Raw genomic sequence first — 70,029 nt, 5'->3', positions numbered from 1 at the left:
GGTGTCCACGTGAGCAGGACTAGACAGGAAAGCAGCCAAGGGAGGGCAAGGAAGGTGGGGAAGGGCCTGGATTTGAAGGCGTGTGAGGACACTGAGGGCACTTGGGGTGTTCAGCTGGAGCAGAGGAGACTGAGGGGAGACCTCACTGCAGTTCCAACTGCCTTGGCAGGGGCAGAGGAGGGGCAGGGACTGAGCTGTGCTCTGGGGGACCAGGGACAGCAGCCAGGGAATGGCTGGAGCTGTGTCAGGGCAGGGTCAGGTTGGATCTCAGGAAAAGGTTCTTCCCCCAGAGGCTGGTTGGGCACTGCCCAGGCTCCCCAGGGCAGTGGGCACAGCCCCAAGGCTGCCAGAGCTCCAGGAGGGTCTGGATGATCCTCTGGGGCACAGGGTGTGACTCTTGGGGATGGTTCTGTGCAGGGCTGAGGGTTGGACTGGATGATCCCTGTGGGTCCCTTCCAGATCAGATCCTGTGGGATCAGCCAGAGCAGCTGTGATGGAAGGGTGGCAGGTCCCCCTGTGCCCGGCAGCAGAACCAAGAGCTGGAGAAAACCCTAAAGGCACGAGGGATATTCCACAGCATAATCCCAGGGTCCTCACACCTTCCCCCATGTAACCTGTCTCTTCTCAGTCTCATTTTCCTGGAGTTCACCAACCCCTCTCGAAGGTCAGGAGGGAGATCCAGAGGTGCTGCAGGGAGTGGCCAGCTGGGCTGAGCAATCCACACAGATGGACTTCCTGCTCCTGGCAGCTGGGAACTGGGAGAGGGGAGGGAGGCAGCAGATGCTTTGGGGCTGTTTTGTCCCCCTGTCCCCCAGAGCAGACACCTCCTTCCACCCCCTGACCCTGCTTTCAGCTGCAGGAGCCGGGGGTGCAGCCTGGGCTGTGCTGGCCAGGAGGGAGAGGGAGAGGGAGAGAAGCTGTTTTTTCCACCTCTTTTTGTATCCCAAGTCCACATCAACTGCACCTGGAGCTGGGTCTGGATCTTCCCACACAACACCAAAGCACAGGAGATGTCAGGTCCCAGCTGAGGCTGTGACCAGCTGTGACATCCTTCACCTGGCTCTGCTGAGATATTTGGAGCATCCTGATTTTCCCGATGACTTTGGAGCATGAGTGTGTGCAGAACCATCCCAAATTATTGCTTCTGTGGTCAGAGTGTCTAAAAAAAACCCAGCACTGGCAGATTTTCTTTATCAGAAGTCACCCTGAAGCAGAGAGTCCCTGGGGAAGGCACCTGATTTCACCATGGCAGGATTTCCTTCCTGATGGCTTAATCAGATCTGTGCCAGTCCATGTGAACATTTGGCTTTCTGGATGCTTATCCAAAGGAAAATCAAATCCCACATCCTTGGAAATTTGCTTTTTCAGTAGAAGGTTTTGATGTTCAGCTTCGTTTCCATCAGCAAGGTGGTTTCCATGGGAAATTGTTCATATGACCTTGATAGAACCCACCCCCAAAATAATGTAGGACATCAAATGTGGCTCAAATGTGGTAATTTTGGGTAATGAATTCAAAAAGTCTCTATAGAAGAAATTTCTTCTATTCTGCTTCAAGAGATCCATCAAGTCACAGTTCCTAGTGAAGAGCCCTTTGCTCTCCATGCTTCAGGATTTTATGATTTCCACCTTTTACCATCAGATGAATCAAGATTAGCACGGCAAATTGTCAGTTTTGAATCAAGTTGCCACCAAATTTAATTTTTCCTTGTTTTCCACAAGCTGGAAATTCTCTTTTCATGGGTTTGCAACTTGTAGGGCACAGAAATAGGGAAATGCAAAGAGAGAAAATACGGTGAATATTTAAGTTTGAGCAACATCTTTTGGCTCCACAAATATTGTACTCAAAAGTCAGGGAAACATGATGGAAAAGGAAATTTTGCACAGCTCTTGGGCTGGGTTTAACAGATTGTGTGAAAAGTAAGTGGTACTGGGATAAAGCAGCATTTTTCGATCTGGAATCAATACTGGCAGGAAGTAGAAACATTTGCCATGAAGTGAGAAACAACACATGGTTATTTCATTATATTTACCTAATAAAGTCCCTCTCTTTCATGTGGGATTGGAGAAAGGTCTCACGTGGCATTTAATAAAAGAAGGATGCTTGGAATTGCCTTGGCAGTTACAGAGGGACAGATGAGCAATATTTCCTTCCATTTTCTCAGGGTGATACAGCCTGGATTTGAACATGTTGGAAATTATCCTCCCCACGATGCCTTTATTGGAAAGACAAACAAATAGTCTTGATTTTTGCTCTGCTGGGGGTGGGGGGGGGGAATATTCCTGCTGGATCCATGCTGCAGATTCCAAAGGGGGATGTGGTAGGAGATACCACTGAGTCTGCCATTCCCAACACAGGAGCCCATCACTGGACACCTTGGAGCAACAGAGGAGAGCTGAACATCCCTGAGTGCTCCTGCCCTGCCCTGGGTGAGTGAGGGATGAGAAATGCTCCCAAAGTCGGGCTGGCTGCCTTTGATTGCCACGTGTGTGGGATCTCACAGGAGGAGCGTGGGCAGCAAAGCAATGGAAAGAGCATTTCCACCTCCACAAGGCATTTAACGAGGAATCAGCCCCTCCCTGGAAGGCAGAGGACCTGCTGGGGGGGTTTGGGGTTGTGTAACCGGGGTGGAACCCACGGCACTGCCCTGGCAAGGCAGGGGGTGGGATGCAGGAGGGGTGGGATGCAGGAGGGGTGGGATGCAGGAGGGGTGGGATGCAGGAGGAGTGGGATGCAGGAGGGGTGGAATGCAGGAGGGGTGGGATGCAGGAGGAGTGGGATGCAGGAGGGGTGGGATGCAGGAGGAGTGGGATGCAGGAGGGGTGGGATGCAGGAGGGGTGGGATGCAGGAGGGGTGGGATGCAGGAGGCTCCTGCTCCCACACGGGGCTCAGGGTTGGGATCCTGGTGGATCTGGTGGTGATCCCGGAGGGGTGACAGCATCCCAGCCAGCTGGATTGTGAGGTGTGGTGGTGCCCAGGCTGCGTGAGCAGCAGGGCTGTCAGAGGGGCTGTCACCCCCTGTCCTTCTCTCCCGGTTTTCCAGGGAAACAACGCCAATCCCTTAGTTCTTGCTGCTCAGAGCTGGTTCTGACAGAAACATTTCAAACCCTGCACCGGGAGGATCTTCTTCCCCCAGTTCTCCCTTCCCAGCCCCCCGATGGGAATTATGACACCCCAGAGCAGCTCAGACCTCCTGGGGGTCCCCAACATTTCCCACCCAGGTAAATCAGGCTCTGCTGGGGACATCAGGAGGCCAAACCAGCCCTGCCCCACGTCAGGAAGCCACTTGTGCATTTTCTTCATCCTTTCTAACCTCGAAAAGCCCATCGGGGTGCTCTGGGAAGGGCAAGACAACTGCTGAAGAGGAAAAAAAAAAAACAAACCAACTTTCATTTTCTGGGCCAGCCTGCAGCTGTCAGCTGAACCTCCTCCTGATCCTGCCCTCTCCACAACAACAGCTGGAGCAGCCAAAAATGGGCTGCTGGGCAGGAACCACCCGGCTCCTGTTACAGGCGACACCTCGCAGATGCCACTTCCGTGAAAAAAATATAAAATGGGGAGAAAAAAAAACCAAAAACCACCCCACAGATGGAAAAATTATTTGCCTGACATTGGAAATTCTTTTTGTTACATGAACCCTGACATGTGTTGTGCTATAAAAGGGAGGGGGAGACGGGGAGAGGGGGGGGGGAAAGGAAAGGGAAACTGGAGGAAGGAAAAATTCTCCGTGAATTCGATTTTCACCTGTTGTCTCAGGACAGGGGGGGCTGGAAGGGAGGTGGGATGTCTGTGCTGGTGGGGCCAAGATGGGGCCACCAGTTTGATTCCAAGGACCCTTTTCCTCAGAAATATTTCCGAGAAGGGTGGAGGTTTCTCACCAGCCAGTGGTTTTTCAGGTTGGCTGGTTTATGGAGTGATGAAACTGTGTGTTCTTCTCTGGAAAGCTCAGCAATGTAATTTGTGAAGATATCACTACGATTTGTGAAGATTTCTATATGATTTGTGAAGATATCAATACAATTTGTGAAGATATCATTACAGTTTGTGAAGATATCACTATGATTTTTGAAGATATCGAGATAATTTACAAAGATATCACTATGATTTGTGAAAATATCAATGTAATTTGTGGATATATCAATATGATTTGTGAAGATTTCAATGTAATTTGTGAAGATATCACTATGATTTGTGAAGATTTCAATACAATTTGTGAAGGTATCAAGATAATTTGTGAAGGTATCACTATGATTTTTGAAGATATCCTTATAATTTGTCAAGATACCAGTATAATTTGTGAAGATATCACTATGATTTGTGAAGATTTCAATATACTTTGTCAATACCAATATAATTCGTGAAGAAATCAATACAATTTGGGAAGATATCACTATGATTTTTGAACATATCACTATGATCTGTGAAGATTTCAAGATAATTTGTGAAGATATCACTATGATTTGTGAAGATTTCAATACAATTTGTGAAGACATCAATACAATTTGTGAAGGTATCAAGATAATTTGTGAAGATATCAAGATGATTTGTGGGGACCCCAATATAATTAGTGGAGACACGGGTGGGATTTGTGGAGATCCCAACGTGACTTGTCACCATCCCAGAGGAAACGTTCCCAGCCAACGTTCTCAGCAGATGCTTTGCAGGTCCAGAGCTCCTGCACACACTGATTAGTTCCAGGGCTGCAGCTGATTAATCACTGCCACCCCTCCTTGCTGCAACTCTTGTCAACATTTCACTGCTTTGTCTGCTGCTTATTTCCACCATAATCCACTTAATCAGAGCTGCTCATCCCCGGAGCCTCCAGCGGCGGCATTTCCACACTGGACCTGCAGCCAGAGCCTCTCCCAACCTCCACCAGGGACAGCAGGAGCGGCCAAAAAGTGGGGACAAACTGCCCTTGTGCAGGGACAGAACCCCTGGAGGGTCAGAGCTGGGGGGGCTTTGAGGAGAGGGGGAGCCAAAGCCTTCCCAGGTGAAGGAGATGGAGAGAGAAATGGTCCCAGCAAGAGGGGGAAAGTCCTCCCAGGAAAGGTGTGGATCCTCCATCCCCAGGGACATTGGATGCTCATCCAGGTGAAGCCCTGGACAGTGGCAGCTCATCCTCGGGTTGGAGCTGTTTGGAGCAGGGGGCTGGGTTAGAGACCCGTGGGGTCTCTGCCCTGTGTTGTTGTGACACTGGGCTTGTCTGCCATTTCCCACAATATTCCAAAACTCTGAAAGTTAAAAAAATGTGTCTCCAAGCTGATCAGCCCCCAGGATCAGGCTGACAGCCCTGTAACAGGGTAGACTTCATCAACTCCTCTTTGTCCTCTCATTCCATCATTAGCCTGACACGAATTCCTCTCCAATTTTGGCGTTTCTGGACCGAAGTTTCTGTGTTACAGACCTGGGGTCACTTCCCAGAGCCCGGCACTGCCCGTGCATCCCACCTCCCCCAGTCCCACGCCTTTCTTGGAGCGTGGGAAGCTGCACAGCCCCACATCCCCCTCCCTCCCAGCCCTGCAGGAGCTTTGGCTGCTCAGCAGGGGTGGGGAGAGGCAGAGGAGGAGGAGGAGGTGCAGAGGTAACTTTGGCTCCCAACTTCAGCCTCCCCATTAGAGCGAGCGGGAAGCATTTGCTGGTGGGAGAACGTTCCCGGTGACAGGTCCTAAAATAATTGTGGAGGTGACATGAGTGAGCGACACTGATAATGAACACGAGTTGGTGGAGCTGTGGCATAATTTCCTGCAGAGCTCTGTGGTCCCCAAGGAGGCTTTTACGCCCCCGCTGGGCCTAATTTAGGAGAAAGTTTGGGAGTTCGACTTCGCCCGGAATGGAGCCTCGCTCCAACTTTTCCCATTGCTCTGATAAAAGATAAACATTAACTCTTGGCTGATTTGGGCTGAGATTTCATTTCCAGCTATTTTTTTTTTTGGGCCTCTGGGGATCCATGACTCAGTGGTGACTCACTGGCAGTGTCCCAAATGAACTGACTCTGCTGGGGAAGACACTTGTCGTGTCCTCGCCCATGGGGTGACCCCAGAGGAGGTCCTCCCCCTTTCTGGGGATATTTCCAGCATTGGAAGGGACAAATGTCACTTCTGATGTGTCATTTTGCTTGTTTCCCTCAGCTGATTGTGATACAAAAATTAGGAAGGGAATTCAGACTCAGGAAAGCTGATTAGGGCCATGGGGCTGTGGCCAGAATTTTTGTCAGAATTTGAGATGTGTTTGCAACAGAGATGGAAACATCACTCTATTTATCTCAGGTTTTTTCCAGCTCTGGAAGTTTAGATTAAATCACTTAAATGCTTTTGGAGGGATAAATCCCTCTTGTTTTGGAGCAGAGGTGGATCCTCTCTCTGAATAAATGGAGACCTTTGGTGTGTGACAGTTCAGTGTAGAGATGGCACCTGACATTGGACTGAGATGGTCCCAACCTCATCTGCTTTGGGAATCTCCCTGCTCTTGGGGTTGTGAGCCACTCAGGATTTGGGTTTTAGGGCCAAATTCCAACCTGGACATGAGGCTGCCACACTGGAGCTGTTTGGGGAGCTCCTGACACTAATGATGATCTGCTGCTTTATCACACCCCAAGTGGGGATAAATTCAGGCTCAGGTTTCTTCTGCACAGGAAATATAAACCAAGGCCAGAGGGTTGTACCTGTTCTTCTTCCTTTCAGGCCTCTCACTGAACTTCCAGTCTGCACTTGTGCCACCAGGATGAGGGTTTCCCATGACACAGCAGGAAAGGAGCTTCCATTTTGATAAAGGAATCAGCCAGATCTTGGGGTTTTCCATGACTTTGATGTCCAGACAAGCACATGAACTTCACCTTAGTGCTAATCCAGCAAGGACACCCCGTGTCCTCCCTCCTGAACAGTTTGCAGCAAGCTAAAGCAAGGGCAAAGCTCTGCCAGCAGTTGGGATGGAGGGCTGGGAAGCACCTGGAGAAGGGACACTGTCCAAGTCCTGCTGCAGGGCTTGGGGGAGAAAATTCCTCCTGAGCTTTCCCCCAGGCCTGAGATCTCCCTGGAGCACCGAGTCCATCCCAGGGGGTGGATGTGCTCCCCTGCTCCCACCCCTCCAAAGGACCCCCAGAGAAATCCCTGCCAGTCACCCCCTCTCCATGTCCAAAGTGCTTCCATCACACCAATCAAATCCCAGATTCCAACCTCTGCTGCCATTCTCCCTATTCCAGCCCCTCCCAAAGCATCAAAGCTTTCCAAGATTATTTTTCCAGATAATTTATGGTTTTTCCTCTAAACTAATTAAACCACCCATTTTCTGACCCTCTCCTTTTCAGCTGGGAACTGATTTTATGGAGAGAGTGACAAGCTATTCCCTGTTTTTCCTTCCTGCATGTTTCCTCTGAAGCATCATAATTAGTGATCATCAGCTTTAACGCCTCCAGATTATTGCAAATGAGTGATGCCTCCTTAATGAATAACATATTAATCACGTTATCAACCTTTATTATTGCTAGACAAACTGCAGAGAGATGATTCCTTCGCTTAGGAAGCTTTCAGCATAAAGTCTGAATGGTTTGGAATGAATTTCCTTGTGTTTTACACACGTTCTTCCCTTTTATGTCACAGACACCCAATTTGGAGGTGATGTTATCAGGAAAAATATCCCCACAGGCCACGTTGTTTTCTTCATTTATCACCTGGGGCAGCTGCCAGTGTTTAGCACAACTCACAGATCCTCGGGAGTAATTTGGTTTGCTCTCTGCTTGTGATAATTGCAATTAATAACATTGATGGAGTGTTTTCTCGTCAGGGATAAGGACAAACATTCACACGCTGCCGGCACAGGAGTCCTTTCCAGGCCCCCAGATTCCAGAAGGTTTTTCACTGCTCGTGGCAAATATTGTGGATCTTTATTCCCCTCTAGTGGCATATCCCAAAAAAACAGCTGGGAGTCCAAACTGCTGCTTCCTCAGGGATCAGGCTGGTTTTTCCTGAACGGGCAGAGCTCAGGAGTTAAATATCCAGGGGACATCCACAGGTGGGGGAGGCATTTCCAGCTGCCGGTTCAGCCAGGATGGGAAGAAGAAGAAGATGACACTGTCTTGGAAGAGATTTACCTGTCCCTCTCCCCAGCATGAAATCAGGAGTCACGTGGAGTCACAGGAGGAGAATTATTGATGGGGAAGAGGAGCAGCTCATGGGAATCACCTGCCTGGAAGCAGTTCTGAGACAGTGACTCTGTGAGGAACAGTGAGACCCCCGAGTGGAAAAATGGGGCTGAGGGGCTGCCAGAGAGCAATTTGCTGGAGGGAAACTGCTCTGGGATTGAGGTGGCTTTTAATCCTGCAGGAGAAGGTGGCTGAGCCCACCTCAGCATCCCTTCAGGGGCCTGGGGACAGGGGACACCCCTGGGTGATGCAGCACTTGCTTTTGGGGGTGCTGGGCTGGGAACAATCCAACTGGGCCAATTTTGATGGGTTTGCCCTCAAAAACAAGCCTGGCAAAAAGGGGAGGTGTTAAAAGCCAGCAAAGAGGGAATAACATCAGGGAAAGAAAATCCTGACACCTGTGAAATGGGAAATATTTCTTTTTTTTTAAGGTTTCATGACAATTCTGGGTTTGGGGCTCCAGAGTTCCTCCAGTCCCAGCTTTGGCTTTGGCTCCACCAGCCAAAGGAAAGCTCCTGGCACCTCCTCCTCCCTTTGCATCCAGGTTTGCAGGCAGAGTTTCCCTTCACGTGTGCTCCTGTGTCACCCTGAGCTGGTGCCACCCTGTCCTGGTGTCACCAGGTGACACGTGTGGGGCCGGGGACGTGCCCTGTGTCCCACCCAGCTCAGCCCCTGGCCCTCAGTGATAACCAGGAGAGACTCAAGTCTGGCTCTTTGGGATTTTTATTGAACATTTAAACCAACACTCTTTGTTTAACCCTCCCTGCAAATCCTGCAGCTCGTTATGAAAACTTTGTCTTTAGAGTTGAAGGCAAGAAAAAACCAAATCAAATCTGCTTTCTGGGCTCCAGGGTCTGCACCTACTGAAGGTTTAATTTAAAAAAATAATAAACCGTGAACAGCACAATTTCACTGTCGAGTGTTTTCCTGAATTACAAGGGTGGCCTCTAGTGGTGTCGTCCGAGTCGTCCTTCCCGCGGTGTGAAAAGCAAGTGCTCGGACTTATTAGTGAGTAATAAAACATAATTAGAAGACAATTCAGAACACGAAGAACTCCTTTGGGAACACAACCCTCTTTTCCCAATAGCTTTTCTGCTCCTTCCCAGTCCTGAGCTTTCCAAGCCAACCTTACACCAAAAATCATAGTGAAAATTAGGGAAGTTGTAAGTTGGGACCATTTGGAATATTTGACAGATGCTTGCCAACTTTTATTAAATGGGAGATGAAGTTAACCCTGAATATTTTTTTAATTGAATAATTTAATTTAATTTAATTTCTTCATTTAATGAATGAAGACTTGGAATAAAGTTTTATTAAAAATATCCAGTTATGGTCCCTCCTGTCACTCCATCATTTCTCCTGCTCCTCATCCCCACCTCCCCCAGGCAACCAGAGAGTCATCCCTGCTTTTGGCTGGTCCCACTGGAGACCCTTTCCTGCTGTTAATGGGATGTGGCAAAGGGGGGAAAAACCTTGATATGGGTAGGAGTAATCAGAGCATCTGGGAAAAAAAACCATCACCCAAGGCCCAGTTAGAAATTATCATCCTGATTTGAAAGAGAGCTTATTTCACTTGATTTGTTGGGAAGGGGAGCAGAACAAAGGATGGGCAGAGCTCCTCCTGCTCCTTAAAAATCCCCCTTTTCCCAGGTATTAACATCTATTTTTAGGGTCTGGTTGGGTCCCACCTCCAGGGCCAGACAAAGTGTCCATGTCAGCACTTGGGGAAGCTGGAAAATCAATGTTCCCCAGGTTAAACCTGCCCAGCAAAGCTCTGCTGTCACCTGAGCCCCCCGGGAGGGAGGGACACTCCCAACCCTGGCACCTGGAGCCTCCTTCATCCCGGAGCAGGCTTGGATTTCCACCTGACAAGACAAACTCTGGCTGCCAGGATAAATTGTTTTAAAGCACTGACAAACAAGCTTTGGGGGTGGAGATCAGTGTCAACACTCTCAAAAGCTCTGCTGATCACTCCAGGGGATTATTTGGATTATTCCTAGTTTATTTCCCTCTTTTTTTTGCTGCCAACTTTCACCCCCTGCTTTGTGCAACTGCCTGGGAATTCTCTGTGCTGCTCTCTTAGGTTAAGCAAGAAGTGAATTGATAAAGTGACATGAGCTGCTCCTGAGCTTTGGGAAAAGCAGGAAATCATTCATATTCCCTCCAAAAAATGAAGGAGAAGGGCTGTGTGAGGCTGGGTGTCCTCTGGCAAGGGCTTGTCAGGAACAGACATATCACAAAAACATCATTTATTTCTAGCGTGAGTCCTTCAATCAAGGGGGGAAAGAAAGGTGCAAAGAGAAGTTGCACAGCAATCTTTCCTCAGGTTTTGGGATTTATAGAAATGTTTAAATCTGCCTGGGGGGGGGGCTGAAAATTGGCACTTTTTGCCCTGACAAAGAATCTGCACAAAGAATGACCCGGGGGCTCCGTTGTGCTGCTGGTTCCTCTCTTTGCCCTGTTGTCATGGGGAAAAACTCTGCCAGAAACAGGACAAAACCCACCCAACCATCTGCAGAGAATCCTGGGAATGGTGGTGACAACTCTGCCAGAAACAGGACAAAACTCATCCAACCATCTGCAGGAGAATCCTGGGAATGGTGATGAGAACCCTCCCTTACCTGATGGGGGGAACAGTGGGATTTCCCAGTGGAGCTCTACCCTGGACCAGGAGAGAGGAGGGATTTCCCCTCATCAAGCACAAGAGGCTCATTTTATAATCATGGACTGGTTTGGGTCAGAAGGGACCTTAAAGCTCATCCCATCCCACCCCCTGCCATGGGCAGGGACACCTTCCACTAGCCCAGGTTGCTCCAACCTTTCCTTGGACACTTCCAGGGATCCAGGACATCCACAGCCTCTCTGGGCACCCTGTGCCAGGACCTCCCCCCCCTCACTGTCAAAACCTTTTTCCTCACATCCCATCGAAATCAACACTTTTTTAAGCCCAAACCATTCCACCTCTCCCCCCAAGGAGTGCTGTTTTGGGAGGGTTGGTGCTGCAGGACGAGGTGCCCTTGGCTCTGCACGGGATCCATGGAAAAGCAGAGCAGGAGGAGAGCCCCGGGCTCTGCCTCTCCCCACCAGTGACTCGGAGCGGGCACAGCTGTGCCCTGCCCGTGCCCTGCCAGCCGTGACCCACCTCCCTCCTCCTCCCCATCCTCCTGCCCCGCCAGCACACACGAGCTGTTCCACACGAGAGCAGCTCCAGCTGCTCCACAAAGTCACTTCTTTGGGAGCCTTGTGGTCAGTTCAGGAAACCTGCCCGGAAAAGGCTTCTTTGGGAGCTCTGGAGCGACTCTTCCAGGGGATTCTCAGCCCTGTCAGGGATTTTTAAATGCCAAAAAATAAAATATAGGAGCTGAAGATCTTTCAGTTCGTTGGTTAAAGGTGACAAGGTTTGTGTTTCAGTTGCCTGCCCAGTCTCACACCCTCATTTCCCCTCAGACACAGTGGGATTGTGCAAAATTTAATGCCAATATGGGACTGAGGGTCCAGGAGGCTGCAACTGAAGGCAGCTCCCCGGGGAATAAACCACGCTGGTTTATATTTATATAAAATATAAATTTATATTTTATAAATTTATATTTATGTTTCATAAATTTATATTTATATTTAATAAATTTATATAAAGCATATCAATTATATATTTATATATTTATATTAAATATAAAAATATATATTATATATAAATATAAAAATATATATTATGTATAAATATTATCTATAACATATAAATAATATATAAATTTATATAAAAATATGCATAAATTTATATATTTATATATTATATATAAATTTGTATATATAAATATATATTATGTATAAATTTATATATTATATATAAATATATATTGTATATAAATTATTATATATTAATAATAAATATATTATATATAAATTATATAAAAATTTATATATAAAATATATTATATTATATATAATATATATAAAATATTATATATTATATAAAGTATATAAATTATATATAATATATAATATGTAAAATATTATATATTATATATAAATATACATAAATATATTTATGTATATTTTTATATATTATATAAATTATATACTTATATTTCTATAAATATAATTTATATAATTTATATTTCTATAAATATAATTTATATAATATAATATTCCCTCCCCAGGCAGGGGTGGGAAGGAAGGACCAAGTTAGAAATAGAAATAGAAATAGAAATAGAAATAGAAATAGAAATAGAAATAGAAATAGAAATAGAAATAGAAATAGAAATAGAAATAGAAATATACCACTTCATTTGGAGCTGTGTGAGCTCGGTCCTGCCCTGGGTGTGTTTTCTGGAGGGACAGTAAAGGAGGGGATTTGTGAGGGGAACCTGCAGTGACCAGCCCGGGGCACGTCCTGGGATTCTCTGCTGTGGCTCAAAGCACAGACCCTGAGCACACCCCCCTTCCAGAGCAGCTGGGTGCCCTCCCTGGAGCTCAGGAGTACCACACCCCATTTCCCATCCCATCCCTGCCGTTTGAGGCAGATTCCTGAAAGCTGGAAGCTTCCCTCTTTGGTGCAAATCCATCTGGTGCCCAAAAGTCAGGCTAAGGTTCAGCTCAGATGAAAACCAACCTGGACTGAATAAAACATCCCAAGCAGCAGCAGCAGCAGCAGCAGCCCCCGTGTTCCCACCTGTCTGCTGGAGCCACCTGCTTGGTTTTGCTGCAAATTTAGAGCAGAAGCTCCTTGGGAGAAGCCCCTGCCTTGGTTATTCCTTTGTTTACCTGCTGCAAAGTGCAGAGAGTAACGAGAGGAGACAGGCAGCTTTTAGAGCTGAAAGGCAGAAGATCAAAGTTCAGTCCCCTGTTGGATGTCAAGCAAATAATATTATCTGTCTTCCCCCTGATGGTAATTCTGCTCCTGGAAGTGCCAGGATAAAGGGGAATTCATTAATATTCAGGGTGCAGGACGGAGCAGATATTTGGAAGACAAGGAGGAAACATCAGAGAAGCTGAGCAAGGTCCCCTCAACCTGATGAGCACCACGAATTCCCTCCTGCCTGTGGGTCACCCACAGCTCCAGGGAAGTGCAGCATCCCTATGGATGCCGTGGGAATGTCCCTTGGTTAAGGGCTGAAGAATAGAGCAATTCCTTGCTGTTTTCCCAGTCCAGCCCCTCAATCCTGCACACTGCAGCATCCCCAGTGTCCTTCACTCCTCTCCTCACTCCCTTCCCAGCCCTGCTGCACCACCCTGGAGGTGCAGGGAGCGTGGGAAAGGAAAACTTCCAGGAAAACTCAGCTTTTTAAACCTCAACCTGGCAAGAAAGTCAGGAGCGGATTCCAGGGTCTCCATGCCTGGCTTTTACAAGCAACTGCTGCAGCCAGTGGGTAATTTATTACTAATTGTTTTTTAATTTCGAGCTGGGAGGAAAAATCCAGGCAATCCTGGATGGGAGAGGGAAGGAAGGACCAAGTTCATGACAAGCACATTGACTGGATTGACTGAAGGCCAGAGCTGAGCTCAGCAAAGCTCAGCCCATCTCAGGTGCAGCCCAATTTTTAAATGCACAGTTGAAGTTTTAGCATGAGAACAGAAAACAAAGAGGGGTTTCAGGTGGATAAATTCAGATTCAGAGAATCCTGGAGTGGTTGGGACTGGGAGGGAGCTCAAAGCCCTTCGTGGTGCTCCTGCCTTCCCTTTACTCCTTCCCAGCTGAATAAACCCCCCAGTTCTGCCAGGCTGCTTCAGGAAAGGTCTCTTCCAACCTGCTTAACACAAAAAGGGAAAGTTCAAGGAGGTGAAACCCGAGCAAAGTCACCCCAAGCCTTCCCCCTGCCGGGTGACACGAGGGGCAGCAGCTTCCCTGGCTGCATCCTCGGGTTTCAGGGAACATCTGCTGCCGGGAGCTGCCGGGATGGAGATATTCCACATGTGGAAAAAAAAAAAGGAGAGAATTAAATAAACACAAGGGGTTGGGAATAAATTAAACCTAATCCGAGCTGATGTGGGCTACGTTTGGCCTGACACAACATGAATAAAGATTTCAGGGCGAAAATCTGCCAAGGTGGAAAACACGCTGTTCCCTGGGGGATCTGGTTTCTTGGTGAGACCTGAGGGGGGTTTTGCTGAAGGGGAAAAAAAAAAACAAACCTGCAATGCTGTTAAATGGAAGGTAGGAGGACTGTTGTTTGTTCTGCAGCCTAAGGGATTCTGATGGCTTGATCCCTTAATTCCTGTGGAAATCCCAGCTAATGTGGCCAGCTTACCACGCTGTCTTATCGTGGGGATGGATTTCCTGAAACATCTGAAACATTCTCTGAAGCAAACAGGCTCTGACAGCGGCTGCAGCGAGGTTTGATTCCCAAACCCTTCCCTGGAGTTGCTGTGGGGCTTCCCTTGGCTTTGGAAGCTGCTCTGTTGGGTGAGGAGCTCAGTGCCAGATGTACTCCAGGGGCTCCTCATGTGCATCCAGCCAAGCCTTTTGGCTCCAGGTCCAGCCTTTGGGAAGGTCCCAGAGCAGAAAAGGCTGAAGACACACCTCCTCCAGAAGGGAAGGATGAATTTAAACCACAAAATCACTGCTGATACCTCAAGGCAGAGGGAAACAAGCAGCAAAACCTGGCAGAGCAAAGGGCTTTCTAACCAGTCACACAGGAAAGGTTTTCTTGTCCTGTCTCCTTTTGGAATATCTAGAGCCATGATAACCAGGGAATCTGGATTGTGATTTACTGCAAGAGCAATGATAGGCCTATAAACTACTTTCCAAAGGAGCACAGGTATTAGAGATATGTTATTGAAGTTATTAAAGATGTGAGTCTTGATCGTGTGTTCTGATCAACACTCAACATTATTTGAGACTGTCTGAATGGAATCAAACCCTGAGCCAGCAGATCCCATTTTCAGGGATGCCCAAACTCAGGGCTCACAGTCCAATTCTCACCCAAATCCACTTCTGTTTTCAGCCCAAAGTGTGGTTCCCTGTATTTGGTGTCTCCTCTGGGCACATTCCTTTGCTGCTGGATGATTTAGTCCTGCCATGCAGATTCCCTGGAGTTCAGTCACAGACAGTGTGTCTTCCTTTCTCTTTGGCACATCCCATGTTTTGCAGAGATCCAGAAGCCAATTATTTGGGGTTTTTATTGCTTAGTCCTTAGAACTGACACACTGTTTGTGGAATTGTTTCCTGGACTCCCCTGGCACAGCTTTTCTTCATAAATCACAGGAAGTTTTTTCTGGATTATTTCTTTCCTGTGAACCAATTTCCTATGGAAGCTGTTCCCGTGGCTCAGCTCTGGACTGTTTCCTCTTGGCACTCTCTAAGCCAGATTTGATTAATCATTAATTTAAATGAAGGGTCAGTTTATAGCAACTGTTCCCTGGAATGAGATTCCCACTCTCAGCAATCCCATCCCAATGCCAACCCCAGCAGGCCAAGGGAAGTGCTGTGCAAGCAGAGTTCTTGTCCACTTCACCAAATTAATTTGACCCAAAGGCTTTAATCTCAATTCCCAGCCCTGAGGGGGTCAGGCCAGCAGGATGGAGAGTGGACAGGTCCCCTTCTTGCTCGTCTCTCCACGTGGCAACAGATGCTATTTTTGGGAGTTTATCGACAAAAGAAAGGATTGCAAATCTCCCCCTCACTGTCTCCTTAATTCATGAATTAATGACTTTTTATTCCTGCCTCTCCTCCATGAATATTATGATGACAGGACAGACATTCCCAGGCAGGGGGGCTGTCCTGGCACACTCCAGTGCCAGCTCTCATTACAGCAGGTGACTCAGACACCAGAATGACCCAGTAGGTGACAGCCAGGCCTAATCCACTGCCTTGGATTTGGGACAGAGTGGGAATCTGCATCCCTGAGGAGGGCAGAGCTCAGGGCACACACAGCACACGCTGCAAACAGCCCCCTCCCTCCTCGGGGCAGCGACACCGGGGCGTGTTCCACTCCAGCAAAGGATTTTCCATGAAAACCTGCCTGGTGCCTCCTTGAATGTGCCTTGGCAGGATGCTAATCCAAGGATTCTCACTTAGCTGTGAGGTGCTAACACCCCAGAGCTCGGATTTCCACGCTGGAAGCTGGAGAGTTCCCGCTGCTCCCTCGAGCCACCCGACCTCAGCCAGGGGTTTGTCCCTTTGGTTTTCAACCCTTGTGCTGAGGCTGTTTGTGAGCCAAGATCCTGCTTTGGACAAGGTGGCCCGAGGGAATTGCTGCTTGTGTTTGGCCAGGACCATGTTCTGGGTGTCAGTTTAATTGCAGTTTGATGGCTCTGCTCTGAAGAGCAATAATTAGCCTGCAGTGAATGTTGGAGAAGTGGCGAAGGGGAAAAGCTGCAGAGGGTTTGAAATTCTGTTTCTTGCCCACGAAAAGAGGGAAATCCTGACACTCTCAGACACCTGAGAGCTCTTTGGCTTGCCTAAAACCAGAGTTCCAAGGCATCAAGGCCAGGTTGGATGGGGCTTGGAGCAACCTGGGCTAGTGGAAGGTGTCCCTGCCTGTGGCAGGGGGTGGAATGAGATGGGATTTAAGGTCCCTTCTAACCCAAACCATTCCAGGATTCTATAAATCCATAATCCTTCATGGTTTTAGTGCCTGTAAGAAGGAAATCAAATCCAGTGGAAGTGGAGATCAGACTTTTAGTGCCAAGGATTCGATTGCTGCCTTATCAAAGCAGGGAGTAGCTCCTTGGACTACTAAAACAAAACCAGGGTATTTTTTTAGGACTCAAGAAAGGTGCTCCCTAAACCACATTTCCCCTTTCTGAAGTGTCTATTTAGTAAGAAAGGGGCCAAAAGTTTGTGCAATCTCTGTTGAGATGTTCAGAGTGGCCCAAATCAGTGCTGTCCTGCCTGGGGAAGGACAACATCTGCTGGGGTGATGAATGAAAAGTGCTCTTGGACCCATCATTTAATCTCCATCACACCCAGCAGAAAGAGAGAGGATCCACATCAATCCAGTCCCTTATTTACAAGGAACTTGCAGAAAACAGATGCAAGAAAGATTGGAAGGAGGATTAGATATCAGAAAACACCCATCATTAAATGAGCTGAAGTTTTCCTGCTCCTCACAGCCCAAATTGTCCAAATAAATGTAGATATGTGCTTGAATAATTGTATATAATGATGTGTGTGTAAACACAGAACACTATATTTTATATATATATGAGTTCTCCAAGGGTAACAAATAGAGATCACAATAAAAAATCCCCTTCCAAATTAAAAAATAAAACAAACCCCAAGGACTTTCAAATTTGGGTCCACAATCTGCTTGGGAGAAGGAGGGAACTGAGGCTACATCTGGTATTTAATTCAAGCATTGTGCTGCTGTCAGAGGAAACCACACTGGTGAGCTGAGCTGAATTTCAGCCTGCCAAGATCCTTTTGTAGGAACACAATTCACAGCTCAGGAGTGGGGAGGAGAGGGAGGAAAAATCTAGAAAATAAAGACATAACAGCACTGAAATACAGAGTTCTCCTGGGTTCACTCATTCCCCTCTTTCCCTGTGACTGAGGGCCAGAGACACTTCCACACCCCAGGCTGGGGGAAGACGTGGCTGTCCTCACTCACCTCCCTTTCAAGCTGCCTTGAGAAGCCTTTGATATTTCATAGTATTAAACCCAAATCTTTCTTGCTCACACTGGGGGTTGTGACTAGTGAATGAGTAAGTTCAAACAAATGAAAACCCACCCCATGGAATCCTCCAGGAGAGCATTCCTGGAGTGGGATCTGAGCGCGGGGACTTCACGAGCTCAGCCAGTGCTGCTTTCCCTGGGTGTGAAGAATGACTCAGGACTATGATTCAGGTTTAATATATTGCAGATCTGCTTCTCTCTGGCCAGACTTTCTGTTCTTGCACTCTTGGGGCCCTCAAATTTTCTTTTCTGTCAGGGAGAATTTCTTCTTCTTCCATCAGCTCCGAGTGCTTCGATGACATTTACTCTGCAAGGCCAAAGGAGGGCGAGGGGAATTTTAAAGCTCCTTTTTAGGTCCTTAATTAAGGAGATTTCAGGATTTTTTTTGGCAGTGATTCTCAATTTTTGATCTGTTAAGGTTTTAAAAGGATGTCCTAAATCAGCCTCTAATTTTCCTATCGAACACATGACTGGACAATGAGCTACTCCTGAATTTTATTCTCAAAGCCTGAGATCAAGAGGAGAGTTGTAAAACAGGGGTTCTCATACCTCAGTTTTACTTTTCCAAGCAGACCTGAACATTTTTTGAGTGGAATTACATCGTCACATCTCCCATTTTGCTCTTTATGTTCACATTAACCCTCAAACCCTTCCCATTTACCTGCACCCATTTTAATAAAATGAGAAAACCATGGGAGGGTGATGTCATGCAGTCGAGGGCATTAGGCCATGCCAGGAGGAATTAGGGCTGAAAACAGGAAAAGAGGATCAAAATTTACCATTTCAGATTATCTGTTTACAGCAGCAGAACATATGGACTGGCTGGACCCTAAAATAGATCCTAACAACATGTGAGACGTTGTCAGCTTTGTATTTTCTTGACAAACTCTCTTAAAACAACAGTGATGGGGGAAGTTCAGCTTCTGGGTTAATTCCTTCATGGAATTGGCAGAGAAAATTCAGGCAAAACTTCCCATCACAGCACCATTCTGAAGGATTGAAGGATTGAATTCTGAAGCAAGAAATCCCAGGGATGTAATTCTTGCAAGTCTCTGCATGTGCACACACTCCTTTTGTTCTCTCTGTGATTTCACCTTGTGTGCACAACTGGAAGATGGAAAAGCCAGGGAATATCCAGGGATCAGAGTTATTTTTGCTGCAAAGGTCTCCAGGACAAAGCTGAAAATCCCTGAGTCCTGCTCCAGCAGCACAGGAGCCTCGAACCACCGAGCTGGTGGAGTTGTGCTTCTGCATTACACTGAATTTCACCCCCTTTTTCGGGTCAGACTCCTCCTGATTGTGGCAAAGATGATGCTAAGTGGGTGTTCATGTTTAGCATGCAAGGGCTGAGCTGCATTTGGGCTTTTGGAGGCAGCCTGGAATGAATTCACCAGGTAATTTCTGTCTATTTTGAAAAGGATGGTGAGTAATAGCAGCAAATTTCAGAGCAGCTCATGCTCAGAGAGGTCTCTGAGCACGACTGTGCCCTTGATTTCTCAGCTGGAGGGTGGAACAACCTCTCCTCTTGGATCTAAAGGTGAGGTTCAGTCTGACTCCCGAGATGTTGCTGAGTTTAACTTGTTTTGTTCATAAAATCATAGAATATTCTGAGTTGGAAGGGACCCACTGTGACCATCAAAGTCCAGCTCCTGCTTGAATTATGACACTATTCCTGTCTGATTCCAGACATATCCAGGTCTAGGCCCTTTGTACCCCTTCTTTTCTTCATAAATTCTGCACCAAAACTACTTTTCCCTTTTTCCACCTGCACGTGCACCAGCGAATACCACAAATGTCATCTTATAAGAATAAAATATAAATATAATAAATTTATAACTTTTAATTAAATATTTATTTATAATTCATAAAGGAAACAGAAATACAAATGATAACTGAATTATAATTGAATTACATATAATTATATATAATTAAATTGTATATAATTATAATTTAAATATATCAAATTAAATCATTAAATTTAATTTAATGTTAAATTATATGTAATATTAAATGATATATAATATTGAATTATATATATTAAATTATATATAATAATTAAATTGTGTATATAATTCATGATATAAATATAAATCATTTTGGCAAGATTTCCCAGGAGAAAGAATGGGATTTTATATATGATTTAGAAAATCCCTAAGCCTATGACACCAAAAATAAAGATTTCCCTGGATTTGTGCCTTTAGATGTAAGTGGAGCTTTGTGTCAGCTCCCAGGGCACTCTGAGGGACTTGGGGATGGGACTCCCATATTCCAAAATGGGAGTGGATGGGACATCCTGGTTAAACTCAGCTGGGTGGAAGACACTGAGTAGTTCCTGTGGTAAAAAGAAGATTTTGATTTGGAAAAGGCTGATTTTACCTGTTCATTCTGGATAAATCTTAATTTTATGTCCATTTTTTATGGCTGTGGCTTCAAGTCAGTGTCCCAGCACTGCACACGGTTTTCCATCAGGGGATGAGAGGTTTGGATTTAGGAAAACTTCTCAAGGAAGAGCTTCAAACAGGTCCCAGAGCCTGGGTTTGTTCCTCCCTTGGTGAGGCAGAGACACAAACCTGGGAGTTCAAGCTCTGAGAGCTCCAGGATTTGAAGCAGGTCCAGGGGCCCTGTTCATACTCCTTTTTTCCACAGGCAAGAGGAATTCCTGCTGAGGGGAGTGATGCTGAAATCCAAAGGATCTCCCAGAATCTGGAGTTTCACCCTGGAAACCCATTAAACATCTTTAGGGGGTTTACTCTGCTGTGATTTTAAGAATAGAACCTGTAAATGGGCTCCTAAAAATCCTTTGGACATCAGGTCTGTCAACTCCCCCTCTGGGAAAAGTACTGGAATTATTTATTGGGTTTGATAATGGGACCACAATTCCATCCTACCACATGAAAATGGTCATTAAAAGTGCACAACCCCCCCAAAGTCATGGAATACTTGTAATTGAATTGTGGCTTCATTTCAAAGCCTTGATGATGGATTTAAGGTCTTTGGTAGGGAGGGTTTAAAGCATAATTACAGATTAAGGTGAGGAAAGAGGCCCTGACTTCCACACAGAAAGAAATTCAACTATTTCTTTTGAAGGAGGAGTTTAATCCATCAGCAAATGGGTCAGAAGTAGGAAAATTGCTGGTTTAAAATTGTTGCTGTATTAAAAAAAAACCCCACAACGCTGTGGAAATTCACTGCAATTTTTAAGATGTTTTACCAGTGAAGCCTGACTGAATTATTTTGAATTTCAGCGAAATCCTCCAATTACAGCTTCAGTCCAAGCTCAGAACTGGTCAATAGCAGATAATCTCCTGAGGGTGGGAAGAGACTGAATTATTTAAAGCACCCCAGTCAGTGCAGAGGGAAAATCAATGAAGATGATTTGTTAAGATTACGACTGCAGGTGACTTTTTTGGAAGGTGTCAGACGTGTTCCCAGAGGTGCCACCGTGTTTCTGGGGCACTGAAGAGAAGGGATTCAAAAAATGACGGGATTTTGAAGGAATTCAGTCTTGCTTTGTTTTGGAAGAACAACCCCCCAGACACCAAAAATCAGGTGTGAAGATCTTTGTTCCAAACCTTGTGTGAACCGAAGCTCAGTGTCCACGGGGGCACCTCAGCCACGAATGATATTTAAGAAAAATATTCCACCCAGGAATTTACCTTGAAATTCCAGGAATTGCTGGAGGTGTAGGAGGAGTTTAAACCCAGCCTGGAGGTTTAGAGCTGGTTTGGGGGGTGAATGGAGCAGGAATAAATAATATATTGCTGTGCTTTGGGCTCGTCTTGTCCTGAAAAGTTCTGGATTTCCAACTGCAGAGAAAGTGCAGCCGGTTGTGGGGGCTGAAATGAGGCCAAAAGAGGCGGTTTTGGGTCATTGCAGAGCTGCTGCAGCACCACGGAGAGCGACCGCCGGGCTCACCTCTCCAAACTCCCCGGGAATTCCTTGGGTCTTGGTCGCCTCTAGAGTTATTGAGGGGAGAAATGAAGGAATTTGATATTTAATCACTTAACTAGCACACAGCAAAATGAGATTATCAGCGGGATATTTGTTATTATGATTTCTATTTATATCGTAAATTATATATATAATTTAATTATTACAAAAATAATCTAAATATTAATAAAATAATTTAATTATATTACACATAATTTAATATTAAATTTAAATAATATTTTAATTATATAGAGTTTAATTATAATTATATATAATTTAATTATATATATAATTATATATAATTATATATAATTTTAATTATATATAATTAAATTTAATTATATAATTTAATATGTATAATATATATTATATATATCTTATTATAATATATATTATACATATATTATATAATATATATTATATATTGTATATATAATTCAATTATATATAATTATATATATAATTCAATTATAATTCAATTATAATTTGTATTTCTGTTTTCTTTATAAATTATAAATAACTATATAATTAAAAATTATAAATTTATTATATTTATATTTTATTATTATAAGATGATCAGTGGGGGATCACTTGGAATTTGAATTAGGGGACCATCAGCCTTTCCCTGGGAGCTCCCAGGGGACGTTCCCAGGACGATCTCTGATGGGCTTGGGAAAGACAGATCTGCTGGAAGGAACACAAACAGAGGCAAAAAAGCTCACCTGCTTCTTCAGGGAGTCCCCAGGGCCCACTTAAGGATATTGTTCCTATTTTGGAAGCCTTTGTAAGTATAAACAGGGAGTTTCTGGGAGCTGCTCACTCAGCTGTCCTTGAAGCCTCTCATAGAGAAGTGGAAAATAAATAAAGAGGGAATTCTTCCAGCAAATCTACACCTGTGCACTAAAAACAGCTCTGATGCCTTTTTTTATTTATTTTAAGCCCCAGAAAAGCTTTTTTTTTTGCCTCACATTTTGTGGTTATTGGTGAGATCAGGGTGCAGACATTTAAAAACAGAACAAGTGTTGAGACATTTCTCCTCAGCAAGTGCAAAAGCCTGTGGGATCTTGTGGAGTTTTCTACTCTCCTCTGGCAGATCCAGGAATTTTCCCTCGTGGGAATGAGTTTGGGCCGAGTGTAAGAACTTTTTGCATCACTCAGGAGAACAAATAATTGTGTTCCTGCCTGGCTTTGCTGGAGGGCTCAGCCTGGCAGCAGCAGGAGACAGATGGTTCCACACCCTGGAGCAACACCCATCAGTCAATCTTCACACCACTGATTCTCCCCAAGGAACACCAGGTACGGTCCTTCCACTGCTGCTTTTTTAAAATCAAACCCCTTGGAAAGGTTCCCATGACTCACTGGACAAAATCCTGCCTGCATTCGAGGAGCTCAGGGGGTTTAAAAACAGGCAGGAAGGATTTGGTTCTTCTCTTCCTTCAGAAAAGCCACTTTTATCCCTGCAGAGCCTTCCCTCAGTCGTTCCTTTTTACACTAATTCTGGGCCTGTTTGTGCCTTCTCTCAGTCAATTATTTTTCCTGTTAGTCCTGGTTGTCCTTGTGACCCTCCCACCTGGATTCTCCCCGGGCAAAATTTTCCTTCCCTTGTTTTCCAGGCTGTTTCCTCCCTCCATCATTTCAACCCAACCATTATATAACATTCCTCCACTGAGAAGGGGGTTGCTTTTTTTACTTTTTTAACAGCTTGGCACTGCTGACTTGTGTGTTGGGGGTTTTCCTCCCTTAAACGCTTCCAAAGTCACAGCATTTTGTGGGAGAATATAATTCCATTTGTCCCTTTGCCAGTGAGGACTAAAATAAGTTGATTTCCAAGTGAAGAGATGCCCACAAATAGCTCAGCTGAGAGGCAGCAATGTGATTTACACCCCTGATTGGAGGTTAGAGCCTAAGAAAGCCTTTTCTGGGAAGTGAACTGGATAATATGGAAAGTTTTGCTCCACAAAGCTGAGGAACTGGGGCTGGAATTTGCTGAAATCTTATTGAACTCAAAAGTAAAATCTATTGGGCTTTTTTTTTCTTTTCCTATTTCTTATTTATTGTGACTATCAGAGGGTTTATCAGATCTCCAGAACTGCAGTGTGGGAATTCCCTGCAGGGGCTGGTTACAGAAGGTCAGAGCCATGCCAGAGGCAGAGAGGATTTTCCTGGGAACTGGTTTCACTGTGATTTTCCAAACCAGGCCCTGACAAACCTCATAACAAGCAGCTCATCCCTTCCATCCCCATCATTAATATCTTCCTCTTTCCCGAGCTTTTGGGACAGCCTTGAGACAAGGAAGCTTTTCCCTGAATCCAATTAGCATTTGCCATGGATCAGTTCACCCAAACTCCCAGGGAATTCCTTGGACCTTGATCACCTCTAGAGCTACTGGGGGGAGAAATGAAGGAATTTGATTTTTAATCACTTAACTAACACACAACTAAATGAGATTATCAGCGAGATATTTGTTATTATAATTTCTATTTATATAATAAATGATATATATTATTTAATTATAATTCAATTATCATTCAATTATAATTTGTATTTCTGTTTTCTTTATAAATAAACATAGAATTAAAAATTGTAAATTTATTATATTTATATTTTATTATTGTAAGATCATCAGTGGGGAAACACCAATTCCCAGCTTCCCAGGCAACATTCCATGGGAAAACTCCTTTTTGAATAAAACTAAGGAAGGGGTATTGACATCCCAGAGCCCCTCAATCCTGCCGGGGCAGGATCCATGTCCGGGATGATGGGCAGCAAATCCCAACTGGATCAAGGAACCCCTGGCAGCAGCACTGCAGCTGGGAGGGGAAAACAGGGAACAGGAGAGCCAGGGGAGCTGCTCCTGGGAGGGTCAGTGCCCTCCTTCCCCTGGGAGAAGGTCATGGAATCGCAGAAGGTTGGAAGGGACCCACGAGGCTCATCCAGCCCGACTCCTGGCCCTACACAGGACCCTCCCCAAAGTGCAGAGAGCACATTTCTGTGGCCCCTGTGGTAGAAATGAGGGCAGGTTTGAGATGCTGGGTATAAACCTGGGCACTGTCTGCACCATTCTCATTTATATTCCACTGATATGGAGCCTTTCAGTCCTTAGATTTACTGTTGAACACCAGGAAACAGGGTCTGTAAATCTTTCCTGAAGCTCTCCAGGCTCTGGGGAGTGAATGTGATGCTCCCTTCCAGTCTCCCAGGATTTGTGTTCCCAGAGGGGTGATCCAGACCACGACTTCATTCCTCTCCTGCCTCTGCCCCTCAGCACCAACCACGAGGCAGCCCTGAATTCAGCAGAGCTGTAAAAGCAGATGCCCAGTGGGGCAGGACACTGGAAACAGTGACATTAAAATTCTTTGCATTCAAGTTAACCACCGTTGTGCAAATCTGGGGAAGAGTTTGGAGCCAAAATCCTTTCAAAAAACAAAAGCTCTGTCCCAAAAGAGAGTTAAATATCCGGTGTTGGGCTCCTTGTGTGAGAATATGAAAAAAATGTGACTTGAATGAGCAGAGGACATGAGTTAGAGGGTTAGAGAATCCCTCTAAGAGCTTGTTGCCTTTTCCCACTGCTGCAGATGTGCTTTGGAATAACAACATCGATCCTGGAATGACAACACCAACATCCATTCTGGGTTTAATGGGCTCTGACTAAAGTCTCTTAAATAGGTGCCTCTGTGCTAAGTGTCCCTCAAAGACATTCCCCCATTAAGGCCCTCAAGCCAAAGCCATAAATCACCTAATCAGGGGCTTTTTGGTGCTGTTAGTCTCAGTTTAATCTGATTTCCCATCTCAGGTACCCAGAGCTGGCTGCTGGCCACGAAATGGAGATAAAACCCCTCATTAGGGCTTGAGAAATCCCACAGGTGTGTGTGGCAGTGCTTGAGGAAGCACAGGGAAGGGCTCTTTGTGTTCCTGAGGGGGTGCTTTGGAAACAAACCCACTGTTTCCCACTCAACACAGACACCACTTGGAGTTCCACAAAATCCCAGAATCCCAGAAGAGCTGGGCTTGGAAGGGACCTCTGGAGATCACCCAGTCCAACCCCCCTGCCCAGGCAGGGTCACCTGGAGCAGGTGACACAGGGACTGTCCAGGTGGGTTGGAATGTCTGCAGAGAGGGAGACTCCACATCTTCCCTGGGCAGCTGTTCCAGTGCTCCAGGGAAAGAAGCTCATCCTCATGTTGAGGTGGAACTTGTTGTGGTTTAGTTTATGGCACTGGCACCACTGAGCAGAGTTTGGCACCATCAAAGAAATCACCAAGGAATGAATTTAGGAGAAGAGCTGAACAGAGAGAATTAAAGCCCAGCTTGGCTAAGCCTGATAAAAAGGAGACTAAAGGTCTCCACATTTCTCAGAGCTGGTGTCTGCCCAGCAGTTACTCACCTGAGGAGCATTTACTCACCCTTGTGCAGCTCTGGAAGGCTGGGCCATCAATCCCTGGGATCAGTCTCCAGGAGGAGGTGAGAGGTGGCTGGAATGGGGCCCAGCTGCAGGGAAATGCCTTTCCTGGGGAACAAGCGGGGCAAAAAGTGCCCCAAATGAGAGAGGAGCAAGATGAAATGATGGAACAGGACATCACTGAGTGTGAGGAGATGGAAGTGTTGCAGAAGACTGAGCACTTGGGATTTTTAAATTTAGATTGGACAAAACGCCTGTAAAAATAGCCAAAGGGATATTTTTATGCTGCTGATCATATTGGATGAATTAAATATTAACCATCCTAGCTGGAAGATCTACAGGATGTCAGCCTGTTCTCTGCAGCGTGGGGGGTAGCTCGTGATCCTCAGGGATCCCATTCATCCCAGTGATCCTCAGAGATCCCATTCAGCCCAGTGATCCTCAGAGATCCCATTCATCCCAGTGATCCTCAGAGATCCCATTCAGCCCAGTGATCCTCAGAGATCCCATTCATCCCAGGAAAAAGCACTGCACTGAGGAGCAAACTCATTTTTTGCTGGATCCTGGAGAAGGTTCCCAGGAGGTTCCTGGGATGGTGACCCCCAAACTGCCAAGGGGTTAGAGGGGTTCTCCAGCCCCAGAGAGCCTTAAGTTGAGCCTGGATGGCTGGATTTGCCTGAGGAAACCCCTTTGCTTTGGGTTGTGGTTTGTGTTGCTACAATTTGAGCTGAAGAGAAGGATTCCCTCCCTCGAGGAGCAAGATGTGAGGTCGGGCTCTCCAAACCAGAGGAGGCTGGGCAGGTAGCCCAGCTCCTTGGATTAGGCTCCACAGTATTCCCAGGATCCACTAAAGGCCTCAAGGGACCAAAATAACTCCCAGGAGCAGCTGGAAGTCCAATTGTTCCCACCCTTCTTTGTACAACTGCTCGGTGCTGAAAGCAAGAAGTGACCTTGGAAGGTCCCCCAGGTGGGGGGTGGTCAAAACACCTCTGTGGTGGAGCACAGACCACTCCAGGATCACACCCCACACTTCCCTTTCCAGTTCTTGTGACAGTGGAGGTGTCTCTTCCGGTGCTTGAAAACCAGATGGCCAAAAGAAAAAAAGAAAAAAATAGAAAAGAAACCATGGAAAGAGTGAGAAAGTAGAAATTACTCGACAAAAATTTATTTTTAAAATATTTGAATGAAAGAAATTCGCTTTCCCCTCCCAACATCTTTCTTCCTGTGAAATCTCTGGAGCTGAAATAGTTTCAGAATTCTGGAGATGGTTTTACTTTGAGTTTAATCTGCAGCTGTGAACTGCAATAGCAGGGAATCTTCTCCCCCAGGGATAAGCCCCCAAAATCGTGTGGGACTTTGGGGAAATCAGTTTTTTTCCCCTGTGCTTTGTTTCCCACCTGCCAAAGACAAGAAAACCTTTCCAAGCCCCAAGGATGGTGTGGAAATTACAGGATGCTCCAATCATGACCACAAGAGCTTCTCCACAGCTCTTGTCTTCAGAAATTAGAGCAGAGCAAGGACCAGCTCAGTGGAAAATCTGGGAAAAGAGGCAGGAATTATTCTCATTCATGTCCTGATTTCCAAAGGATGGCAGGAAATGGTTTCCCACAAGAGTTGCAGCTCCAAGTTGCGTTTTTGAGAACCCAGATTATCCCGTAGGAATGTGGGCGAGTCAAACTTTACTGTAGCACCTGATGGGCTGAGCTGCCAAAGGCTGCAAACACTCAAGTATTTAAAGAAAACAGGGTTTTACAAGAAAATTACTTTGTGTGAATCTCTCTGGGAAATCTGTCATCCTGTCCCTGCCATTTGTTCTGTGCAGGGAAGCAAAAAAAAAAACCAAAACAACAATCTGTTAAAAACTGCACCCAGATAAGCAGTGGCAAAATTACCAACCTATGGCTCTGCAATCCAGGGCTATAATAAGAAGGGAACAAGGGCAGAGGAGAAGATAAACTCCTTATATAAGTTCTGAGTCTCTGTGGTCTCGTGTAGGAGGGCCCAGCCACAAATTAAACCTATTTGACAACAAGTCCTGCTTGCCAGGAGCAATTTGTTTTTTCTATTACAAGGAAAAACTGCTTTGCTTCCCAAGTGCAGCAGCCAGGGGGAGGTTTGGCTGGTGGGAAGCTGGAGGGACAGTAAAATAAAGCTGATAAGCCTTAAAAAGGGTTCCAGGCAGGACAGATCCTTCTCTAGAGGTCTCACAAAGTCCATTTTTTTTTGTTTAAGGCTTGGCCTGGAGAGCTGAAGTGGTGCTGCCTGTTGTGGGGCTGGAGGAAACATCCCCTGGGGCAGAGGCTGTGTCTGCACCCAGACCTGGGTTAAGCTTCACCTGGAGCTCAGCAAAGCCAGGGAGGAGGATTAGAAGTGAGGGAGGAGGGTCAGTTATTAAATTTTACAGGGATGGGATCGTTACTTCCCCTTCAAGGGGGATATCCTGGTTCCTCCACCCCAAGGGCAGCACCCAGGAATCCAGGGCAGAGGATTCTCTGTTGCCACCAGCCGTGGTTCTTTTGGGTGGGAAGTTTGGATCAAACCTTCTCAGGAGAGGAGGGTGTGCAAGTGAAAGGTTCTAAGCATAAAACCTGCACATTTCCACAGGTTCCATCCCTCTCTTCCTGCCTTTCACCCCCTTCTCAGCACTGGAGGGCAAAGTGACTCCTTTCCATGGCTCCTTAAAGCAGGAATTACACAGGGCTTGGAGTTCAGGTGTGTTCCTGAGGTACCACAGTGATTAAAATCGGGATTCAAAATAGAGATTAAAAATGCATTTAATTGCCCAGGGAAGAGCCAGGAGCAGCAAAGTCTCACAGCTCCTGTTCCCTCCGTGGCAGGGCAATAATAAGTGTTACTTCACATCCAGAGGGGGATGAAGGCTGAGGATGTCACTGCCTGAACTTCTTTATTAGTTCAGCCTGGATAATTGGGCTCAAATCATAGAATTGTGGAATGGTTTGGGTTGGAAAGGACCTTAAACTCATCCAGTTCCACCCCTGTCCTGCAGGGACACCTCCCACTATCCCAGGCTGCTCCAACCTGGCCTTGGACACTTCCAGGGATCCAGGGGCAGCCACAGCTTCTCTGAGCAACCTGTGCCAGGGCCTCAAAAAGTCAGAGATGTTTTGAAAATCAGGATTAAACCCTGCCCTCTTGGGCACCAGCAGCAGGAACAATCTCAGCTAAGGCACTGCTGGGTGTGTTTAAAAGGGGGAGTTTGGGATACTTATGGGATACATCATTCCAAAGAAATCTCCTTTAACGTTGAGTCGTGGTTTGAAGGGTGACATTAGCAACACAAATATATCCAGCTCTGCCCAGTTTTATCTCCCAGTCCACCCAATGAGAGCGTGTTTGAGTCCCTGAAGCAGAAAAGAGGGAGGTGAGAGCTGCAGGAACGAGGTTTGGTTGCCAGAATCAAACCAGAACCTCCCCAGAAATCGATAGGACTTTCCAATTTCACACAAAGTTAAAGGTTTCTGGCTGCACCCAAGGAAATAAAAGGTAAATAAATGGTTTTTAAGCATTGCTTTCGAAAAGCATAATTTTGTAAAAACTACAAATGCTCGAGTGAAACTTGCTGGTCACTGTAATAAAGCTTTTTTTGGGGGGGGTAAAGAGCTGGTTTTTGTTAATGTGAGGAAAGATATCAGTGCTCCTTTTCAGTGTTGTTATCAGCTCACTGTGGAGGCTTCACAGAACAGAGTGTGCCTGTGAAATGGGCATAAAGCTCCCTGGGGATGGAATGAAATCAGTATTGATGGAGCATTTCAAAGGAGTGAATAGGAATATTTCAGGTACAAGGCACTGGAGCTGATAAAACCCCCCTGTGTGATGTTTGTCCTTCACACAAGACATGCAAAGTGCCAGAGAGAACCCCAGAAAGGTGCATCCCACCCATTGCCAAGCACTCACCAACAGTGGCAAGGTCTGCTGATGAGACTGGTTCACTTACAGTGCTGGAGTGAATTTGGCTGCAGGATTTAATAACCAGGTTATTTTGTTCCCCAAATTGGCACATGGAAGCTGTTTTTAATTTTTTTTTGTTTTCTTTTTTTGCATCTGCTTCTCATTAAGAGCAAAGCATCCGATTGAAGTGGATGTGTCTGCAGACTTAATTTCTGAGCAGCACCAAAGGCTGGGGGTTATTTCCATCAGGAGGCAGAGCCATGGGAAGGAAGGCAGAAAACAGCCTGAGTCGTGTCATCCTGCAGATGAGAAAGGGCTGGGAAGGGTTGCCATGGGCAGGGACACCTTCCCCTAGTCCAGGTTGCTCCAGCCTGGCCTTGAAAATTGGAAAGGAAATGGAAGTGGAAAAAAAAAATCCAAACTCTCTTTTGTCCTGGAAACAAAAGAACAAGGAGGAATAGTTTCCTTCTCAGCTCATTTTGGGTTCTGTGCAAATACAGTCAGGGAGATAAAGCTGAGCCCTGAGCCAAGGGCTCCTTCCTGGGCTGAGCTGGGGGGATTTGGGGCTGGCACCAGGTTGGATATTTTCAATCACACGTGTCTGAAGTGCAGCTTCATCCGTGCATCCAGGTTCCAGGAGATGTGTGGATAATGGGCTGATGGGTGCAGAGGGTACAGGAGCTCTCCCACACCAGATCATGGAATCACAGAATCCTGGAATGGTTTGGGTTGAAAAGGATCTTAAAATCATCTCATTCCAACCCCTGCCATGGGCAGGGACACTTTCAACTCTCCCAGGTTGCTCCAAGCCCTGTCCAACCTGGCCTTGGACACTTCCAGGGATCCAGGGGCAGCCACAGCTTCTCTGGGCAACCTGTGCCAGGGCCCCCCCACCCTCACAGGGAAGGATTTCTTCCCAGTTTCTCACCCAAATTTCCCCTCTGTCAGCTTAAAGCCATTCCCCTTTGTCCTGTCTCTCCAGGCCCTTGGAAACGGTCTCTCTCCATCTTTCCTCAGGTCCTGGAAAGCCACAATCAGGTCACCCCAGACCCTTCTCCTCTCCAGGCTGAGCAATCCCAGCTCTCCCAGCCTTTCCTCCCAGCACAGGAGCTCCATCCCTCTGCTCATCCTGCTTTGCTCCGTGGCCATTGGGAGCAGCTGATTTGAAAACCATGGAAAGAAAAGCAATTTCCTCTCCCAACCAAGCTGCAAAGAGCCAGGCCAAGGTTCATCCAGGCAGGGATGAGTGAATCCAGCTCCTTCTCCTCCGAGAAGGCTTCCAAAAAATCAGAGCAGGCTGCCTGTGCCTCCCATGGGAGTGACCCGGGGCTGCTCAGCAGTGACCAAGTGGGAAGATCTTCCCTCATTTCTGCCGCCGGCAATTCAACAATTTGACAACAGATGGGCCTGTAATTACAGCCCGTTTGAGAGCTCTTTAATGCACTGATTTGAAAGGCATTGATTTTCCTTCCTCCAGAAGGAGGATAACAAAGAGAAGCGAAAACATCTCCACCTCCCCGTGGTTCCCGCTGCCTGCGTTTCCTCGGCGTGTTCCGCAGGCAAAGTGAAAACATTCGGCTCCAGCCAAGCTGGGAATGTCATTGAATGGAGTCACTGTCTCCCCCAGTCAGGAGCCGAGCTGAAGCTCAGTGTTTGCTGTGAGCAGAACATCAGTCAATCACTAAAAAAATAAAATAAAAGGAGAAATAAAAGTTCCCGCTGCACGCGGGGTCGGCGGGAGGAGCAGAAGTGGGAAGCTCAGTGCCATGGCCGGGGCTGGTGAGGAGCAGAGCTGATGGATATCTGCAGGCAGCCTGGGCTGAGGCAGCAAACACATCCATTTATTTCTATGGTAACGGGAATAACTCAGGGCTACAGTGGAACCCAAATCTCTGCTGGATTTGAGAACTCCGAGTGAGGAGCTCTCAAACTCGAGGGTTTGATTTTAAAGCAACAACCCCAGAGCTCTTCCCCTCTACCTGTGTCTTTTTTTTTTTTTTTCTCCTCGAACTGGTAAAGAGAAAAAAAAATCCTGTTTAAAATCCTGAGAGAAACCCACGGAACAACCCTCAGGCAAATGTTGGAGCTGAGTTTTGGGAACCACAGCTTGGCTTGTTGTGCTGGGATCTTCACAAAGCCATCCTGCACTTTGGGAAGGCTCATGGGAATGAGGAATGGACACGTCTCCCAGAGCCATCTGTTTAACCAGGAACACAATTCCCTCTTTGTCAATGCCTCGGTCTCCCATTTTAAAAAATAAAGCTTCTCCTTCCAAAGCTTGGGAAGATTTGGAAGCACCAAGGACTCAGTTTCCAGCCTGGCAAAGTTATGCAGATTTGCCTGGTTTCCAAGACTGATTTCCTTGGGTTTGATCTTATTCCTCTTGTGCTTGTGAAAAATTCTGGGTCTAATCCTTTGCACACAACCAGTTTTTAGAGCAATGGCCTCAGAAACATCCTCTGCTCCTTCTCAGTTTCTCTGTTCTTCTGAGAAAGAGAAGGTTCTTTAACCTCTTCTGAGGTTAAAAGGTATCTTGATTGTGCTGCTCCAGCCCCTCTAATCAGAAGAAATCCAGCTCAAGGACCTTGGATTTCAACACCTCCCTCTAGTCCAAGCCAGGCTTGGCCCCAGCTCTCTCTCACACTCCTGATTCCTGGCTCAGCAGCACTCAGCCCCTGTTCCTTGCTGCCAAGTTCACCAGGAGAGGCTGCTGACACAAGTTCCCCAGGAGTTCTTCCTTCTAAAAATATGGATCACAGCTCCTCCTTTCTTCTTCAGCTGCATTTGGACGAGGCAGTTTCCACGAGGCAGGAGGAGCTTCCCAAGGATCCTGTCCCCACAGCTCCCTGGGAGCTGGCACTTCCCCCGTGTCCTACATGCACTGGTTTAAACTGGGTTACTCCCATGATGTGTGCCAGCACTTCCATCATCATTCAACATTCCCGCGGGAAAACCACCATCCAGGGGTCATGTTGGGACACGGAATTCCTGTGTGTGACAAGGACTGGCAAGATAAAGACACTTGTACCCGAGTTAGGGCTGTTCCAAGGGGGTTTTCACAGGATGGGTCAGGTTGGAAGGGACATCAGTGGGTCCCTGCTCCAGCAGGATCATCCCAGAGCACATGGATTGTGTCCAGAGGGTTCTGGAATATCTCCACTGAGGAGACTCCACAGTGTCTCTGGTCTCTGTTCCATGCTGGGTCACTGCAGAGGAGGGAAGTTCTTCCTCATGTCCAGGTGAAACTTCCCAGATTCCTCCTGTGCCATTGCTGGGCCCCTGGAGCAGATCCTGCTCCATCCTCTGCCCCCTCCCTGCAGACCCTGCTGGATGTGGCTGAGGGCCCCTCTCAGGGTCTCCTCTGGAGGATGAACATTCCCAGCTCCCTCAGCCTGTCCTGCTCCCAGAGATGTTCCATCCCTTCCTCATCCCTGGAGCTCCAGGAGCTCCCTGTCCCCGCCGTGCTGAGGAGCCCAGAGCTGGGCCCAGCCCTGCAGCTGTGCCTCCCCAGGGCAGGATCCCCTCCCTGACCTGCTGGGAATGCTCTTCCCGTGCATCCCAGGATTCCATTGGCCTGCTGGACTGCAACAACACCCACCTAGGGTCAAACAAACCAAAATACTGCAGTTTGAGGCTTTTAGGCCAGTATTAGATCTCTCCCCTCTCCAGAACGTCGACACAAAAAGGTGTTAGAAACACACAGATTATCCAGCTATAAAATATTACACACAGCAAAGAGGACAGACCCAGGAGAGTTAAAAATAAAAGACAACTGTCACATCACTGTGGTGTGACATCCTCCACACACTGACCCTCCCCAGCACAAAACTGAGCCACCACCCTTCCCGTGCACCCCTGAAGGTCTGGGTGCCCCTCCTGCCCATCTGGGCCCACCCCTGGGGGTGCCAGGAGTTCTTTTTCCTGCCCTGTTTATCCTGTGGTTGGTGGAGCTGCTCTCTGCCCTCTGCCCAGGGCATCAGTCACTAAAAGCACCGGGACAGGGAGTGCTCTCACATCGTCTCTTTGCTCCCTTCATTCAGCCCTTGACTCGAGTGGGTAAAGAATTCAACAAGCCTTGAGGGCTTTGGAGAATCCTGCCTCTATCCCAGCACAGACCCCGGGAAAATGACTTTTGCCAAGGTGTTTATTTAGAAGAAAAGTGCTGTTTTCTTCCGGGAACCTCAGGGACCACCGTGTTCTCTCAGCAACGTTTCACGTCTCATAAATGCTAATAAAATGCTAATAAAATATTGGAGGGTAATTCTTAAATTAACCCCGTTCTGATTCAAGCTGATGTTCCCAGTGGGGCTGTTGCACTCCCATTTTGCTTGGCATGTTTCCAGAGGAGGTGATCAAAATCTCCTCTTCCTTTTCTGTTTATCAGCCCCACTCTATTTTTATCGGATGACTCTCCCCATTGTCATGGCGAGAGAGGACCAGAGTCTGAGTTCAATTTAGCAATACATGACCATAAATACATCAGCAGATTGAATTACAGGCTGACATGCCAAAAGCAGCTCTCTCCTTCGCTTTTTTTTTTCCCCCTGCCTTCACACGTCTGACTCAATCACAGGTCTCTAATTGAAAAGCCTCGGCAGTGCATGAAGTTCATATCCATTATTAGGAAGCACGATGCCCTGGGAATGCTGATGAGTGTCTGGCAGGGCTGGGGAGCTCTGAGCTCTGTAACCACCCGGCCCTGACCCCCTCACGAGTGAGAGAGCAAAGCAGTGTAAGTGCCACTGGTACTGATGTTTACAGATGTAACAGCAGAGGGAGGGTGCAGGGTGGAGAGGGGAGAGCTCTGCGTGACTTTTATTCCACTTGTTGCCTTTCAAAATACTCAAAATTCCAAATATTTCACCCTCTTCCTGCCCAGCAGAACCCCAGGCAGGTTAGGAGGGAATAAATCCGACGCAGCCTGGATGTTAAGCCCTTATCTTTCCACTATACAGTAATTTTCGGGTCTGACTCGCAGCAAGCTGGAGTAAAACCTCCCCACATGGGACTGCAGCTCTCCGCGGAGAGGCAGGATGCGAGGGCGACCCTGGCACTCGGTCTCCCCTTCTGCTCAGGGACGGGAGCATCAAATAACTGTGCCGAAGATGTCAGATCCTCGTCGCTGCCCCCGGGGGAGCCCGCGGGCTCGTGTGCCGTGTTTGGGGGGAGCAGCAGCGAGTCCCCGCGCTCGGGGAGGGGGCTCGCTGAGGACCAGCCCGCGGGAGCCTTTAAAAGGACTTGTCGGGGCTGGAAGGAGCTCAGGCAGGGGAGGAAATGCGGGTCTCTCCTCTCGGAGGGCAGTGGGGGCTCCGGCCCCTGCCGGGAGCAGAGCGGAGCCCGCACCGGGCCGGGGGGGCTGCGACCCCCGGGCTGCGGGGTCGGGGCAGAGCGGCGGGAGCGGTAGAGCCAGGTAAGGGCATCCCTGGGATTGGGGAGGGGGGCACGGGCACGGGGAGAGGGGCAGAGACATAGGGAGGGGGGCAGAGACATAGGGAGGGGGGCAGAGACATCGCAAGGGGGGCAGAGACTTGGGGAGGGCGGCACAGGCATGAGGAGGGGGGTACAGACATGAGGAGGGGATACAGACATGGAGAGGGGGGCACAGACACGGGGAGGGGGGCACAAACGTGGGAAGAGGGGCACAGACATAGAGAGGGGGTACGGACATGGGGAGAGGGGTAGAAACTTCGGAAGGGGGACACGGACATGGGGAGGTGGGCACGGATATGATGAAGGGAGCACAGACACGGGGAGGGGGCACAGACACGGGGAGGGGGCACAGACGCGCGGGGGGGATCGTCGGGCAGAGCATCCCGGCGCAGCGCTCCTGCCTCCCGCTCCCTCGGCTCCCACCCTCCCGCCCGAGTTCCCGACGGGGGGGTGGCCCCAGGGCCGCTGCTCCCCCGGCCGGGAGCCCCGTCCCTCCTCCCCGGGGTGGGGGGAGCGGCCCCGTCCCCGCCCGCCGCCGCAGGGACGCGCGGGGAGCGCTCCCGGAGCGGGGCTCCAGCCGCGGCTCGGGGGGGGAGCGGGAGCATCCTGACTCCAGAGGGCAGAGGAGCCCCTGGAGCTGCAGGTAACGACCCCCGGGGGAGACGGGAGCAGCGAGCGGGGCTGGGGGAGGAGGGAGGCGGCGATGAGGGGAGAGGAGGGAGGATGGGGATGGGGCAGGCGAGGGGTCGCAAAGCGCTTTTGGGGGCTCGCTGCGGTGAAATGAGGCACCGGAGCCATCGGTCCCGCTTGTGGCCACCCCGAGTTTGCCCTTCTGAGGGGGCTTTCCATGCGGAGTGCCCCCCGTCCGGGCTGGAGGGATGGTGGGGGAGACGGGGGTGACCCGTCCTGGCTGGAGGGATGGCAAGGAGGGACCCGCTGGAGACGGGGATGACCCGTCCTGGCTGGAGGGACCCCGGGGAGGGTCCCGCTGCCAGGCGGAGGACGCGGCGTTTGAAGCAGGAGCAGCCTCAGCGCGGCTTGGAAGCTCCAAAGGGATGAGAAAGGCACCCGCGGGAGGGATGTGCGGGCACAGCCCGGTGTTGCCCTCCCCAAAAAGGTGCGAAAGCCCTGGATGTGCCCAGCCCGCAGAGATGGGGCTCAGCCAGCCCCGGGGGGCCGGAGCTGAGCGCAGGATGCTCCTCTCCGATCCAACACGGGGGGCTGGAATTGCTCCAGGGTGGGCAGCAGGACGCGAATGTCAAGGTCGAAGTGGAGCCCTGGGGGTCAGCGCTGCTCGGGGCTGGGAGCAGCTCCGTGTGTCCCTGTGCTGGCTCCAGGCGGCTCCCAGAATTCCCGGATCCGGGCACAGCTTGTTCCCGGTGCCCGGAGCTCTGCGCTGAAGAGCAGGGAAAGAACAACCCGGCTCAGGTGTTTTGGACTTGCAGATTGTGTTGGGGTGAACTAGAGAGCTTTTGGAGTTTTTGAGGGAGGAGACGTGCAGGTTTAACCAGGCAGAGTGTTCTCGGTGTGCTGGGAGCAGTCTGGGAGTGCTGGGGTGGGAAATCCCAGCTCCTGGGCACGCTGGCACCAAGACTTGGTGGCTGGGGTGGATCTGCACTGCTGGTATGGGGTTTATCCAAGCCAGAGACCCCACACCTTGGAAGTTCATCCCCAAGGCTCCTCTTCTGGAGCTGCTTCACTTCTTACAGCAAGAGAAGCTGTTCCTGAGCTCCTTCCAACCCGGGGCTCTCCCCGAGCCAAAGGGATCCGTGGCTGTTCCAGCTCTCCCCCAGCCTGGAATCAGACACAACCTGTAGTCAGAGCTCCTCAACTGCCCTGTCTTTGAGCCTCTCATGTCCCTGAGACCAGCTGATGTTTGGATTTGGATGAGCTGGAGTACAGAGGAGAGGGTTGGAAGAGAAGCATTTTGATACAAACCCCTGCTGATGGTGATGGACCAGGGCTGGAGCTGGATTTTGGAAGGTCATCCCAGCCCGGGGAGGGCACGGAGATGTCGGCTCCACACCTTCCTCTGCCTGAAGCTGCTGAAATCTGGGAGCAAAACCAGCAGCAGGTGATTTCCAGGACTGTCTGTGTGGCAGGACCAGCTCAGCCCGAGTGAGTAATCCCTGAGCAAAACAGAGCCTGAAGTGTGCTCGGGGAAAGAAAGGATTCAGCAAATATTTGGCAAAAGCAGAATTGTTTTATGGGCTGTTTGTTTGCAAACTAAAAATAGGAGCAAGTTACCAGGTCATGTCTCCTCAGGGTGCTCTAGGAAACGCTGGGCTGGGGTGAGCAGGGGCATAACCAGCTGTTGTCAGCTTGAAAATGTGGTTTTTAAAGATTTTTCTACTGCTAGAAGTGGTAAGAAGTCATTCAACTTGGACTTCAGCTGATCAGTGTTTAGCACCAACGCAGTTAATCCAAAGAGAGAAGCAATTTAGGGCGAGACAGTTGGTTTGTTGTGTGTTCTGTAGGGAAAAATCAATCCCTCCAGGTTTTTTTGGAGCGAGAAACACGCCCTGAGAAACATCAAATGGCAGATTTGAACGAGGAGAAAGTTCCCATCTGAACTGATTCATTCTGCTTTTCAACCCCAGGTGGTGGAACAGGGTTGGGAGAGGGGAAACCAAGAATGTTACATATGGAACAATGAGATTTGTGTGCTTTTAGGCAGCTCCTGGTTTAGTCCCAGGACATGGTGACAACTGCCAGGAGGTGAAGGAGGTCTCACCACGATGCTGCATCTCCCTCCTGCTCACACAGAGCCTTCCCTGGGGGTGTTATTTCAGAGCTGCTCTTCCAGGTTACACCAACTTTCACACCATCTCCCTCCCCTTCCAGCAGCAAAACCCTCAGCTCTGCCTGCTGGATCCATGAAAACACCAGGAATGTGGCCCCTGGGCTGTATTATGGGAAGCAGCAGGTGATGAACACCCAAAAGGGCAAATTTACTGAAGGACCAAGAGAGTTTTCTTTGTTTATTACAGCAAATTATCACAGCAAATTACTCCACTGACAAATCCATGGGGTGGGAAGATCTTGACTCCTAAAATGAGGTTTCTTTCTGGGATGGGAAAACCCTACAAAGTTCTGTTGCCAGCACGTAATTCTTGGAGAAATATCCAGCTGCTTTTCTTCCCATTACACCTTAGAATGCCTGTTTTCAAAGCCTGTCCCTCTGGGTTCCCATTTTGGCTCTTATTCCTGGTCCTCCTGCACCTGGAAGCAGCAATTTGCCATCCTGTTGTTGTAATTCCATTCACAGCAATTATGGTCGGTGCTGCATAAGAGAGTTATGATTCCAGCAGTAAATAGGCAGCGAGATCAAATCTTGACTCATAAAATTAGGTTTCTTTCTGTAATTCCTGCTTGATCCCAGCTCCACTCTCATGCAATGCACTCCAGAGGGTTATTTTTGCTTTGCCATTGCAACCAGAGCCAGGCAGGATTTCAGCCTTCATCTGGCCGGGCATTTTTAAGGTTTGTTCTTCCTTAGGCTGTGATGGTTTTCAGTCACTGATGGGCTCTGTGATGTTGGATCCTCACTCTGTTACCCAGCAAAATTACATGTATTCAGGATACCTGCTAGAGAAGTTTTCACTAATTTCTGAGCAGGATGGGCTGTGCTATAATCCCTCTTTTCTTTCTCCCCTCATTATGGCAGGGACATGGACAGTCAGATATGTTCAGCTGCAGTGGATGCTGATTTTTTTTTTTGCCCTGCCAAAGGAGAATTTGGAATGATATCATTGGTTACTCTGGGTCTGTGTTCTTATCTCCTTTCTGGTTTGTGTGCTTTAAGCAGAAAGCCCATAATTTATGGACTGTACCAGTGGGGTGGCTTGGAGATCAAACACCAAAGGGAAAAAAATCTGGCTGAGAACAAGTGCCCTGGAGGGGATGTGTTTTATTAATCCACTAATTAAGAACACCCAAACAAGGCTATCAGGTATCAGTCAGCATGTCTTAATTATGTTTAGTCATCCTTTGGGGAGGTTCATGGCCATTGACTGCTGGAGTGACAATGTGAGCCCAGGCAGAATGGGGCAAGTTGTGAGATGGACAGAGGGACAAATCCTCTGTGCTCACCCAAAACAGCCAGAAAAACATCATCTGCAGCTGTCCAGGTTTTCTTTTGTTGTTGCCATATCATAAAAAACCCAAAAACAAACAAAATACCAGTGGCTACAAGGGAGGGAGGTTTCCGTGGCTGAGTGGATAAAACAAGAAATGGACACCCGAGGTCTGGGCTCAGTTTTCATACCTGGATGACTTTAAGCACATCACATCCTCACATGGGAATGTTCAGGTGATGGAAACTCCCTCCTGGTGCTGCCAGCCTGCAGGTTGGCACCATATGAACACTTGAGATTTTGCATCAGAGCCTCAGCAAATGGATTTCCCCCTCAGCAAATGTGTTGTCCCATCCCTGGAAGTGTCCAAGGCCAGGTTGGACGGGGCTTGGAGCAACTGAGACAGTGGAAGTTGTCCCTGCCCATGGCAGGAGGTGGGACTGGATGTTCTTTAAGGTCCCTTCCAACCCAAACTATTCCAGGATTCTGTGATTTCCTTCTCAGTGCTCTCAGTATGACAATGAATATTGTGAAATTCATCACGTTTTAATTTTAATTCAACAAAACCCCCGAGAGTGAAGGTTAATGTTCACATAGAACTAAGAGAAGAGCCCCAAAATACTGCAGTGACAAAGTGCACTGACCCCTGGGGACAGCACAGAAGCAGGAGGAGACGTCACAGCTGCTGCTGGAGGAGGCTGGAAACTGTCCCTCTCCGTGGAAGACACACAAGGTCCTTCCAGGAAAACCTTTGGGTGCATCAGGAATGCCAGGCATGGATGGCTGGGAGAGCCCTTTGTGCTGTAGGTTTTCTTCAGGGGGAGAAGAAATCTGAGAGTGTCCAACTAAAGGAGCTCCTTGTCCTGCTCCTCCAAGGCCTCAATTCCAAAGGCAGTGGAAGGAGCACCAGGCTGGAACTTCCTGGGTCATTTCCACAGTCACCTATTCCAAGGAGGTGACTTCAGAGGAAAGATGCCTTCCTCATTTCTGAGAGCCCCAGGATGAGCCACACATGACTGCACCTCCTGACCTGCCCCTGCTGAGCTCCAGTTCTTTTTGCATCCTCCTGTTTTTGGAGTCCCAGCACAAAAACTTGGCTTTTTTTTTTTTTTTTTTTGGCCCAGACTGGTGATGCTGAGCTTGTCTGCACTGCTGAGGAGAGGTGCTTTCCCAGGCTCAGCACCAAACTCAGCCCCAAAGTTTCAGCTGGAAATAAAAGAGTTTATAAACACTGACTGCCCCATCCCACCACCCTTTTCCTTTGTATTCTGCCCTTCAAACATCCCAGCTGGGTCACACAGAGAGAAAATGGGATCTTCCCAAACCCCCAGAGCACAGGAGGAGTGTGGGGCTGCTGTGGCTTCTCCCAGATTCCCCCCCACGAAGAAACTGAGATTTAACACAATATTTTAAGCTGAGATTTAACACAATATTTTAAACTGAAATTTAACACAATATTTTAAGCTGAGGGTCAGGACAGCATTTAAAACTCCACTTTTTAGACAGAGCTGGGCTTTGCCTTTTTTTATCTGAGCACTAACCCAGTCCTATTTCATTTATAAGGGGTATGGTCTGGCTGAGCTCTCCCTGCAGGGATTGCAGGGATGCTCCCACCGTGCCCGTGGCTGCAACACCTGAACCCAAACACCCAAACAAAGTGTTCAGAACCTTCAGATCATCTCCAGCTCCAAGCCAGCATTTGTAAGAACGCTGTAGATGGTTCATATATTTCCTTCATGACCGAAATTAGGAAACTGGCTTTAGAATAATCACCTAAAAAATTAGAACAATAACCCCCAAATTCAACTGCTCTCACGACTGCCCTAAAGCAAACCCTGAAAAAAAACCCTCCCAACTATTTACAGCTTTAAAATGGTCCTTTTCACCTCTGGCTTGGATTTGGGGTGGAATAAGATGATGTGGAGCTCTTCCTGCCATCCCAGCCCCCCCTGGATCCCTGATTTCCCTGCTCCATCTCCTCCCAGCCATGGAGTGACATGTGAGACACCTACTCCCCATCTGCACGTTTCCAAATCAGAGCAGCAGATCTGTGATTACAACTGGGAGCTGGAGGGACTTCTCCTCTTCCCCCACTGCAGTTTTTCTCACCCCAAGAGAAAGCCCAGCAACAGCCGTGGAGGTGGGTTTGGATTCCTCCTGGAGACAAGGAGGTTTTCGTGCTGCAGTGATGCACAGTTTGCTTGGGCTCGAAAGGCATGGATGCAGAGTGGGCTGGGTGTTTGGGAATCCAGCTTCCTGCCCCCGGATTATTATGGAAATGTGACCATCAGGTGATGGCAACAAAGGTTGCTGAGCACAACCTGCTTGAGCACCTTCACCGAGGTTCGTTGTGAGACTCGGGAGAGACCTCGTGTTTTGAATCTGCAACTTTTTTAGAGCAAATGCTTTCAAGTTTCTCTGGAGAAATGCTTTATAAACACCTACTTGGACAAAAATATGAAAAAATATTCCTGTGAATCAAGCCCAGCAGAGAAACAGGGCGTTGGAAATTCTCAGCCTCTTGCAGAATGTCTATTAAAACCTCTCCTGCCACCCCCTCTGCTCAGCTGTGCCCTGCAGTGCCCACTGCAGCTTGGATTTCTGGCAGAATAAAGGTGTTTCTCGGCCACAAAGTACAGTTCAGGTGAGAGGAGAGGGATTGGAAACACTGAGAGAAGAACAGTGTTGAGAGATGGAAAAGGAGGGGGTTGTTCCTCTCCTGTGCACTCATCCTGATCCACGGAGAAGGGAGCTCAGCCATGGCCCTTCCCACCTTGGGCTTTTTCCCTGGGGTTTTGTCATTGTCATGGAGGGTTTAGTTCCCCAATTCCACACTGCTGGTGTTCCCTGGGGGTTCTCCAGTGGCTCTGCCAGGCAATAAGTGGCATTTGAATCCATCAGACTGATGTTTCCATGCAAACAGGGAGACCTGGGAAACATCCCAGCAGAGCTTCTGATCCCAAGAGCTGGGAAGTGCCTTTGGCTCTGGGCTGTGCAGGAGTGAGGTGGGGTGGAGTCATCCCTGAGCCCCCCCAGGTCACCTCAGTGACAGCAGAACTGCCCCAAATGGGACTTTAAAGCTCTCAGCAGCAATGCAGGGCTCTGCTCTCAGCCTGATCCGTGTGTGCTCCTCAGAGCCCTTCTGAATTCTGCTCCAACAATTCCTCCATCAGATTTTAGACAGAAAATTAAGGGTAAAGGTGGCCTTGTGGACTTCAGAGAATCATAAAATGGTTTGGGTGGGGAGGAACATTAAAGCTCATCCAGTCCCACCCCCTGCCATGGGCAGGGACACCTTCCACTAGCCCAGGTTGCTCCAACCTGGCCTTGGACACTTCCAGGGATCCAGGGGCAGCCACAGATTCTCTGGGCAACCTGTGCCAGGGCCTCCCCACCCTCCCAGGGAAGAATTCTTTCCCCATGTCTAAACTAAACCTATCCCCTTTCAGTTTAAAGCCATTATTCCTTGTCCTATCACGCCATGACCTTGCTAAAAGACCCTCTCCTCTTTCCAAGCTGGGAAGTGTTGGCATTATCAGCCCAGCTCCTGGATATCCCAGAAGAGGCCATTGGCTCACAGAGAGTGAGACACTCAAATGGGGAAGGCTGTTTGCAAAACCTCCTGTTTCTTATCAGCAGAGGAAGGACTTGTTACAGCAGGTTTTGGACCCAAACAACCACATGCCAGGGCATTCCAACTCCTTCTGCCTCAGGCTGGGAAGCGTGATGGCCTCACCCTCTCCCCTCTCACCCGTGTTTCCCAGCAGGATTCCTGCTGTTCCCATGTTACTGTTGTGCAGCCTCCCATCTTTATGGTTCCATCCAGCTCTGCCTGGATCCTGTGAAAATGAAACAGATGCCAGCAGCTTCTGGGATGAGCCCTGAGCTCTCCCACTGTGCAGTTCCTTTGTCCAGGCATTGATCTCACATGCTCACTGCATAATTCCAACACAAATCCTGAACCTGGAGAGAAAATTAAGTGACGTGTCAAACTGAATGTTCTGTGAATTCACTCCTTTTCTCTTTTTTCTTCCTCTTCAAATTTTCTTTCTAGGAACAAGATGCCCATGAAGTTTAACCTCCTTTAGCCTTAAAAAGTAAAAAGTTATGGATCCTTTGTACTTTTCCAACGCGTTCGGCGCCGAGGGCGGTTCCGGCGGCGGGAATTCCTCCCTGCTGACGAACACGACGGAGAACGGGACCCTCCCGGAGCAGCCCCCCTTCAAGTACGTCCACAAAGTGCTCATCCCCATCTGCTACCTCCTGGTGTGCGCCGTGGGGCTCAGCGGGAACACGCTGGTCATCTACGTGGTGCTGCGTCACGCCAAGATGAAAACCGTCACCAACATCTACATCCTCAACCTGGCCGTGGCCGACGTGCTCTTCATGCTGGGCCTGCCCTTCCTGGCCACCCAGAACGCCATCTCCTACTGGCCCTTTGGCTCCTTCCTCTGCAGGCTGGTCATGACCGTGGACGGCATCAACCAGTTCACGAGCATCTTCTGCCTGACGGTGATGAGCATGGACCGGTACCTGGCTGTGGTTCATCCCATCAAATCCACCAAGTGGAGGCGGCCCAGGGTGGCCAAGCTCATCAGCGTGACCGTGTGGACATTCTCCTTCTTGGTGGTGCTTCCAGTCATCATCTTCTCAGACGTGCAGGAGGACTTTCAGACCTGCAACATGAACTGGCCGGAGCCCGTCAGCATCTGGTCGGCGGCTTTCATCGTCTACACCTCGGTCCTGGGCTTCTTTGGGCCTCTGCTGGTGATCTGCCTCTGCTATTTGCTGATTGTCATCAAGGTCAAGTCGTCAGGGGTCCGGGTGGGGTCTACGAGGCGCAGGAGGTCGGAGAGGAAGGTGACCAGGATGGTGGTGATCATCGTGGTGGTCTTCGTGCTCTGCTGGCTCCCCTTTTACACCATGAACATCGTCAACTTGATATTCATCCTGCCAGCAGACCCCGTGCTGGAGGGCTTGTACTTCTTTATGGTGGTGCTGTCCTATGCAAACAGCTGTGCCAACCCCATCCTTTACGGGTTCCTCTCTGACAACTTCAAGCAGAGCTTTCAGAAAGTCCTTTGCCTGCGGAAGGGCAACGGCGTGGAGGACGGGGAGCCCGTGGAACACAGGCAGGAGAACAGCAGCCGCCTGCAGGAGTCCATGCTGACCCAGAGGAACGTGGAGTTCAACGGCCACATGCAGACCAGCAAGGTCTGAGGGCGTGGGTTGGGGCTGCAAAGGGCTGGTGGAGCTGGAGAACTTGGGGGGCCTCGAGGAGGGATGAATTCGTGGCAAAGGTGAAAGGTGGAGACCCACAGGCTCCAGTAAATGTACATAGAAGTGGCTTCACTCCCCTCCCTTCCCCAGCTCGGAGTGGTAGGGGCCGTGCTGGGCTGTGGCCAAGCTCTCGTGGTGACCTGGGTCATGTGGGACCACTTTGGGTCCTCTGGAGATCTCCAGGCTTTGTACTGCCCTAGTGATGCAAAACCACACGAAATCAGTTTTAACCACCTTGTTAAGCTGGGCTTATGGCTGCTCTGCACTGTTGGGAGCAGCTCAAAGCAGAAAACAGCTCAGACAGTGTCTCTGAGATCCATCAAGGGGATCTCTTATGAGAAAAATGCTGTTTCTTAAGAGTTTCATACCCAAAAGGCTCCAGCACTGACCTCAGAGCTGTGCATGAGCCATGGTTGGAACCTGCTGGGTGCTCCTTCTGCATTGGTTTGCTGTCATGAACCCACCTGAGGGATTCATGGTGCCCAGGAATCCTTCAAACACACCAAGAATGAGGAAAAAAACCCCATGATTAGGAAGACCTAAATCCTAAACAGGTCTAAATCCCAAAGGATTCAGTGTATTCATGATGTTCTCACATTCTAACCCAAAGTGCATAGAAAACGTGCTGTGACCACTCTGTTGTTCTGTCAGTGCTGATCATTGTGAAGTCCTGGGGAGCTGTCGTGTGTATTTATTGGTTCTGAATGTCAGTCTGGACGTGAATATAAACTGTATTTTCAGAAATTAAAACAAGTTCAACCCCCCTCCTGGCTGTGGTTCAGTTGGCAGGGTGGGGTTTGCTCAAAGGCTGGATCTTGGAGGGCTTTGCCAGCCCTTGAGGACTCTGGGATTCTATTCCTGCCACACTCACATTCCCCAAATATGAGAGCACAAGAACTCACCTGATACAACGAGGGACAACTGCAGGATCCAAACCTCACTCCAAATCCCAGCACAGTCAGGTTGACTCTGATTAATTAAGTCACCCACTATCTATTATTTCAGGAATTATCAGGCTGTTGCAGGCATAAATCAACTTCTTATCAGTCCTTGAGACACGTGGAGTAATTAGTGCAGGCCTTGATGTCCTCCCTGCCAGCTCCATCTGCCTGCAGTGGGTTTGCCATGAGTTCTCCATTGATGGGATTAGAAAAACCCATTTTAGCTCCCAGCTCATTTGGGAAGTGGCAGTAATTAACAATTAATAATTAATGCTCCTGTGGAGGGAGGGGCCCTGTGGGTGCAGCGCTGGGGACTCGCTCTGCAGAGCACAGGGATGGAGAATTCCAGTTGCTGAGTAAATCTGTGGCATTGTCCACCCCCAGCCTGATCCTCTGGAGCAGCTGAACTCTTTTAAACTAAGAGAGGAGAGATTTAGGTGGGATATTAGGAAGGAATTCTTCCCTGGGAGGGTGGTTGGGCCCTGGCACAGGTTGCCAGAGAAGCTGTGGCTGCCCCTGGATCCCTGGAAGTGTCCAAGGCCAGGTTGGACAGGGCTTGGAGCAACCTGGTCTAGTGGAAGGTGTCCCTGCCCATGGCAGGGGGTGGCATGAGATGAGCTTTAGGGTCCCTTCCAACCCAAACCATTCTGTGATTCTGTGAATTTGGGGTTAGACAAAACCACCAGCAGACTCTGAGTGGTTTGAGGACTTGGCAGACCCAAAATGTCCTTCCAGACATTTCATTCCAGGATCAGACCCCCCTTTTAGACATCTGATGCTCTCAGGCACGTGGTGGGAGTGTCACATTATTGCGGTGGCACCTTGAGTGACACATTATTGGAGTGTCCTGTGCAGGGCCAGGAGCTGGACTGGATGATCCTTGTGGGTCCATTCCAGCTCAGGATATTCCATGATTCTGTGATCTCTCGGCCTGTCAGATCCACAGGGACTTGGTGTTACTTCACCAGATAAAAATAAAAGCCCCTCGTTGCAATAAGTCACACACCTGGAGATAAAATAATATAATGAGGAGCAGATGGAAGAATAAATCCCAGAGCCAAAGAAAATAAACAGAGGCTTCAGCCCCCCTGGAACATCCACTGGCACATCCCCTCCAGCCCTGGATCTTACTCCCACACTAAGATTGAACAGAAGTGGAGCCAATCAGTTCTGATTTTGGTGTGCAACCCCCTTTGCAGGCCCTGATGAAGGGTTATCCTTCACTAATCACCTGGATTTTGATGCTCTGACCACCAGTGATGACCAGAAAGACTCAAGGGAAGCTGAAAAGCACAATCCATGTGCTGATCAACCCAAGGATCCTCTTTGCCTTGATTTCAAAGCTTGATAAAGCCCTGAAGATTAACTCCTTGCCAGCAAGAGTGACATCGGGAGGCAGAAAACTCAGAAGCTTCTGAATTCTTTACTAATTCCTCTCTTGATTTACAGCACGACTTGGCTTCTATTAATTTTCCATAAACCCCCCAAGAAACCACTTTAGGCTTGTGTGCAGAGTGTACCCATGGGACTGAAAAGAGCTTTCCATTAGGGTAATGACTGATTTGTTTTCTAATTTCCCAAGAATCACAACTAATTTTATTTCCTGAGCGGGCAGCGGCTCTCGGGCCCCAGGGAACGGGGAAATGTGCCTTTGCAGAAGGAATTCTTGTTTTGCAAACACATTGCACTTAATGAAATCCATTCCCACAGAAACAGGGGCAACTAAAGAGGAAAGGATGACTCCAACCAGTGAGGAAAAGCTTCTGCTCTCGGTGTCAACTTGTGGCCTCACAGATCTTGGCTCAGCTCCTGATTTTAACCTGACAGGTTTGATGTGAGGTGGGCTCTGATTCCCTTCGGTTTTCCACCTCTAAAACAACCCAGTGCTTCCTTTCCCACACCTGCACGGAGGAGGGATTTGAAAAGTCCCAGCACAAAGTGCATGTTTGGTGCCAGCACCAGAGTTTTATTAAAACCTCCCAGGAATAGTCACTTTTTATGAAAAGGAGAAGTCCTGGTGCATCAATTTGGCACCTCTTTGACATAAGTGTCCTTTCCCTAATCCAGGTGGGGGTTTTGCTGGAAAACACAGCCCTAGATGGACAATCAGGTGGCTCTTGTTGACAATGAATCTCCAGAAAATGTGCAGGTTGTTGTTACCTTCTCCAAGAGGGACGACTTGGGAGGGAAACTGGGGCTCAGTGGGGCTCTCTTGGGGCAAAGGGGATGAATTGATCACTCAGAGTGGGTCTTGAGGGAGGATTCAACATGTTCACCCCCCTTCCATCAGTGTCATGGCCAGGATGGTGCTGCTGAGCCTGGGGAAGGGCTCAGTGCCACCAAGAGCCCCTTTTCCAACACTCCCAGCCCCAGCAGTGCTGAGGGGGGTGGAAAATGAGCCAGGGAACTCCTGCCAGGGCTCAGGGGTTGTGTGTGTGTGTGGGGCAGGCTAGAAACAATATCCTCAATTTATGGCCAAAGTGCAGGTGGTTTGTTCACAGTGACAGTAGGGGAGGGATGAAATCTGGGTGAAACCTCGGGAAATCACTCCCTGAAGCACAGGAAGAAGCATTGCAGTATTTAGCATCCAGCAGGGTGTTTGACACCCTGAATGCTGAAATAGGAATAAAACCCAGGCTGCCAGAGCCTGTCTGAGTCCTCCTGCAGCCAGCCTTGCCCCCATATCTGCTCTGTGTTATCTGCTGGGTCCCTGTTCCATCACACTCAGCCCTGGCTGTGATTTCTGTCCCTATCTCCAAGCCCTGGGCACATTCCCTGCCCTGGGTGAGCAGGGTGAGCTGTTCTTCCCTCAGGATCTCACTCTGCCCTCCTCAAAACCTGGTCTGATTTACAATGAAAACCAAAAATTTAACCCTTCTTTTCCTCCTCCCTGCAAACCACCCTCACAGCCAGGCACTTCTGGCTTTTTAAGAGGTTTTACAGCCAAAGTCAGCTCAGGTTTTACCCTTCACTGGCCTCTTTGGAGATTTGCTCCCATCCCAGAGCAGGAGAATTCCAACCAGAGACCTTCAGTGGGTGAGTCACCAACGTGCCTCTGGCAGGTTGAGCTGATGGCTGATGGCAAACAGCCCTTTCCACAGGATTTCCACAGCCACTGGAATGATTCTGCCAGGGCTTTATACCCAGCCAGGCCTTATCTGGGGAGTATTGCCCAATTTTATTCTCTGCCAGCTGGGGGGTTGGGCAAAGAAATGACTGACTGTGCTGTGAAAACACAGCAAGGATTAGAAAGTGGCAGCGTGAGCCGTGAGAAATGTGTTGTTTCTGTTGCTAAAATGCCATTAAAAGGCAGAGAAATGTTTTTGCCAAGTTCTCTTCCTATACATTAATAAATTAGGCATGGTTTAATTTGCATTAGAGGAGGTTAAACAGATTGAGCAGAGGACACAGCAGGTTTTAAGCTGGACTGACTCATCCTCCTCTCAACCCAGGCACGACCTAAAATACAGGGATGCTCCTTATCACAGGAGGCCAAAACAGCCTTTTCCTTCTTTCCCAGTTTCCTGCCAGATGAAGGCTCAGGAGGACTTTGATCCAATGCAGCCATGGGGGTCAGGATCCCTCCTGGAATTCAGGGCTGGGAAAGGACTGCAAAGCTCAAGCCTGGGGTGCTCAGGTGTTTGTCTTCGGAGAGAAAAGGGAAATACAGGCAGGTTCCCTCCAGCACAGCAATACTCTGGATACCATCCACTGCTCCAGGAGGGAAACTCAGCCTTGCATTATCCCAGTGTTGCAAACTCTCTGCCCCTCTTTGATTCACTCCCAGCCCTGTCTCCTCTGGTCCCAAATCAACATTAATCTTAATTGTGTCTCATCTAACGAGGCTCTCAGAGTTTATTAAACGGGCTTTTGTGCTCCTTAATTGAAAATCTCAGTGCAGAGGTCTCGGTGCTGCTCCTGGACGAGTGGGAGGCTAAGAGCCTGTGCCAGGGCACAGTGACAGCCCTGTGGTGCCACTGCTCTGCTTCCCAGCTGCTGCTCTGGGAGGAGAATGCTGGGAAGTTGGTCTCCAACACGATGGTTCTCTTGGGAGGACGGTGGGATGTGAAATGTGGGATGTGGGAAGGTCTGGTGTCCACACAGGGGGTCACGTGTGAGGGCTGAATGTCCCTGGAATGCAAGGGCAGGACTGGCAGGGACCATGTGTGGGATGAATCATGGGATCAGAGGATGGGTTGGGTTGGGAGGGGCCTTAAAGCCCATCCAGTGCCACCCCCTGCCATGGGGGGGGACACCTTCCACGAGCCCAGGCTGCTCCAAGTCTGGTCTTGGACACTTGCAGGGATGGGGCAGCCACAGCTTCTCAGGGCAACTTTTTCTTCTATTCTTCTCATCCTTGGATCTGTCTTAACTCCATCTTAATCCCACTACACCTCTGCTGCCCCTGGGAGTGATCCTGGATCCTTTTGGAGTGGACCTGCCACTCAGGAGCTTTGTCACAGTCAGAGAGTCACATCAGGCACCACAAGAATTTCCAAAGAAGGTGGCATTGCTCATGTCCTGCTTTTCACCAAGGACCAGCCTGACCCCACCTCTTCTCCCACTCCCCCCGGGTCAGGATTGGGATCAGAGTTGCCAGGAAATGGATGTTCCAGCTGCTGCTGCCGCTGCAATGCGTCACATTTAACGAGCCAATTTAGGGAGGCTTTCAGCGCTCCAACCGCCAGAGAAAGCAGGCAAATGACCTTTCCAGCAAACAGCTCTCCGAGGAATTCGGTGCCATCACAAACACCTGGCCCCAGCTCTAGTTGGAGGAGCTCTTTTCCCGGCCTTTTGTTTCTGGAAGCAGCTCCACTCCTCGCAGGATCCCTGGATCCCGCTGCCCGTCTCTCCCAGTGCCGTGAAGACATTGCCGCCCTGGCTCTTCTCTCATCCCAAAAAAAGGACTTTGCTCAGGTTTGAGCTGAGCCTCCAAAAGCTCAGCTTGCTCTTTCTCCAAAGCTTTCCCACCAAGGGTTTTCCCCAGCAGCTTGGCAGTGGATTCCTGAGGAACCAGCCCTGAGCTGACAGCACCTCCGAAGGCATCCCATCAAAACATGTCATCCTTTGACAAAGCCTGACAAATTCCCGGGAAAATCTGTCCTCCCAGCCAGCCATTCCCAGAAAGCAGCAGACAGAAGTGACACTCCCCAACACTGGTGGTGGTTTGTGCTTTTTTTTTTTTTTTAACACGTTTCAAACCCAGTCACCAAACCCCGGGGATTGAGTGACATTTTTAATACCTCGACAGACAATTCTTCCAATTAAAATCTCCCTATTCAGCTTTTTTTTTCTTGGCCAAGCCTTTGATTCATGAAAGGATTGCAAATGTTACCTCTGGGGCTGCCCTGCTGAAAACAAACACCCATATGAAGGTCAAGGAATCCCTGCCCTGGGCCCACCTGAAGGCTGAAAATTGTCTTTGATTATTGTAATTTCTGTCTGAGTCCTCAGTTCTGAATATTCATTGAGATCCACGAAAACCTCTCAATAAAAGGATTTTCAGCTGCTGGAGACCAAAGTGCTCGTGTGTAGAAGGCAAACAAGCAAGTGCTGGGATACAGGAGCACCTTTGGAAGTGATTCATGATTTATTCCAAGAAAACTGGGGGGAAAAGTCACATGTTCAGTTTGGAAAAGTGGCATTTGCAGAACGCAGCAATTCCAAAGGGCTTCCAGGTGGGGATCTCAGAGGGCTCAGCAGTGGTTAATGTGCCTCACTGGTGATTTCTGGCCCCCTGGGTTTCAGCAGGGTCACCCTGGAATCCTCTGGCATTGGGATCTTCCCCTGGTTGCTCTCCCAAGGAGGCAAAACCCAGGGCTGGCTCTGAGCTGGGGCAGGAGATCCAGAGGCTGATGGATTTATGCTGGAGTAAGAGCAGAGCCAAAGGTGGTGGTTTTGCTCCTTCCCTCATTGAGTGGCAGCTAAATGGAGCCAGAATTCCCAAATCAACATTGTCCATGTCCCAGCACAAACCTCCCTGGGAGCAGCAGGATCCTGAGAGCCTCTGCTAAACCCAGCCCTCTGTTCCCTGAGCCTGCTGGTCATCACTGGGATCCAAACATTTCCTGGGATCTGTGATCCTGGCACAGCTTGGATCCATGCAGCAGCATCCTTAAAAACTGCCAGGCCATATTTCAGTGCCTTTCCCTGCTCATCCCCTCCTGCAGCCAAGGCTGGAGCTGCTCCTTTCCTACCCCAGTGGTTTGTTCCCAGCACAGCTTCTCCAGCTCACTCACCCGAAGTGTCTCTGGTTTTCACCTCAACCTGCACTTTTATTTCCATGTCACATTTATTCCTGCCCATTTTGGTGCTGTTGGAGTGACTCCCTGGTTGCTATGAGATGGATGATGCTCTGGGCTTTCTGTGTTCCCTCTCCCTTTCCTGCTGCCATCTCGTAACACTTAATCCTCTGTATCTCTCCATCTTTCCCTGAAAAGTCACCGAAGGTGAAAGCTTTCTCCACTTGCTCTATCTTGAGCCTTTAAGCTCTGGATCCTGTTTGTGACCTTGAGCCAATTCCACGACCCAAACCATCCCGTGATTCCAGGATTCTGTGCTGGCTCCTGGTCGAGGATCCCAGGCTGAGAGAGAGGGGTGGTGTCACCCTGGCTGGACTCGACGACCTCAGAGATCTCTTCCCACCTTAATGACTCCGGGATTTCAGGGATGCAGATCCCCCTATTCCCACTGCTTGGCTCGCTCTATATTTTCCAGCTCAGCCCCACATTTATATAAAACCAGAAACACGCCGGAACCGCGTTTGCCCCACGGAAGATTTTATGGATGTCGGAGAAACCCAAACAGAATTTAGGGACGTGAATTTATTCTATGGAAATGCCGCTTTGCCGCGCTGATTCCTGTCAGTAGCCGGGGAAATGCATGTCAGGAAATGGAATATTTGCCAGCGTGGGATGCGGGGCCGTCAGTCCCGTCTGGCACCCGCCATATGGGGCTGTGCTCGCACGGGGGGGCTGCGGGAGGAGGAGGACACGGGCTGAGGTGTCGAGGCTTCACAGAGATGCAAACGGGACAGCAGAACGGCCTCGTTAATTCTGGGGAGAGCACAATTAATTCCCCCGCCCAGGGAGCTGCTGTCAGCACGTCTGCAGAGCCAGAGACTGTCCCTGTGCCCTGTTTGAGCAGGAACTGGGCAGAGAATTTGGGCTGGGACAAGCCCGGGCTCTCCTTTACAGAGGAATTTAACTGAAAAAAAGAAAGGGCAGAAAATATATAAAATCTCCCAAAATTAGGCGAAGCAAAGGTGCTGCGGGCTGTGCGGGGTGAGCTGGCTGAGAGGACACGCAGCTCTGCCCTTTTCAGGATCTTGCCACGAAATTAAAACCACGCTGGAAAACGAGGGGGAAGGGGGGGAGAACGAGGCACCCGCAGGATTTGGCAGGAGCAGGAACAGGGAATCACCCCAGCTGTCCCACCTCTCCCTGAACAGGGAATATTCTTCCTGAGAGGGCCTGGGGACGTGCGAGTCCCTCCCGGGGGGAGGACGGGGATCCCCAGCCTGTCCTGGCGCATCCTTTGTCGCTCCGCCGGAGCCTTTTCCCGACAGTTTGGGAAATGCCATTCCCAGAGCCAGGGCAGGGTGGGGAAGCAGCAACCTGTGCAGGCCAAAGTCTGCAGCCTTTTAACCACGGATCGCTCCCCGCCTTGGAAGTGGTTTCTGTTTGTTTTAACACTTTCCCCTTCTATCTCCTGCCTTTTATGCGCGGCTTTAAATCCGTGTTAGTGAATAGGTCCTTACTGGAGTCATTAAGTTCCATTCAACTCATCCAAAGGCAATCCATTAGCTTTATTTGTTGCCTGGTTCCCTTATCTGCCCCGATGTTATCTGCCTGTTCCTGTTGTAAAAGGAAAGTTTCCTTATGGAGAGGAAGAAAGCGGTTTGCCCAAGGCAGAGGTGCCTGTTGTTCTTGCCCTGACCTTCCCGAAAGCCGGGAGGGCTGAAACCTCGCCAAAACAACCTCCTTACCCCCCAAAGCAAGGCTGCGAGAAGATGGGAATGTGGGATCTGTAGGATGCTCTCACTGGAAAAAAAAAAAAGGGGAATAAGTGACCATGGGAGGTGAGCGCAACAGGCAGAACAGGCGGGATGTGCCAGGGGACGTTTAGGTTGGATATTATGGAAATTTCCACCCCAAAAGGGTTGTCCAGCCCTGGCACAGCTGCCCAGGACAGTGGGGGGGTCACCACCCCGGAGGGGTTTAAAAGCCACATGGGATTTTGGACTTTGGAAGTTGCAGCGGGGAAAACATCCCTGGCTCAGCTTCTCCACAGGGGGATTTTTAGCAGGAGCTGCTTCTCGTGGCTTTTCCAGCCTAAAACTTCAACCTGCAGGACAGGGAGGTTCAGAGGGCACAGCTCAGCGTGTCCCGAGTCCTCCGTGCTGGCAGAGCTGCCTTATCATTGCTGGCACATCCCAGTGTCCCATTCAGGGCTTCCTGAGATGGAGAGCTCGTTTTTCTCGCTGCAACCACTTGAAGAGTCCGATCCTCCTTCTACTTCAAGTGTTTTTTTCCTCCCGTTGCCCATAAATCTCCCCCTGCCCTCGGGGAATGTGGGTAGGTCCTTTGTTTGCTCTTCCATCCATCACCTTTTGGAACAGGGACGGGTGTTGTCCCAGCTCCTCCTCGGGAGAGGCTCTGCTGAACTCTGTGAAATGAGTTTATTCCCCCCCCCCCCCCCCACTGCCAAAATTTGGACCAGAAATCGCAGCTTTTGCAGATTTGAAGTCAGAAAGCCGAAGGGATGTTGTCTCAAACTCTGTTTAATCCTCCTGTATCAACCCAAAGAGGTTTTTTTGGGGGGTAGATGCTTCTCACCTGCTGTTTTCCATATTTCCCGCTGTACACAAGGCTCCTGTTCTCCAGTTCCATCTCCCCAGGTTCCTCTGCCTCCCGTTCCTGGCCCTGCCCCAAGGCCAGGGCAGGTTATTTTGGCGATTAAACCGATTTAGAAATTGGTTTATCGGTGCCTTGTACTGGGGGATTCACCTTCCACGAGATCCTGGGCTGAGTGGGACCTCCAGGTCTTATATTCCTGAATCAAATTCCCCAGGGAATTCTGGCAGCTAAGGTTGTTTTGTCCTTTCAGTGTAATTCAGGATTTGGGAAAGAGCTTCTGACAGATCCCTCCTGGTTCCATTCAAAGCACCAAATGCAAAACGCCAGTTTAGGGAACCGATTGGAAAAATAAATACAAATTAAGCTTTTTTTTTTTTTCTTTTCATGTAAATTCGAGCACTTAAAGCCTCCACTTTCCCCTCTTCAAAAAAAAAAAAAAAGAACTTTAAAAGCTTTTTTTCAAAGCTCAGTTTCCAATCTACATATTGATGGGGGGGGGGGGGGAAGGGAAATTAAATTCTGTTCTTCTAAGAAAGAGCCTGGCAGGCTGCCTGTGTGGGGATGAGAGATCTCAAATATTTGTGCTTTGGATTGGACTCATTAAACTCCTCTAACTAGAGATGTTTCTTCCTTGAAGCTGGAAAAAAACTGCTGATGCCTTCAAAAGGTGGAATTAGGAATGTCTTTGTACATTAGGCTTTTTAGAGATTTCAATTTTTCTCCCGGGGTTGAGTTTTCTACTCTTTTTTTTTTTTTTTTTAATGCTAGAAATGACTCATTTGAATAATGGAGGCAAGCCAATAACCTTTTTGATTATTTGAAAGGTCGTTCTGCAACCTGAAAGCAGCGTGGCTTTAATGATTTAATGCTGATGGCAGATGGGTCAGGAGGGGTTTCAATGTGTCCCGTGGCTTCAATAATCAAAATATCTCTCCCTGTGTGTTACAGAGATCTGGATAAAGGGGTAGAGAGGGTGGATTTTTTACTTTCTTCTTAGGAGAAAATAACTTTTCCAGCATCAGTGTGGATTAACACAAGCCAAGGAGGGGAAGGAGAAGGTGTTAAATGAGTTTCTCTCCTCCCTGTTGCCAAAGTTTGGCCCAGTAATTGCAAATTTTGTAGCTTTGAAGTCAGAGAACTGAAGGTATTCTGTTGTGTTGATTTTTTTTTTCCCTGGCAATAATTCCAGTTGGGTCAGGGTTTTTTTTTTCCTTTTTAATTACAGTCAGTGCAGATGGGAGTGAGCCAAAACTGCAGGAAAACTGCTGGATTCTGAGGAATGAGGGCTGGCAGTGACCAGTCAGCTCCAGCACCTCCAAAGGATCCTCAGCAATTCCCTGCACCCACACTGGGAGTTCAGCTGCAAAATCCAGGTGGGAGAGGGATGACTTAGAAGTAGAAAAAGGATTTTGAGCTCTCAAATGTGGTTTTAAAAGCTCTGGAATTTTCCCACATTCCCTTTCCTGCTGGGAGCAGGAGCAGACCCGGAGGTTCAAGGCTTGGGATCTGTTTCCATCCCGACTTTCCTTTGCTGCTTAAAAATCCCTGTCTTCAGGAGGACTGGGAGATCTGAAAGATTTGGTGTTTATTTGGTAAAAAAAAGGGTGATTAACTGCTCTGTCTCCCTGTGATGGTTGTTCACAGGCCTGCAAGGAGAGGAGCTGGGATCAGTTTAATTCCTGGAATCCTTCGGTGTTAAAGGCACTCAAATTGTCTCCAGAGATTATTCCATGTCCAGTCTGGTGTTTTCAGCCACGTGCTGTGAAAAGGCTTAAAAAATGAAACCAAGGCAGGTACTCAAAGCAATACCTTTATTTCAGCTACTTTTCCCAACAGCTGTGGGAAGGAGTTTGCCTGGCAAGGACTCTTCCTGTATCCTTCACACAAACAGTTCAGGATGAGGAACTGAGGGAGTGGGAAAGGAGGAATGGGATAAAAAGATGGGTTTTGTTGCATTTACCTTTCCACTGTTCTATCAAAAATTTTTTAGGCAAAAAAAAGAACCCAAATCTCCTAAAATATCAAATATCACTGATTTTTTTTTTTTTTTTTTTGCAGAAAAGGCCCCTTTTCTTCACAGTTTTCCTCTCCATTTTCCAGCAATGACGGTGCTATGAGATGGCAATTTCCAGCCATGGAATTCCAGCTCAGCAAATTCCAACCATCCCAGCATTTTCAAATGGGAAACACACATTCCCAGCCGTGCTGGATGTTCTTATAAGGAATGCAGGTATTAGTACAGACGGGTAGCTGTGGCTCTTCCAGCTCTGTGCCTCTGGAAAAGCTTTCCCAGGTGGAGAAGCCGCTATTTAATTCTGGAATTGTGCTCTCAGAACGAAATATTGCACGAAATGGAACAAAACTGGAATTTAGGGTTGATGTTACTGGGGGTCTACACAGGGTTGCAAAGCTGGAGTTGAAGCCTTGTGGGTGCTTGTGCAGCTCGTAGCACCTTGGAACAGCCACCTCCACCCTCACTGGGCATGGACAGACAACCCTTATAGATCTATAACCCTTCCTGGACAATTTAAAGATTCCCAAATAGCAGGAAGAATGACATTCCTTAACTAGCACCCATTAGCACCTCAGATATAATTAAAATTTCTTCTCTAAAGGAGAGCAAAGGAGTTAAATTTTTGCTGCCAGCTTAGGAGGGATATTACTGGGTCTCGTGGGTTTACTAGGGGTCTAGACAGGGTTGCAAAGCTGGAATTGAAACCTTGTGGGTGCTTGTGCAGCTCATAGCACCTTGGAACAGTCACCTCCACCCTCACTGGGCATGGAAAGACAACCCTTATAGATCTATAATCCTTCCTGGACTATGCAAAAATTCCCAAATAGCAGGAAGAATTACAGTCCTCAATTAGCACCCAGGCCCTTAGGTATAATTAAATTTTTTTCTCTCTAGCAGAGCGAAGGAGTTAAATTTTTGCTGTCAGCTTGGCAAAGCCTCCAGGGGTGTTACTGGGGGTCTACACAGGGTTGCAAAGCTGGAGTTGAAACCTTGTGGGTGCTTGTGCAGCTCATAGCACCTTGGAACAGCCACCTCCACCCCCACTGGACATGGAAAGACAACCCTTATAGATCTATAACCCTTCCTGGACAATTCAAAGATTCCCAATAGCAGGAAGAATGGCATTCCTTAATTAGCACCCAGATAACTGGTCCTTAGGTATAATTAAAATTTCTTCTGTAAAGCAGAGAAAGCAGTTAAATTCTTGGTGCCAGCTTGGTAGGGGTGTTACTGGGGGCCTACACAGGGTTGCAAAGCTGGAGTTGAAGCCTTGTGGGTGCTCGTGCAGCTCGTAGCACCTTGGAACAGCCACCTCCACCCTCACTGGGCATGGACAGACAACCCTTCCAGATCTATAACCCTTCCAAGTGGAACTAGATGTGCACTTCTACGAGGGAAGACTCTACTGGATCTACCAAAGCCTCGGGCCCGGAGCCGGCGAGCGGCTACTCCACGGCCGGTTTGACGAGGTGCCCGTTGAAGATGATGTAGACATCGGACTCCTCGCTGTAAATGGCGTTTTCCCTCTCCCTCTTGAACATCCTGACCCAGACCTCGTCGCCCTCCTGCAGGTCCAGCATGAGGCTCTGGCTCTGCATGATGCTGCGCTCGCTGGGCTGGGCGTACAGGATGGCCACCTCCTGCTCGTTCCTCATCACGTGCACGTAGGTCTCCTTGTAGTTCCACGTGTGCACGTTGAGGCTGAAGTAGTAGATGCCCGGCACGTAGCAGAAGAACTTCCCTGTGAACATGTTGAAGTGCTGGTAGAGGTTCACGAACTCGGTGTCGAAGGTGACGAGCTGGAAGTAGTCGGAGCTGTGCAGGGGTTTCCTCCGGCCCACCGAGAAGGCGGCGAAGAGCTGCTTGCAGGAGTGGCCCTGAGGGCCGGGCTGCCCTTTCTGGCCCTTCCTGCCATTCAGGCCGCGTAATCCTCTCTCTCCAGCCTTGCCAGCTGCTCCAGGGAATCCCTTCTCTCCCATCTCGCCCTTCTCCCCTGTGAGCAGAAAGGAAAACCTCGTGAGACGCGAGCGCGCGGAGCCTGAGCTGAGGGAACGCCCTGAGGGAGACAACGAGCAGAGGAGGTGCTGGGGTTCTGCTTTCCCAGCACACACAGCAGGAAATAGTGGTCAAACATCAGCACTTTCCCATTTTTCAGGAGGATAAAGCCAGGGGGGAAGCTTGGCTGCACCAAGCTGGTGATGCTGATGTTCTGTGTCCAAAGGTGGAACTCCATGGCCTGACCACAGCAGGGACATGAACCCAGTGTTCATCCCCCACCCCCTCGGTGCAGAGACGGGGACAACACAAGGTTTTGGTTCTGCTGAGGCCTGATTTGAGCCTGGGAGAGGTGGTTGGGTCTTGTCTGTGCTCACAGGACTCCTGGAGCACCTCCTGCATTTCACACTTCACTTTTATTTGTCTGCCTTGCCGAGACAAGAAATGCACCGTGGAAAAAGCCTTTCCCCTCAGTTTTTAAACTACTTAGTAACTTAGTGAGAACGTTTGAACCTGTGTTTTGGTGTGACCTCTAACATGAACTTCCAGGATTTGGGGTTTTGATGGATTACAGACTTTTGCACCCCTCGTTCCGGGGGGTGGAGGAGGGAGGAGCGAGGAAGGCAAAGGCTGCCATGGGGGTGGTTGGCTGTACCCACCTTTGAGGATGGTGATGTCTATGGTGGGCTGGACTTTGGGCACAGAGTAGGGGCTGCTGCTCATCCTGGTGTGCCTGGAGGAGAGGATGGACACGGGCTGCTCCGAGGGGCCGCAGCAGCGCACGCACGACAGGCGCCTGGGGGGGCCCTTCTCCAGCTCGGCTCCGACGTTCCCCACGGACACCAGGAGCAGCAGGAGCACCACCCTCATCTTCAGCAGGGCCAGCTGGACCAGCAAAGGAACAGGAATTATTAACACAGCGATTCCAATCAGAGCCATCTGTCGGTGTTACCTCGAGGTGCTTTTCCCGGGGTTAATTATTAGCCGAGCTTGGAGTGGCACCGGGAGACTCCAGGTGGGAATGGTGGCCCCACGTCCCCGCTGTTTACAAGCAGTGGAAAAGGCAACCCCTGTCCCTCATTACCTAAAATTGCCTGACAAGAGACACCAGGTAAAAAAAAGAAGGAAAAAAAAAAACCACCCAAACCAAACAAAAGCTGCTGAGATGAGAAGCTCCAGCTCTGCTGGAGGTGCTGCTTGGCTGCTCTTGGAACAGCCCCTACAAAAGGTTCTGGGTAAAAGACACCCACGAAAAAAAGCCACAAAGTGTTGCTCTCTTGGTTTGTTGCACCAGCATCCTGCAAAATTCAAAATGAAAGGCAGAATGTGCAACTTTATTTCAATATAGAGCCTGAGCCAGGTTTTCTTTTTTGAAGAAAAAAACCCTGAAGAAAAATGAAACTAAAAGAAACAAAAAGCATTTCTCTCTTTAGACATTCTCCTGAAGCCCCTGGCTGGAAACCTCTTCCCAGGAACATCTTCCCAAGAAGACTCATGGTTCTGACCATGCCCCCTTGTGCTCTTCCCAGCAGAATTCCTGTGTGGACTTTCCCTTTTTATTTTCCAAGGTGTGGAATGCAAAGCCAAAAAAAAAGCCCCAAAGCAAAGTGAGATTTGCTCTGCACAAACACTGAGATTTGAGATGTTCTGTTGCATTTTCAGCTGCTGCTGGTGAGCTCTGAAAGCCCTGAGTGAAACACAGGGAGGAGACGTTGGAGACAGGGCAGTGATGGGAATTTTCTCTGGCTCCCAAACCCTAGGAAGGGATTGGAGCTGGACACAGGCAACTGCCTCCTGGTTCCATGTGTAATTAGTGTCATCCCACTGCTTGCAGTGGTGCTTCAGCCAGGGCAGATTTTTTGGATCGATGCCTTTATGGAGCTTCTCCAAGGTCCAATTAGTGAGATGGACTTGTATCGACCTCAGGCTGGGAACAGCTCTCACAGCTCCTCTTCTACCAGCTGGAATTCCTGGAAGAGAGGGGGAAGGTGGGATCTGGATGTCCTGGATTTCAGGAATTGCTCCATGAACACACAGGTCCCTCCTGCAGAGGGAGGGAGGGGATCCTGCCCTGGGGCTGCTCAGAGGCTTCACTGGGAACAAAATGAGCCAGGTGGGAAAATAGAGAGGGAAAAAAAAACGTGTCAGTCTAGGCAAGGATTGTCCCAGCATTCCTGGGAAATGTTTTCTTCTCGTTCTTACCTGCCCCTGTCATTCACACCTTTTATTACTTGGTGTAATGCAGCTCCCTGGAAAGCCCATACATACTCATTAGCAGCAACATAATAATGACTTTCCCTCTGCCAGCAGTGCAAGTCCTTTCATCAAATCCCTCAGAACTCCAAATACCTTCCTATTGTCCCTCCTTCCAGGAGGGATCAATACTCCTTTTCTATCGGCGTTCAGGGCTTGAATTTCATTTTCATTAAGTCCTTTTTAATTTCCATTCACTCCTTAAGCCATCTTTGTGCTGCCAGCCAGGAACAGAAAAGTTTAAATGAACAGAAAGTCAGGAATAAAACCAGCCTGGGCGTGACCAGAGAAGGATGTTGGACTGCAGAGAGGATTTGGGGTTTCTGGGGTCTCCTGTGGAGTGATTTAGGTTTGTGAATATACAGAATGTCTGTGGAAGACCCAGTGTCTTAATCTGTGGGAAAGGAGGCTTGGGGGGAAATTATTGCCCTCTGAAAGTTCCTGAAAGGAGTGGGGAGCCCGGGGGGGGGGGGGGGGGGGGGTCAGGCTCTGCTCCCAGGAGACAAGGGACAGGACAAGAGGAAGGTTCAGGTTGGACATGAGGAGGAATTTCTCCATGGAAAGGGTGGTCTCTGTGGCAGGGGCTGCCCAGGGAGGTTTGGAGTCCCCACCCCTGGAGGTGTCCAAGGAAGGCCTGGCCGTGGCACTCAGTGCTCTGGGCTGGGGGACAAGGTTGGGTTGGATGATCCTGGAGGGCTTTTCCACCCTCAGTGATTCCATGGGCACTCAGAGCCCCTGGCACTCGGGGCCAATCCATCCTCTTTGGGATAAAAGCCCTTTAGCCCCTCCCAGGAGGGCAAACAATAACCTGGGATAAAGTCCAGGCTGTTTGATCCCATTATCAGGACATTAAAGCAGAGCATGTAATTGCTGGTGGTACCCCCATGAAGGAGGAAGAACATTTATTATTCATAACAGCAGAAGGGAAAGGATTCATAAACACGAAGAAATCACTCTACATTTTTACAAGCCATTATTTTCCCTGAGGTGAAGGACTTTCCTGATTTTAGAAGTGGCTTGAGGGAGGAAAAAAAAAAGCCAGTCTGGGTGAAAACTCAGTGTTCAGGTTGTGCACAGCTCACATGACAGGAATTCAAGCCCCCACTGAAGGATTTGTGGCCACTTGAATGATTCAGGAAGAGCAATAACTCAAGTTATTGGCTAGAAATTGCATTTGGAAAAAAAAAACAAAACAAAAAAAAGCCAGTGATGCAACAATCCAGTCAATTCAGGGCATCCTGGAGCTGACAACTCCACACCACAATTTCCTTCAAAATTTAGGGAAATTCTTATATTGTTGTGGCAGAAACATGGATTTGGTTGTGATATTTTGGGGTCAGGTGAAAACTTAACTATGCAGGTGAGTAAAGAGAGGTTCAGGTTTACAGCCTGGGCACAGAAAACAAGGACAAGAGAAGGAAAGCAGGAAAGAGATGGAAAGGAAGGAGTCTGAGAGGACTGCAAGGAAAGAATGATGAATCCTGGAATGGTTTGGGTTGGGAGGGACCTTAAAGCTCAGCCAGTGCCACCCCTGCCCTGGCAGGGACACCTCCCACTAGCCCAGGTTGCTCCAAGCCCCGTCCAACCTGGCCTTGGACACTTCCATGGATAAATTCAGCAGGATAGGATTGTGTCTGACAGACATCCAGCACAAAAGCAGAGCCTGGGGGAAGGGAAACCTCAAACCAGAGGAATGATGGGACAGGAAAGGAAAGAAGCATGGTAAGAATTTCCCTGTAACCAGAGCATGTCAGGCTGGAGGAAACAATGGTTGGAGCCAAATTTCAGAGGAGAAGCAAATATAACCCTTGTGGTGGGGAAGTCAAATGGGGCACCTTAAAAAAAATGCAAAAAGAATGAGGTTCAGAATTGAAGTTCTGGGAGGAAAAGTGAGAGGTTGATTTTAACCGTTTGTTTTTTCACTTAAAGCCAATTATTGTGACCTTGTTTTGTCCAATGTGCTGATGAGGGGTTTGACTTGGCCTGCAGAGGTTTTTCTTCCTCAAAAGGCAGCAAACAACACACTGGGCTTTGTCTGCTCTGGTCCCAACTCACTCCAAGGCTGTGGCTGCCCCATCCCTGGAAGTGTCCAAGGCCAGGCTGGACAGGGCTTGGAGCAACCTGGGCTAGTGGAAGGTGTCCAGGGGTGGCACTGGATGGGCTTTGAGGTCCCTTCCAACCCAAACCATTCTAAGTGAAAATCCAGCCTTTTTGCACCCAATTCAAACAATGCCCAAACCAGGGTCACTTGTCCCCCCCAGCAAAATCCAAGGCTGACCAGATGATTAAATAGTGTATTTTTGCTCTGCACTGACCCTGGAAGGCCTTGACTTCAATCTAATACATCAAGCTTTTTATTTACATATTTTTAACCTGCTATGAATTACCTGCTTCAAAAGAGCTGTTTTTCCAGTGGCACCTGGTATTCCTGGTGTGTGCCAGCCAAAAAACCCCAATTCCCACCCTGCAGGGCTTTAGGGATCCCCCAAACCTTGGCTGAAGAAGGGCAGAAACCATTAGTTCTGCTTCAGAGAGTTAAATGATATGATTCTTTCTTCTTTTGTGCAAGTCCTGATTTAAATATCTTTCCTTGACACTATTTGAGCTGCAGAGAGCACCTTGATTGATTTTTTTGGGATGCTGATGGAGTTTAATCTCAGAGCTCAAGGTAGACAGTTTATGTCTGAGGCACATTTGTTCATGCAAAGCTTTTTAATCTCCCTGTGTACCTGAAGGATTTCCACGCTCTGATCTAAAGGAACACATTTGGGCAAGAGAAATGATAAGAAATCACTGAAATAGCTGCAAAAAACCACCTTAATTTGCTCTGCAACAGAGAAAATGAAGCAGGAGGGCAAAGCAAGTCAGCCTGGAGGCTGCATCCAAAGGTTTTCCCTGTGGCTAGCAACGTGGAATTTTCAAGTTGAATCCCAATCTTGCCTGGTCTGTTGGAACCCCAGGCAGCCCCTGTGGGATTTACAGGTCGTGCCAAAGGTGTGGATCTGCCTCAATCCACCCCATCCCATGTTTTCCCTGCGAGCAGTGGGAGTGTGTCCTTCCAATCTGCCCCATCCCATGTTTTCCCTGCGAGCAGTGGGAGTGTGTCCCTTCAATTCCCCCCATTCCATGTTTTCCCTGCGAGCAGTGGGAGTGTGTCCTTTCAATCTGCCCCATCCCATGTTTTCCCTGGGAGCAGTGTGAGTGTGTCCTTTCAATCTGCCCCATCCCATGTTTTCCCTGGGAGCAGTGGGAGTGTGTCCTTACCTTGCAGGGAAGCTGGAAGGATCAATCCCCCCAAGAACTGTGCTGAGCTGTGATATCCGGAGTTCACGAGGCAGGAACTGCTCTGGGATGCATCCCTTTAAATTCCTGCCAATATTTCCCTTCCCGTTATTCCTAAGGCTTGACTGGGAAAAGCAACCTCTGACTCTCTCTGCTTTGAATTCCCAAACACCAGCAGGCACTGCCCCTTGGAGTCAGGGACAAATCCCAGCTCAAAACCCACGAGGACACTTCAGAGTGTCCTTCCTTGAGCCACAGAGATGGAAAACACAGAGATGGAAAACAGAGATGGATGTGTCACCATTCCAGAGATGGAAAATATTCCAGTTCTGCTGCTTTTGTGTCTCCTCTCAAGCCTCAACCTCCTCACTGCTCCGGAGCTCCTTGGATCGCCAGCAGCAGGAAATGAGGCATCCTCAGGGTTGGGAATGTCTGGACACTGGGTTTCCTCTTGGAAGTGATTTGTTTGGGGTTTTTTTTTTAAATTGTCTTCCCTGTGAGGGTCTAAAATTTCATCAGGAGCCACTTGCTGTGGAAAAGCCCAGAAAACCGAAGGAGTTTGTGTCCCAAGGTGAAGCCGTGGCAGCTTCCGAGCACCAAAAAAGCCTCTCCCAACCCACATCCCGGAGATGCTTGGCTGGAGCCGAGCCTCAGGAGCCTGTCTGCAGCCAGGAAGGGATCTGAGAACTCCCAGACAAGGATATTTGGATGCCAGAAAGGAGTGTTTCAGAGTTTCAGAGTTTCCACTGCGTGCTGTGGTTTGCAGATGACCCAGGGCGACGCCCCGGCCTGGGGGGTTTGATGCACAGGAGGGACTGGGAGTGCTGGTTTGAGCCCAGAGGGCTGGGAGAGGGGCAGGAGTGCAGGCAGAGCCAGGAGCCAGCCGTGGAGTTTTAGCTGCATCTGGATTTGTAGTGGCCTGGGTGAATGTTTGGCACTCCACTAATGTAGCTCCATTTTTAATCATCCGGTTTGGGGGTTATTTTGTGGTGCTTTTTTTTAGCCCGTGGGGGTGAACTGCCTGAATTCCTCTCTCCCTGAGCAGCAGCAACTGCTGTGGTCCCCACTGCTCTCTCCAGCTGGGATTTCACCTCTTGCACGGGAAGAGATGAGGTTCCAAAACCTCCCTCCCTGTTACCTGCACACCCTTAGGCCTGGGGGATTGTATGGATTTAACAGCATTCCCTGCAGGTGCTGTGGGAAGAGAGGCTGTGCCTGGATGGAAACAGCCCCGTGCACCTGGAAACCTGCACATTCCCATGGTCCCACCGTGCCTGCCCTGCACAGCCAGGGAGCAAAAGGCTCTTTGCTGGTTGCTGAGCAAACAGCTCTTCCCTCTCTCCTTCTCCTTGTCCCTGCTTGCACCCCTGACTCCAGGAACATGCCTGCAGTGTCCTGGAAATGTCCCTGCTCTGGGCTGGGTGGCTCCTTGGAAGCATTCCCGGCTCCACAGCAAGTCCAGGCGGTGATTCAGCACCGGGAAGTTACAGTAAGTCATTCCCAGGGCAGCTTCTCCGACACAGCAAAAGACACCCAACCCTCCTTCACCCTTCCAAAGGAAAGGCAGCTTTCCTGGGATTTGCCACTGCTGACTCAGTCACCCTGGGAATTCAGCATTCTGTGTGCCAGAGTAAAGCAGGAGGAGTTGTGTCTGCAGAGGGTCCCCCGTGGGGCTGTCCCAGCTGGATTGTCCCTGCAGAGGGTCCTATTTGGGGCTGTCCCAGCTGGATTGTCCCTGCAATGGGTGGGGTTGTCCCACTGGGGGATGGTGGGGACACCCGGACACGGGTGCTGGCAGCAGCAGGACCATCCCATCCCATCCCATCCTATCCCATCCCATCCCATCCCATCCCATCCCATCCCATCCCATCCCATCCCATCCCATCCCATCCCATCCCATCCCATCCTCCCTGCAAACCCCTGTCCGGAGCGAGCAGCACATTCCAAACAGCTGGAGAAGCAGAATTCCCTGAAAGTTTCCACATGAAGGTGCCAGGAAACGGCTCTTCCCTGCCCTGAGCTGCCGTGGCAGATCCACATGGGATCCACCCCCATCCCGCTGCTCAGCCACAGCCAGAGCAAGATCCCACTGGGAGAAAGCATCATCCTGGAATGCTAAGGGTGGATAATGGGATAGGGAATGTTACCTGGAACAAACTCAAGCCAGCTCAGCACTCACCCGGCCTTGCACTTATTCCAGCAGCGAGGGCAGAGCACCTCATTCCTGACTCGAGGAACTGCAGGTGGGAACGCTCTGTTCCCAACAGGAACGGGGGTTTCATCCCTTTTTCCAATCCCTTGGACTCACCTCGTGCCTCAGCAGCCCTGTCTCCCTGTTCCCTGGCTCTTCCTCAGCACCACATGAACGCTGCCCTTCATTCGGGGCTCTGGCTGCTCCGAGGAGGCTGCACTTCCTCACTGGAATCCAAGGGAAACACGGAAAGTCGGGCTGGATCCTCGTGAAACTTCGCCTGTTTGCAAAAGCAGCTTTTTTTTTTTTTCTGGTTTCTTTACTTGCAGTGACTTGTGCCGGGTTCCTAAGCCTTTGTCCCGCTCCTGTTTCCCCCTCGGGGACTCGCAGCCCGTGGGATCCCACGGAGCCTCTCCCGGGGATGGGAATGGAACCCAAAAAAATTTGGGATTGAAATTAAAAAAAAAATGTATCAAAAAAAAAAAAAAAAAAAAAAAGCCTCCACCACAGAACCCAAAACCACATCCAGCATTCCAGCCAAGAGGGATCACATGGAAATCATTTTCCTTCGGCGTCTTTTTTAGAAAAGAGAGGGGGAAAAAAAAAAGCAAAGCCACGATGGAATCTCTGGGATTTGTGCACGAGCTGGAAAGGTGGGAATGGCTTTGAGCTAAAAGAGGGGAGATTTAGGTTGGATGTTAAGAAAAAACTCTTCCCTGTGAGGGTGGGGAGGCCCTGGCACAGGTTGCCCACAGCAGCTGTGGCTGCCCCTGGATCCCTGGAAGTGTCCAAGGCCAGGTTGGACGGGGCTTGGAGCAACCTGGGCTGGTGGAAGGTGTCCCTGCCCATGGCAGGGGGTGGCACTGGATGAGCTTTAAGGTCCCTTCCAACCCAAACCACTCTGTGATTCCATGATTTTAGTGCCCACACTGAGATCACACACTAGGGCATTTCCAGCCCTTGGAAAAGAACACACTGGTGGTTTTATTTAAAATTAGATTTGGGCTCTGAATTATTTTTTTTCCTCCATTCTTTTTTTCTTCTTCCCTTTTGCAACTGCTGCCATTAATTGCAAAAGGGAGGTGGAAGGCCTGGGTGCCCCTTGCAGTGCCAGCTCCAGCATCATTCCTGCACTGAGGATGATAAAGAACAGCCAAATCTTTAATTTTTGAGAACAACAGGAAGGGAAAGGTGTGTTTGTCCTCTCTGTCCTTCCCCTCTTCAGGTGCTTTAAATATTCCCTCCCCCCAGTCCTGCCCTCTCCAGACTCTTCCACACCATTCCCAGGGGGATGTCCTGCCCAGCTCAGGCCTTTTTGCATTTTTGGAAGCAGGTGAGCAAGGATGAGATGTGAGAGTGCCCTGGGAACCTCTCTGCTTTTCCACAACCCCTTCAAAGCTTTCCCTTCCTTCCTGAGCCATCCAGCCAGGGGGCATCACCTCAGAGAGGTTCCCATCCCTGCCCCAGCTCCCAGTCCTGCCCAAATTGTCCCGTCCTCCACAGCTCAGAGCCCTGGAGCAGAGGAAGGGAGAGGTTGGCACCATGGAAAAGGGCAGTTTGCACCTATTTTCAAGTTTAAAGAAGACAGAAAACAACCTTTAAAGCTGTAAGTGGACCTGGATATATAAAGGAGAAAAATTGTTTGCAGGGGACTTACTTGGGAATGGATTTGTGTTGGATTTAATAAAAAGAGCAGGTGATTAAACAGATAGGAGTTATTTTTTGATTCAAAAATCTGCATCCTGAGTGCCAAGGAGAGGGATCAGGGGCTGGTGGGGAGTGGGGCAAAGCAGAGGGAGAGTTTCCACGTGGCACTGGTGCTGTACTGGGAGGCTCCCTCAGGAAGGAGCAGTGAGGCAAAACATCGAGGTTTGGTGCTGTCCTGACATCCAGCTCTCCATGAGTCACCCTCTGGAGCTGGGCTGCTCCTGCTCAGGCTCCCTGGAGCCTCCCATCCCCATCCCTGTCCCCCAGCAGTGACTCCCATGCCAGCCCCACATGGATCAGGACGTGCCAGGCAGGAGCCTCCCAAAATGTGCACGTGCAGGAAGGGGGGAGCTGCATCCACAGCCTTTCCCAAAGCTGCATCCACAGCCTTCCCAAAGCTGCCAGGAAAAGCTAAACCTCGCTCATCCTCCTTTTTGGAAGGACCTCAAACAGCCTCTAGGAAAACAAATGACTTTGCCTCACACATGCCAAGCCAAACCCTTCCCCCTCCTCGTCTCTGCTCTGGGTTAAAAACCCAATTTGTGGCATCTTTCCTCATCCCTCATAATTCCCAGATATCCTGCTCTGCTCTTGGCTCTGCTCAGCACCTTTTGGGAAGGGACAAGGTTTTCCATGTGTCCCACTGCCCCCAAAGCCACCCTGCTGGTGTTGCTGCATCCCTTTGGTTCCACAAACCCCCTGGACTCCAGAAGGGAATGTTCTGGATTTAGGCCTTTGTGTCCTGGGCAGTGGAGGCACCACAGGGCAGGATTTGGGTCTCCCCGCCCCACAGAGCAGCCAGAGTGTGTCCTGAGCACCCTGGGCACACTTTGGAGAGGGTTGTTTTTTTCCCCTCCTTTTGTCACCCAGCAAATATTTCTAATTAGAACCCAATTAATAAATGACATCCTTAGCCCTGCTGAGCCACGGGAGCTGCTTTGCAGCAAGTTCATCCTTGCAACAAGAACCAACACAAAAAAAGGGCACAAAATGAATTCCAGAGCCCTTCAAGTAGAGGGAATGGTGCCCTGGGATGGGAATGTGGCTCTACTGCCAGTGGGGTTTTGGGAAAGCTCCTCCTGGGGGGTGGCACATCCCTGATCCCATTTTTCAGCCCCTATTTTTAAACTGAGGTCTTCAAGGCCAAAAGATGTGGGATCAGAGCGTGACTGGGCACAGCTCTGGGTTCACAGGGAGGGGAGTGAGGTTGCTACTGAGAAATAAAAATATTTTATAGATTTAACTCAATAAAAAGAGCGTTTGGGGGGGTCTGAAAATTATCTGAGTCGGTCAAAAACTGTCCAGGAATGGTCTAGATGAGGGCTTTTTAATTTTAGTCTGAAACTTAGGGCAGTAGAAGAATGTTCTGGTAGCCAGGGCCTGGCACCAGCACTGGTGTCTCCACACGAAACAGGTTTTCTGCCTCTTGCCACGACAGCCTCCTTTGTCAAAATAATAATCTCATCCAAAGGAGAAGGATATTTCTGTTTGCACAGTTTGATTTATAGAGCTTGGCTTTTGTCCATGCAGGAGAAAAAAAATCAAATAAATATAAAACTCAGTTGTGGTGAAGGCTGGAAGCAGAGGAGGGAGGGGTGGGGAGATCAGAGAGAGGGGAGAGACTGCAAGGGGGGCAAGGAGAGATCCTACAGGGTTAGAAGAGAACAGGCTGGGAAAGTTGGGGCTGTTCAGCCTGGAGAAGGGAAAGTTGGAGACCTCCCAGCACCTTGCAAGGTCTGAAGGGGCTCCAGGGAAAACTGGAGAGGGACTTTAATCAGGAACTGCAGTGACAGGGCAAGGGGGGACGGGTTCAAACTGAGAGAGGGGAAATTTAGGTGAGATATTGGGAAGGAATTCTTCCCTGTGAGGGTGGGCAGGCCCTGGCACAGGTTGCCCAGAGAAGCTGTGGCTGCCCCATCCCTGGAAGTGTCCAAGGCCAGGTTGGACGGGGCTTGGAGCAACCTGGGCTAGTGGAAGGTGTCCCTGCCCATGGCAGGGGGTGGAACTGGATG

General features: G+C 49.0%; 2 protein-coding genes across 6 annotated transcripts; one reads left to right on the top strand and one right to left on the bottom strand.

Annotated features, from left to right (window-relative positions):
- The first annotated feature begins 34,795 nt into the window (after nucleotides 1-34,795).
- SSTR5 (somatostatin receptor 5) lies at nucleotides 34,796-45,540 on the top strand. 4 transcript variants are annotated; one of them, XM_064673361.1, is made up of 3 exons: nucleotides 34,796-35,400; nucleotides 39,229-39,372; nucleotides 43,551-45,540. In XM_064673361.1, the coding sequence occupies exon 3, from the start codon at nucleotides 43,604-43,606 to the stop codon at nucleotides 44,714-44,716; it is 1,113 nt and encodes a 370-aa protein (XP_064529431.1). In that variant the 5' UTR covers nucleotides 34,796-35,400; nucleotides 39,229-39,372; nucleotides 43,551-43,603; the 3' UTR covers nucleotides 44,717-45,540. The 4 variants fall into 4 exon arrangements, with proteins under 4 accessions (XP_064529431.1, XP_064529429.1, XP_064529430.1 ...); XM_064673359.1 differs by lacking the exon at nucleotides 39,229-39,372; XM_064673360.1 differs by lacking the exons at nucleotides 34,796-35,400; nucleotides 39,229-39,372 and adding an exon at nucleotides 35,845-36,063.
- A 10,832-nt stretch (nucleotides 45,541-56,372) lies between these two features.
- C1QTNF8 (C1q and TNF related 8) lies at nucleotides 56,373-66,506 on the bottom strand. Of its 2 annotated transcripts, XM_064673358.1 has the most exons (3): nucleotides 66,428-66,506; nucleotides 59,244-59,469; nucleotides 56,373-58,582 (listed from the first exon to the last, which is right to left on the bottom strand). In XM_064673358.1, exons 2-3 carry the CDS (start codon nucleotides 59,452-59,454, stop codon nucleotides 58,035-58,037), a joined length of 759 nt encoding a protein of 252 aa, XP_064529428.1. In that variant the 5' UTR covers nucleotides 59,455-59,469; nucleotides 66,428-66,506; the 3' UTR covers nucleotides 56,373-58,034. The 2 variants fall into 2 exon arrangements, with proteins under 2 accessions (XP_064529428.1, XP_064529427.1); XM_064673357.1 differs by lacking the exon at nucleotides 66,428-66,506 and having other exon boundaries at nucleotides 59,244-59,718.
- Between the last annotated feature and the right edge of the window lie 3,523 nt (nucleotides 66,507-70,029).

The sequence above is a fragment of the Pseudopipra pipra genome, chromosome 16 (genome assembly GCF_036250125.1).
Source record: "Pseudopipra pipra isolate bDixPip1 chromosome 16, bDixPip1.hap1, whole genome shotgun sequence".
NCBI classification, from domain to species: Eukaryota; Metazoa; Chordata; class Aves; order Passeriformes; family Pipridae; genus Pseudopipra; species Pseudopipra pipra.
The sequence above is the reverse complement of the archived record's forward strand: the minus strand, read 5'-3'. Positions and strand labels throughout refer to the sequence as shown.

What these genes read in the sequence shown, in the direction of transcription:
- C1QTNF8 (XM_064673357.1), bottom strand. Translation starts at nt 59,523, where the DNA reads ATGGCTCTGATTGGAATCGCTGTGTTAATAATTCCTGTTCCTTTGCTG. An exon ending in AGACATCACCATCCTCAAAG is followed by an intron (nt 58,583 to 59,243) that starts GTGGGTACAGCC and finishes TTCTGCTCACAG; the next exon opens with GGGAGAAGGGCGAGATGGGA.
- SSTR5 (XM_064673359.1), top strand. Translation starts at nt 43,604, where the DNA reads ATGGATCCTTTGTACTTTTCCAACGCGTTCGGCGCCGAGGGCGGTTCC.